This window comes from Cynocephalus volans, chromosome X (assembly GCF_027409185.1).
Source record: "Cynocephalus volans isolate mCynVol1 chromosome X, mCynVol1.pri, whole genome shotgun sequence".
NCBI classification, from domain to species: domain Eukaryota; kingdom Metazoa; phylum Chordata; class Mammalia; order Dermoptera; family Cynocephalidae; genus Cynocephalus; species Cynocephalus volans.
This window is the reverse complement of record NC_084478.1, coordinates 29377274-29449362: the sequence shown is the minus strand read 5'-3', so window position 1 is coordinate 29449362 and position 72089 is coordinate 29377274. Positions and strand designations below refer to the sequence as shown.

The 72089-nt window shown below is 38.9% G+C and overlaps 3 protein-coding genes across 3 annotated transcripts; all 3 read left to right on the top strand.

Annotated features, from left to right (window-relative positions):
- Positions 1–12674: 12674 nt before the first annotated feature.
- Positions 12675–14513, top strand: LOC134366588 (probable ATP-dependent RNA helicase DDX53; the record flags this gene model as incomplete). The annotated part of the gene is made up of 1 exon (XM_063082949.1): positions 12675–14513. A coding segment is annotated over exon 1 (1839 nt), but the record flags the coding sequence as incomplete, so codon positions are not given.
- Positions 14514–38907: 24394 nt separating this feature from the next.
- On the top strand, positions 38908–40746 carry LOC134366561 (probable ATP-dependent RNA helicase DDX53; the record flags this gene model as incomplete). Its single annotated transcript, XM_063082928.1, has 1 exon — positions 38908–40746. A coding segment is annotated over exon 1 (1839 nt), but the record flags the coding sequence as incomplete, so codon positions are not given.
- Positions 40747–65097: 24351 nt separating this feature from the next.
- On the top strand, positions 65098–66936 carry LOC134366631 (probable ATP-dependent RNA helicase DDX53; the record flags this gene model as incomplete). The annotated part of the gene is made up of 1 exon (XM_063082985.1): positions 65098–66936. A coding segment is annotated over exon 1 (1839 nt), but the record flags the coding sequence as incomplete, so codon positions are not given.
- Between the last annotated feature and the right edge of the window lie 5153 nt (positions 66937–72089).

The window sequence follows — 72089 nt, the reverse complement described above, 5'->3', positions numbered from 1 at the left end:
TGTGTGTGTGTGTGTGTGTGTGTGTGTGTGTGAATTTATTTATTAATTTTTAGCTCTCACCAATAAGTGAGAACATGTGGTATTTCTCTTTCTGTGCCTGACTTGTTTCACTTAATATAATTCTCTCAAGGTCCATCCATGTTGTTGCAAATGGCAGTATTTCATTCGTTTTTATAGCTGAGTAGTATTCCATTGTGTAGATGTACCACATTTTCCGTATCCACTCATCTGATGATGGGCATTTGGGCTGGTTCCAACTCTTGGCTATTGTAAAGAGTGCTGCGGTCAACATTGGGGAACAGGTATAGCTTCGACTTGATGATTTCCATTCCTCTGGGTATATTCCCAACAGTGGGATAGCTGGGTCGTATGGTAGATCTATCTGCAATTGTTTGAGGAATCTCCATACCATTTTCCATAGAGGCTGCACCATTTTGCAGTCCCACCAACAATGTATGAGAGTTCCTTTTTCTCCGCAGCCTCGCCAGCATTTATTGTTCAGAGTCTTTTGGATTTTAGCCATCCTAACTGGGGTTAGATGGTATCTCAATGTGGTTTTGATTTACATTTCCCGGATGCTGAGTGATGTTGAGCATTTTTTCATATGTCTGTTGGCCATTTGTATATCTTCCTTAGAGAAATGCCTACTTAGCTCTTTTGCCCATTTTTTAATTGGGTTGCTTGTTTTCTTCTTGTAAAGTTGTTTGAGTTCCTTATATATTCTGAATATTAATCCTTTGTCAGATGTATATTTTGCAAATATTTTCTCCCACTCTGTTGGTTGTCTTTTAACTCTGTTAATTGTTTCTTTTGCTGTGCAGAAGCTTTTTAGTTTGATATAATCCCATTTGTTTATTTTTCCTTTGGTTGCCCGTGCTTTTGGGGTCGTATTCATGAAGTCTGTGCCCAGTCCTATTTCCTGAAGTGTTTCTCCTATGTTTTCTTTAAGAAGTTTTATTGTTTCAGGGTGTATATTTAAATCCTTAATCCATTTTGAGTTGATTTTAGTATACGGTGAGAGGTATGGATCTAGTTTCATTCTCCTGCATATGGATATCCAGTTCTCCCAGCACCATTTGCTGAAGAGGCAGTCCCTTCCCCAGTGAATAGGCTTGGTGCCTTTGTCAAAGATCAGATGGCAGTAAGTGTGTGGGTTGATTTCTGGATTCTCTATTGTATTCCATTGGTCAGTGTGTCTGTTTTTATGCCAGTGCCAAACTGTTTTGGTTATTATAGCTTTGTAATATAGCTTAAAGTCAGGTAGTGTTATGCCTCCAACTTTATTTTTTTTGCTGAGCATTGCTTTGGCTATGCGTGGTCTTTTAGTGTTCCATAGAAATGTCTGAATAGTTTTTTTCCATTTCTGAGAAAAATGTCTTTGGAATTTTGATGGGGATTGCATTGAATTTGTATGTCACTTTGGGTAGTATGGACATTTTCACTATGTTGATTCTTCCAATCCAAGAGCATGGGATATCTTTCCATCTTCTTGTATCCTCTCTAATTTCTCTCAGCAGTGGTTTGTAGTTCTCATTATAGAGATTTTTCACCTCCTTGGTTAACTCAATTCCTAAGTATTTTATTTTTTGGGTGGCTATTGTAAATGGGCAGGCTTTCTTGATTTCTCCTTCTGCATGTTCACTATTGGAGAAAAGAAATGCTACTGATTTTTGTGTGTTTATTTTGTATCCTGCTACTGTGCTGAAATCATGTATCAATTCCAACAGTTTTTTTGTAGAGGTTTAAGGCTGTTCGATATATAGGATCATGTCATCTGCAAACAGAGACAGTTTGACTTCATCTTTTCCAATCTGGATGCCCTTTATTTCCTTCTCTTCTCTGATTGCTCTGGCTAGTACTTCCAACACTATGTTGAATAGGAGTGGTGAGAGTGGGCATCCTTGTCTAGTTCCTGTTCTTAAAGGAAAAGCTTTCAGCTTTTCCCCATTCAGGATGATATTGGCAGTGGGTTGGGCATATATGGCTTTAATTATGTTGAGATACTTTCCCTCTATACCTAACTTATAGAGGGTCTTCGTCAAGAATGAGTGCTGAACTTTATCAAATGCTTTTTCAGCATCTATAGAGATGATCATATGGTCCTTGTGTTTGAGTTTATTAATATGGTGTATCACATTTATTGATTTGCGTAGGTTGAACCAACCTTGCATCCCTGGGATGAATCCCACTTGATCGTGATGAATAATTTTTCGTATGTGTTGCTGTATTCTGTTTGCTAGTATTTTAGTGAGGATTTTTGCATCTATATTCATCAAGGATATCGGCCTGTAGTTTTCTTTTTTGGTTATATCTTTACCTGGTTTTGGTATCAGGATGATGTTTGCTTCATAGAATGAGTTTGGAAGATTTGCGTCCGTTTCAATCTTTTGGAATAGTTTGTAAAGAATCGGTGTCAATTCCTGTTTGAATGTTTGGTAAAATTCTGCTGTGAATCCATCTGGTCCTGGGCTTTTCTTTGTTGGGAGCCTTCTGATAACAGCTTCAATCTCCTTTATTGTTATTGGTCTGTTCAAATTTTCTACGTCTTCACGGTTCAGTTTTGGGAGCTTGTGTGTGTCTAGAAATTTATCCATTTCCTCCAGATTTTCAAATTTGTTGGCGTATAGTTGTTTATAGTAGTCTCGAATGATTCCTTGTATTTCAGATGAATCAGTTGTAATATCGCCTTTTTCATTTCTAATTTTTGTTATTTGAGTCTTCTCTCTTCTTTTTTTTGTTAGCCATGCTAATGGTTTGTCAATTTTATTTATCTTTTCAAAAAACCAACTTTTTGATTCGTTGATCTTTTGAATGGTTTTTTGGTTTTCAATTTCATTCAGTTCTGCTCTGATCTTAATGATTTCTTTCCGTCTGCTAACTTTAGGTTTGGATTGTTCTTGTTTTTCTAGTTCTTTAAGGTGAAGTGTTAGGTTGTTCACTTGCCATCTTTCTATTCTTCTGAAGTGAGCGTTTAATGCAATAAATTTTCCCCTCAATACTGCTTTTGCAGTATCCCACAGGTTTTGGTATGATGTATCATTGTTTTCATTAGTTTCAAGAAATTTTTTGATTTCCTGCTTGATTTCTTCTTGGACCCATATGTCATTAAGTAGAATGCTGTTTAATTTCCATGTGTTTGTATAGTTTCCAGAGTTTCGTTTGTTATTAATTTCTCGTTTTAATCCATTGTGGTCTGAGAAGATACATGGGATAATTCCAATTTTTTTGAATTTATTGAGACTTGATTTGTGACCTAATACGTGATCTATCCTGGAGAATGATCCATGTGCTGATGAGAAGAATGAATATTCTGAGATGGTTGGGTGGAATGTTCTGTAGATATCTGCCAATTCCAATTGGTCTAGAGTCTTGTTTAGATCTTGTGTTTCTCTACTGATTCTTTGCCTAGATGATCTGTCTAATATTGACAGTGGGGTGTTCAGGTCCCCTGCTATTATGGTATTAGTGTCTATTTCCTTCTTTAGTTCTAATAGAGTTTGTTTTATAAATCTGGCTGCTCCAACATTGGGTGCATACATATTTATGATTGTTATGTCTTCTCGATGGATCAGTCCTTTTATCATTAAGTAGTGTCCCTCATTGTCTCTTTTTATGGTTTTTAGTTTAAAGTCTATTTTGTCAGATATAAGAATAGCTACTCCAGCTCGTTTTTCTTTTCTGTTTGCATGGTAAATCTTTTTCCATCCTTTCACTCTTAGTCTGTGTGAATCTTTATGGGTGAGGTGGGTCTCTTGTAGGCAGCATATAGTTGGGTCCTGCTTTTTGATCCAGTCAGCCAGTCTGTGTCTTTTAATTGGGGAATTTAAGCCTTTTACATTAAGAGTTGTTATTAAAAGGTGTTGATTTATTCCTAGCATTTTATTGGTTGTTTGGTTGTCTTAGGTGTCTTTTGTTCCTTGCTTTCTGATTTACTGTTTGCTTTCTTTGTTGGTGGTTCCTTAGGTTGTAGATAGTGTTTTTGTTAGCTTGTTTTCTCTTCATGAATGCCATTTTTATTATACTAGCAGGTTTAGAATTTTTCTTGGGTTTTTATGGCAATGGTAGTTATTTTTTAGGAACCAAACCCAGTACTCCCTTGAGGATTTCTTGTAGGGGTGATCGTGTGGTAGTGAAATCCCGCAGTTTTTGTTTGTCTGAGAAATATACTATTTGCCCCTCATTTCGGAAGGATAGCCTTGCAGGGTAGAGTATTCTTGGCTGGCAATCTTTGCCTTTTAGTATTCTGAAAATATCATCCCATTCCTTTCTAGCTTTTAGGGTTTGTGATGAAAAGTCTGATGTTAACCTGATTGGGGCTCCCTTATAGGTGATTTGACGCTTCTCTCTTGCAGCTTTTAAGATTCTCTCTTTGTCTCTGAGTTTTGCCAATTTGACTATGACATGTCTTGGAGAAGGTCTTTTTGGGTTGAATACATTTGGAGATCGTTGAGCTTCCTGGATCTGAAGATCTGTGATTTTTCCTATACCTGGGAAGTTTTCTGCCACTATTTTGTTGAATATGTTTTCAATGGAATCTCCATTTTCCTCCCCTTCTGGAATACCCATGACTCGGATATTTGATCGCTTAAGGTTGTCTGATATCTCTCTCAGATTTTCTTCAATGTCCTTGATTCTTTTTTCTTTCTTTTTGTCTGCTTGTGTTATTTCAAACAGCCCATCTTCAAGTTCAGAGGTTCTCTCTTCAACTTCGACAAGCCTGCTGGTTAAACTCTCCGTTGTGTTTTTTATTTCGCTGAATAACTTCTTCAGTTCTGCAAGTTCTGCTACATTTTTTTTCAGGACATTGATTTCCTTGTATATTTCCTCTTTCAGATCCTGTATACTTTTCCTCATTTCATCATGATGTCTAGCTGAGTTTTCTTGTAGCTCATTCAGTTTCCTTAGAATTATCACTCGAAATTCCTTGTCAGTTATTTCAAGGGCTTCTTGTTCTATAGGATCTAGAGTTTGAGATTTATTAACTTTTGGTGGTGTACTTTCTTGATTTTTTGTATTTCTGGTATCTTTTTTTTGGTGTTTATTCATTGTGGCAGGGGGTTTCACAGTCCACCGGTTTGAGACTAATGACTAACTAGGATTTTGCTGTGGTTGCCAATTTGGTATGGCTCCCTCCGTGACTGCTCAGTTGGCCTCTAGTGCCTTGTGTGTGTGGTTGCCTCGGGTCTTGGGCTTTACCGGGGAGCCACCTTTCTGGTCAGCTTGGACTCTGCTGGGCTGGTGGATCATGTAACACAGGGTGTGTGATCTCTGTTGAGCTTTCACTTCCTGTGCAGGACTTCACCCTGTTCCGTGTGCTCTGGCCCAGGCTGTTAGATCGTGCAGTGGCGACCCCACCGGGTATGTGGTTTCTGTCGAGTCTCCGCCTCCCTGGCCGCACGTCTCCCCGCTCTGTGCGCACTGTGCTGGGCTGGGGCGTGTCTTCTGCAACCCTCGTCTGTCAGCTGGGCCTTCAAGACCCTGCTCGGCACCGCCTCGCCCAGGAAGTGTACCAGGTTTCTGCTAGGCACAGACGACCGGTCTCTCTGGGTGCCTTTGTAGCATTGTGTAGATCTTTCTCGGGTCTTGTTCACCTTTGTATCCCCCCCGGTATAAACCGAGTCTAGCGCCCGCCTGCAGCCTGCTCTCTGGCAGGTTCAAGCGGACCTGGGAACTCTCCTACCACACTATTCCCAACCAGAAATTCATTAGGCATTTTTCCAAACTGGTGGCCGCAGAGATGGTATCTGCCTCCCAGTAACAGGAAGTTTACCGGGCGCCGGAGTCCAGGGTGTGGTGGAGTGACAGTCGGCCCGCCCGTACTTCCTTGCCCTCCCAACACTGGCCGGGGACGCCCCACGGCACCAGCCCCGCCAGAGAACCGCGGAGGGAGAGGGAGAGGAGGCGGGCCCGCAGGCTCCGGTAAGCCCCGCGCCAGGCCAAGCAAGTGGGAGGGCTCAGTGATGGCCGAGCTGGGCGGAGCTGCCCGCACCTGGGAAAATGGAGGCAGCACCGGGGTGGTGAGTGGCCTGGTGATGCAGGCGGGAGCCGCGTGGGCATCCACCCCCCGAACAGATCTGTGCCAGGGATCACTCACAGTGCTGTGCCAGGTCGAGCGCTCACTCTGTCTCTGGTTTGCCGTCTTCCGTGTTCTCGGCAGCTGCCGCCTTGGGCTGTTCAGTCGCGGCGCGGCTCGGGCGCTCCCAGGAATCTTCTTTAATGCCGGCCTGAAACCTCGAATCCTGAATAGGGCAGTTGGCCGCCTTCAGCGCGGCCCCGGCCTCCGGGGTCCTGTCTGCATCCACAGCAGCCCTGGCGCCGTGTTCCCTGTTTCGAGACTCGCTTTTGCAGCTAAGAAACAATTCTTTTCCTGCTCCACACTTCAAAGCTGTTGCCTGTAAATGAGGCAGCCTCTCCTGCCGGGGGCAAAGTGGCGTTCAGCCCCCACGACCGGCCAGCAGCTGCAGTCCTCCCTTAAGAGATGGCAAGAGGAAGGTCCACAAGTTTCCTGGCTGCCTGAGGCCCAGTGGCCGCCTTTTCCACCTCAGCTACTCCACGCCAGCCGCCATCTTGAAACCCCCTGGGTTTATTTCTTCCCTCCAGATTTTCAAATTTGTTGGCACATATTTGTTTATAAAAATCTCTAACTCTTCTCTGTATTTCCGTGGTATTGGTCATAATGTCTCATTTTTCATTTCTGATTTTTGGTATTTGGATCTCCTCTCTTCTTTTTTTAGTTAGTCTGGCCAATGACTTGTCTATTTTGTGTTTCTTTTCAAAAAAACACAACCTTTTGTTTCGTTGATTTTTTTGTACCATTCTTTTGGTCTCTATTTCATTTAGTTCTTCTCTGATTTTAATTACTTGTTTCTGTCTACTGCTTTTGGGATTAGATTGTTCTTGTTTTTCTAGTCTTTGACATTTAAAGTTAGGTTGTTTATTTCTATTCTTTTGAATCAAGCACTTATTGCAATAAACTTCCCTCTTAGTACTGCTTTTGCAGTTTCCCATAGGTTTGGGTAAGTTGTGCTTGTGTTTTCATTTGTTTCAAGAATTTGTTTTGATTTCCTGCTTTATTTCTTCTTTGACTCATTGGTCATTCAAGAGCATGTTGTTTCATTTCTATAAGTTTGTATAGTTTCCAAAGTTTTGTTTGTTGGTAATTTCTAATTTTATTCTCATATATATACATATATTCACCATATATCAAAATCAACTCAAAATGGATTAAAGACTTAAGTATTAGACCTGAAACCATAAAACTCCTAAAATAAGACAGAGAGGAAACACTTGAGGATGTAGGTCTGGACAAAGACTTTGTGAAAAAGATCTCAAAAGTACAAGCAACCAAAGAAAAGATAAACAAATGGGTTTATATCAAACTAAAAAACTCCTCCTGTACAGCAAAGGAAACAATCAACAGAGTGAAATCACAACCTACAGAATGGGAGAAAATATTTCCAAATTATACATCTGACAAAGGATTAATATCCAGAATATACAAGGAACTCAACAGTATACAAGAACTTAACAGTAAAACAAACAAACAAAAAAATCCAATTAAAATATGGGCAAAGGAGCTGAATAGGCATTTCTCAAAGGAAGACATACAAATGGCCAACAGGTACATGAAAAAATGCTCAACATCACTGAAATGTAAATCAAAATCACATTGAGATATCCTTTCACCCCAGTTAGGCAGGCTATTATCAAAATGACAGAGAATACCAAATGTCGGCTAGGATATGGAGAAAGCGGAATGCCCCTACAGTGCTGGTGGAACTGTAAATTAGTACAGCCACTATGGAAAACAGTATGGAGGTTTCTCAAACAGCTACAGATAAAACTATCCTATGATCCAGCAATGCCACTACTGAGTGTATACCCAAAAGAATGGAAATCATCATGTCAAAGGGATGCCTGCTCTCCCTTGTTCATCGCAGCTCTATTTATAATAGACAAGATATGGAACCAACCTAAATGTCCATCAGCGGATGACTGGATGGGAAAATGGGGTATACACAATAGAATACTACTCAGCCATAAAAAAGAATGAAATTTTGCCATTCACAGCAACATGAATGAGCTTAAAGAAAAATGTTAAGTGAAATGAGACAGGCACAGAAAGAGAAATACTGCAAGTCCTTACTCATAAGCTGGAGGGAGGGTGGGAGGAGAGAAGGCAGGAAGGCTTCCCTGAACTTTCCCCCAAGGCCACATTGGGTTTTCTTTCCCCTGAAAGTTTAACATCCTTCTATCTCTCATCTCATACCTCCTCTAGTGACAGATCAGACCTAACTCCCTTATAGGCCTTTACCTCAAGTTTCCATCCACCCAGACCTCCCTCCAGCCTGTAACCATGAGTAACAACTCATAGCACCCTGACTTGTGTTTGCTAATTGTCTTAGTCTGTTCAAGCTGCTATAAGAAAACACCACAGACTAGGTTGCTTATAAACAGTAGAAATGTATTTCTCACAGCTCTGGAGACTGGGAAGTCCAAGATCAAATCACCAGCAGACTCAGTGTTTGGTGAGGGCCTGCTTCTTGGTTCACAGCAGTCTTTTCACTGTAGCCTCACATGGCAGAAAGGGCAAGGTGTCTCTCTTGAGCCTCTTTTATAAGGGCACTAATCCCATTCATGAGGGCTCTGCCCTCATGACCTAATCACCTCCCAAAGGCCCCACCTCCTCATACCATCATCTTGGAGGTTAGGGTTTCAACATATGAAATTTGGGGGGACACAAACATTCAGACCATACTAATGTTCTAGATCAATGCTTATAAGTACTTAGGTTTCATATACCAGTAACATTTCAAAGCCTAAACTTGCCACTGGCACTAGTTTTACACTCTTTCTTGCCCTAGGAAAAATCTTTTAAAATCACTTGTTATCTTCATTCCATTTTTAAAAGGATATTTTACAAAAAATAAAAGGCCATAAAGTTAAAATAAAATAAAAAATTTAAATTGAATGAATTTATATTTGTGAAAAAAAAAATATTATCCTTAGTTTTTCATTTTGATGTGGACCAGAGGAAATTCTATTGGGGAAATCCTTGGACAGGCATTTGGTGACCTCCGTAGTTGTCTCTCAACACCTTTGATTCCTATACCATGGATAATTGACACTGGGAGAGTTCCTACTACGAACCAACTTCTGTATCTTTATATGTGTCTCTATGTGTGTATGGGATAGGTATTAGCATGCTATTCTACAGATAGCAAAACTAAGGCATGATAAGTTTGGAACTTGCTCAAGGACTCACAGAAAATAAGTGGTGGAAGTGAGATTTGAACCCAGTTATTTAGGCTCCAGTGTTCTTGACTGCTATCCCACACCGCTGCAACTTCTTTCAACTCTATGGTATGAGTATGGTTCTATGCACAAAATAAACACACCAGTATGTGCAATGATCATGGTAGTTTTTGCCATAATATATCACATCTTCTGAACAGAGTAATGGCCCGATATATGAAGAGTCTTCAAAAGGTTCATGAAAAGATTCATATTATCTTTTATATTTTAATTCTATTTTCCTATCAACTTTTTGAAGTACACTCACATATCATCCCAAGAAGACTATTTCTGAAAAGGGTATTTATAAATTGTAAAGTGCTGTATGGATGTAAAATCTGCTATAATTAGTATAATTATCAACACCAACTAGAATTAAAAAAGTCAAGTTTTTCTTAGGTCATCAAAGAAGGTTTATTAAATAAAACAGTATTTCTAAGGGAATCCCATCTACAATATTTTAGGCCAGCAGAATTAACTGATTTATAGGAGAGTTTGTGGAAATTAGAGTTATTGAAAATTAGCCCAATTCACTGCCTGCAGTATTTTACTACCTTGCTGTTGCCTATAAGGTCCTAGGAACCACCCTAAACAAAACGTTGGGTTGTCTTAAACACATTCTTGTCATTCCTTACATCACCTTTCTTCTTACCTTGAGACAAACTTTACCTAACCTTTACCAGAAACTCAGTCCCTTCATTCTTTGTCTCTCTGCCCAACAAGAACCTCTTAGCCAGTTACTTCACTCGAAAGCATCTGACAACATCGCACTTTTGTGTTTTTTCAAGAGCATGGTAATAAAGTACCATGATAAGCCACAGGGGTTTATATTGAGTGGGAACATTTCAGACACAAGGGACAAAACTACTGTAGAGATACTTGAAGAAAAGAATGTTATACTGGTGGCCCTTAATTAGATAACAACCAATTTTTCCAACTGATAAGGTCCATCATAGGTGGTAATGAATGACACTGAAGGCACAATCCCTCTCTGTACTTGCAATACCCATAAAAGTCTCCTATCAGTTCTGTATGATCCCAGTAATTCACCACAATGGATTTCACCTTAAAGTGCACTGCTCTCTACTCAAATTTTACAGCTACCCCTCTCCCAATAACATGACCTTCCTTCACTTCACTTTCAAGGCTTCTTCTATTCTTCCATATCACTCACATAAAACAACAGTAAAAGCTAGTCACCTTATAGCAAAGGAATACAAGCCCCTGTCCACAAGTCAAGGAATGGTTCTGGGTTTATATCTCAATATAAATGCATTATTGAAAAACTGATGGTATAAATTCACTAGTTTAGTTAATAGTAACACACTAATAGTGATTTCCTATATTTGACAAATAGATCATGGTAATGTGAGATGACAAGATTAGAAGAAACAAACAGGTTGAGGGGTATATGGGAACCCCCCTATACTATCTGTGTGACTGTTCTGTAAATTTGAAAGTATTCCAAAGAATAAGTTTATTCTAAAAATTGATGAGGAGGTCCATTGGCCAATTCCTTTGGGAAACTTTCAGTTAAGAAATTAATTATCTCAATGCTTGTAATTATCAGAGCTTTGGGACTATCTATTAAGCATGGTAACTTTATCAGAGGGAATGTATGGTGCTGCATTTTCCAAACATATTTGGACAGAACCCTTTTTTCTTTCTTCAAAAAGTTTCTTTCCAGAAAAGTGCTGACATAGAGAAAGTTTTTCCCAACGTGTTACAGACTCTTATCTTATACTGGACCATGTTCAAATTTTAATCAGCATCTTTGTCTGAAGAGAGAAAGAAGCCATGAACATTAAATTGGCAGAAGATTTGAAACTAGGGATAATATGATGGATGAGAAAATAATCACTAAAATTAAACTTAATAGGCTACGTCAATTGACCAAACTTAATGGGATGAATATAAAAGGATAAACATAGAGTTTACTTTTAGTTAAACAAATTAAAAACAAAAAATCAACAGAGTAAGTTCAGGATGAAGAAGAACGGACTTAAGTGCCTATTATGTTACTACGAACAGCTTTGTGTCTCAGGAGATCTTAGGTCAAATTAGTAGAACTGCCATGCTCGGTGAAGAGGCCCTAAAAGTACTTTTATGGTAAGGCCATTTCTGCAGATCTTTTTTTTTTTTTTTTTTAAGATCTATGTGCTGCATAAGAAAAGGTCCTCATTGAGACATTTCCAAAGCAGAGGGAACAGGATGATGTGGATCTGGGAAACTATGTCATAGCAAGAAATGTTGAAGAAACTCAAATGTTACCCTGATGAACAAACATCCTAACGGGATTTGACAGTGGTCCTTACATACACAGGGATACAAGGAGAATGAAATCTATTCTGTGTAACTTCAGAAGTCAGAAGAAGGATCTAAGGAAGCAAGTGGAAGCACATCATCTCTGTGACCATTAAACAGCCTCACAAAAGAATGAACATCCTTGAAATGAAGTGAGCTTCCTGCCTCTGGGATTGTTCAAATAGAAGCTGGATGCCCAGCTGTCCAGATTGCTGCCAGGTTGTCTTCTGCATTATACCTGATAAATGACTTCTACAGAACCTTCTAGTGCTAAGATCTCAGAATATATGAAACCACAGGGAAAGGGAAAAAATTAAGAGGCACCGAGAAGAATGACAAACCGCTGAAAACACCCCCAAAGGTCCCTCAGGCCGCACTCTGCCTCTCTTCTAACCATCATCCCTGTGATAATATCTGGAAACTGCCTGGACAAGTGCTGGGGTTTAGCTGAAGAATCAGAGGCAAAATGCCATCCCTGAGTATGTACCTGAGAGACCATTGATGGTATAATTTAATTTACACTAGAGGGCAGGGGAGTGATGAATTCCTCTAGACCAAGTATTGTTGATACTCCAAAAGAAATTTACCAAAACAAATAAACACATAAACACACAAGTATACAAACAAATAAGTTAATTTTTTAGAACTCTATTTTTTTCTCCTATGGAAATAATGGGCCTATAAAAAGTTCAATGTGTACAAATTTAAGGCCTGCTTCAAGGTTGCCCCCAAGCTGAGCCAGAACTATCATGAGGAGAGTGAGAGTGAGCTGGACACTCAGGTCACAAAAGTTAGGAAGGCGCTCTCTCAGGGTCCTGTAATTGCTGGCAGGGTCAGCCCCTGAGAGGGAGTGCCTCTTTAAATGTACGTCACAGCCACCTGCTTACATCACACTAGTCCCGGCCCCGTGATTGGTCAGGCATTCAACGCCCCTCCCCTCTGCAGCCTCAAACACTGGTTGCTTAGGTAACAGCCGCTTCAAAGCCTGCAGAGTGGGAGGCTGCAGACCAGACCTTCTCGCATCTCCTGACCGTATGTAGGCCAGAAGCTGGCACCGACACTACCTCTACCCTACAATGTCCCGGGTCCCGGACTGGAAGAGGGCAGAGCGTAGTCCAGGAGCTCCTGGGGCCAGCTGCGATGACAGAGGTGGCAGAGGCAGCAGTTGGAATGGCCCCTCAGGCGGTTTGGGTCCTAGAGCCGCAGGCTCCCATGAACCACCACTCTGCTTTAGACTGGAGAACCACCTGGTTGGCTCAGTCATTGGTCGTGGTGGGTCAAAAATAAAAGACCTACAGCGTTCGACAAACACTAAAATACAGATTAAAAAGGGGGATTGCGAAGCAGTAGTGAAAATTTTTGGCAGCAAAGATATGAAAGCAAAGGCCAAGGCAGCTATAGATACTCTTATTAAAAGACAAGAAAGGTACCGTTCAGAATCGGATGTGGATAATGCTGCGTCCCAACCTCCTGTTGGGAGAGACGTAAGCACAGTTAACGTTGTCAGAGAAGCTCCGCCATTGATGGATTTGGATCGTATTAAGGCAGAAGCCGTGGCGTGGGAAAAAAGAAAGTGGGCAGATTTACCACCAATTAAGAAAGACTTTTACACAGAATCCAAAGCTACAAGCTCCATGTCTAAAGAACAGGTAGACAAGTGGAGGAAAGAAAATTACAACGTAATGTGTGATGACTTGAAAGATGGTGAGAAGCGTCCCATCCCTAATCCAGCTTGTGAATTTGAGGACGCTTTCCGTCCGTACACAGAACTTATGAAAAGCATAACAAGGGCGGGTTTTCAAAAACCAACACCAATTCAGGCACAGGCATGGCCCATTGCCTTAAAAGGAGTAGATCTTATAGGAGTTGCCCAAACTGGCACAGGCAAAACATTGTCCTACTTAATGCCTGGGTTTATTCATCTTGATGGTCAACCGATATCTAGAGAACAAAGGAATGGACCTGGCATGCTAGTCCTCACTCCCACCAGAGAATTAGCTCTTCAGGTGGAAGCTGAATGTTCTAAATATTCATATAAAGGTCTGAAAAGTATTTGTATACATGGTGGTAGAAATAGAGAAGGACAAATTCAAGGCATTACCAAAAGTGTAGATATCATTATTGCAACTCCTGGAAGACTGAATGACCTGCAAATGAATAAGTTTGTTGACCTACGAAGCATAACCTACTTGGTCTTAGATGAGGCAGATAAAATGCTACATCTGGGGCTTGAGCACCAGATTAAGAAAATTTTGTTAGATGTGCGCCCAGATCGGCAGACTGTTATGACAAGTGCAACTTGGCCAGATTCTGTCCGTAGACTTGCACAGTCTTATTTGAAAGAGCCTATGATTGTTTATGTTGGCACTCTGGATCTAGTTGCTGTAAACACAGTGAAGCAAAATATAATCGTTACCACAGAAGCAGAAAAACGAGCTCTTATCCAAGAATTCCTAGAGAATATGTCACCAAAAGACAAAGTCATAGTGTTTGTCAACCGAAAACTTGTTGTTGATGACTTATCAAGTGATTTTGGTATCCAAGGCCTCCCTGTGCAATCACTACATGGTGACAGAGAGCTATGTGATCGAGAGGAAGCATTAGAAGACTTTAAAAGTGGAAAAGTGAAGATATTGATTACAACTGATTTAGTATCCCGAGGACTTGATGTTAACGATATCACACACGTATATAATTATGATTTCCCACAAAACATTGAAGAATATATCCACAGAGTAGGACGTACTGGACGAGCAGGAAAGACTGGAACGTCAATTTCCCTTATCACTCAAGATAATTCAAAGATTGCCAATGAATTGATTCAAATTCTGAAAAGAGCAAATCAGAGTGTCCCAGAAGATCTTGTAGCGATGGCCAAGCGATACAACTTCCATAAACAAAAAAAGGGGACACAGAAAAAAGACCAGGAAAATCTTGAGGAAAACCCAAGAAGAATTATGTTTACATTGAAAAGTTGTACCAGCTACGGGAAGATTTAAGGCATGTTGAACATACACAGTATTCAAGATACATAAGAAAGTTATTGGAAACATACTGGCAGTTTGAAGACATAACTGATTCTTAAATAACTCTAAGCTTTCAATACTGTGTATGTTCTTTAATAAAAAAATGTTTTTAAAATGAGAGCATGAGATACTTTGTGGGGAAAAATTGAATGCTATGTATTGGTAAAATCTTGTTTCTTTAATAGTCTGCCATGTCGATCTGTCTTAAAGACTTGGGAGAAGGCAGTGATGGTGCTTTTCTTGCTTTATAATAGTTGCGCTGAATTGCAGCATACATCGCTTTCATTAAGCTTATTCCAGTCAAAATATTCTCTCCCCAGCACCCCCAATGGTTGGTGCCACAGTAATCCCTAAACATATCTCCACTGTCATTCCTGAATTATTTTTTAGTTCATTAGAAAATAAGTGCTAAATCTTCTAGAAGATTCTACAGTTCTATATTATCTGATAGATGTAACCAAGAGAACACGTGTCTGACTGTCTGGGAATCATATCCTTACGTGAATTCTGTCACTAACCACTGATTAGAAATTCCAGGGAGGTCACTTGTCTTCTCTAGGTCTCAATTTCTCCACTCATAAAATGGGATGGTTAGATTAAAAAAATTGGGGGTCTCCTTCACCTCTAAAATTTTGTGATATTATAAGTAAAATCGTGTACCCCAACTTTGTATTAACACCTTATAATCTAATCTAGGGGAAATTGCACCCTTGTGTAATAAATTGAACAAAGAAACCCTTTTTAAAGATCAGAAATACTTTCTGCATGTTTAGTAACTTTGTAATGTGACTGGCAGGTTTCTTTTTATTCTTTGCTTTTCTTTTCATCATATTTTGTTTTTAATTTTTGATTCAATTTGTCTTGAAAAGGTCAAAACCACATATACACACACACACCAGAGGAAAAATTGAGTGTGAAAGAGAAATATATCATCTACTGGGGAAAATATAAAAAAATCAGATGACACTCTTGCCATAGGAACCCATTTTAGTAAAACTCTAATTTTGTTTATAATTCCATCTCTTATGCCTTACTTAGAAGCAACATACATCTCACAATTGCAAACAATATCGCCACAATGATGCAAAATAAATTCCAAAATTCAGTTTTCATGGAAACGTTGGAATTAGTTAAGACTTAACATTTCTGGCAAAATAAAGAGAAAAATGAATGCAACTGTCTTTTCCCACAGCTTGCTTGCCTTAGTTGTGAACACAAATAAGTCAGAAATTAAGAGGAAAAAAGAGTTAAACACTCTAGGCATAGGTATTTGAGGTTTAAAGTCTGCTTTTAAAGGTTTTATATATAGGCTCAATATCTCCTGATAAAATTAATAGCAATGGTTAACACATTTGAATGACATATACCAGGTGCTTAATCTCATAATTTCTAATATTCATAAGTAACCTACTCAATCATGTCTAAATAACAACAACAACAAAAACTATCACTCAGTGTCTGTGAGTAAGAAAAGTGTGCATTTCTTCTATAAGAAAAGGCTGAAAAGAAGAGCCAGTGTATGGAGAAAGGTAAGTAGAGACAGAAGAACGGTTCTTAACCAGGGGTACTTTGCTACCCAGGAGACCTTTGACAATATCTGAAGACAGTAATGGTTGCTACAACTTTGGGCGGGGGGTGAGGAACTACTGGCATCTAGTGGGTAGAAGTTGCTAAACACCCTGCAATCTATGGACAGTCCCACACAACAAAGAATTATCTGGCCTAAAACAATAGTGCTGAGATGGAGAATCCTTGAGAGACCATAAGAAAAACAAAACAACCAGTTGCATAGTAACCAAGAAGGGGCTCCTTTGGGAACACAGGGGCCTGTTTAGAATAGGGAATGCACAAAGGGCAAAAGCCTTAAGTGCACAGAATGGGAACATTATGTGCTGAAAACAGCACATGCTGGAAACAGCAAAGATGTCCTGATTCATTAGTAGGAAACACTGAGATCATTTTCTGTCCTGTTCACACACTCCTTTCTGTACTTCTTTTAATACTATATTCAGCTTGTTACATGGCCAAGGTCTGGATACTACCACAGAAGATGAGACATGACCGAGCTCAGGGCTGCACCAGCTTTCTCCTTTCTTGCAGGAGTTAGCTTGGTGTAGTCCCTCTGGGCCTCTCATAGCTTTCAAATATTTGGGCTTTGAGTAATCCTTGCATCTCCATCACTGAAAGGATAGTGATAGACTCCAAAGGGAAAAAAAAAATAGAGGGTTTCTAAGCTATATCTTATGGATTGTATAGAATAAAGCCCTACAAATTTCCTATCTTTGGTATAGTTGTATCAGCGGTCCTCCACCAGAGACAATTTTGTCAATGTCTAGATACAGATTTGGTTGTCACAACTTGGGGTGGTGGTGGTAGCATTGGCATCTCCTGGGTACCACTAAACACCCCACAATGCATAGGAGAGGCTCCCCACAACAGAGAATTATCTGGCCCAAATGTCAGTAGTGCCGTGGTTGAGACACTGTGCAATAAATTCAGCAAAAAGAAACAAGCAACAACAGCAAATCAAACCTAGTTGTAGAGATACTGTATTAGTCTGTTTCTGTTGCTTATAACAAAATATACGGAACTGGGTATTTTATAAAGAAATTGAAATTTATTGCTGACAGTTTCTGAGGCTGGGAAGTCCAAAGTCCAAGGAACATATCTGGTGGTGGTGACAGTGACCCTTCTCATTGCAAGAAGCAGAGAGAGCAGAGATGAACCTCCTCAATCTCCTTTTAAAGCCCTTCAAACCATGCCCCTGACCACAATTATTAATCCATTCACTACAGCATGGTCCTGCAATCTAATCACCTCTTCAAGGCTCCATCTTTAAGTTACCATAATAGGATTTCCCACCCTCTTAACACCATCACAGGGGTGGGGGGATTCAAGGTTTGGGGGGTACAATCAATCCAAGGCAAAACCACGAAGGCACTTCAGGGAGGAAAACAAAAAGAGATTATATATTGTGCACTGTGTAATATAAACCCCCCTGTAAACTTTCCTGTCTTTGTTGCAATCTGTGTTTCTGAACTGGAGTTGATTTTGTCCCCAGTTTGACATTTGGCAATGTCTGGAGACCGTTTTAGTTGTCCCTATCAGGGAGCAGAATTGCTACTGGCATCCAGCAGGCAGAAGTCAGCGATAAACACCCTATAATGCACCAGATAGCACCCTATGACAACTGATCTTTTGGTCTGAAATGTATGGTGTTGAGGTCAAGAAACTGGTTTACTTTGACCAATAAAGTTCTTGTGTGAGCAAATTGTTTCTCAGAAAGTCAAAGAAACACTGAGTTCTGCATCCAAATTGGAAGGGCTTGAAACCAAGGCACTGAACATGCACTGGCACAGGAGTGAAAGTCTGAGGATTCAGCTGCCCTCAGAGATTTTCCTATAAGATTCTTAGCATAGTGACTCACATTCAGTAGGTATTCCACAAATGTTAGATCCCTTTCACCCTCACTCTCCCATCACCCATTATACACTGCTTGTTCAGTATTCTGGGCGCTGCTCAGGCTATTCGCCCCGGTCTGGAATGTCCCTTTTCTTTCCTCTCTGCCAAGCCAAATCATAGTCATCATTCTGGGTCCAGCCAAAGTGCCACATTTTCCCTAAGTTCCTGTCTGCTCTCCTTCATTTCAAAACTTCTGTAGCTCTCCTTATCTAACAATAATGTTGACATTTATACTATACTAGTTTGCATTCCGACAGAGACAACTTTGAAAAATTCAAATGAATTAAGAGGAATTGCACAATCAGGTATTTAAATACATTATAAAAGTACAATACTTAAAACATTTTTATCCCATGTGATTGACAAACTGTGAGAGAGAACTGTCCAGAGATAAATCTGTATATAAATAAGGTATGTAATAAAGGTGAAATTTTAAATCAGAAAAGAAAGGAAAGTCTATTCTAAACTAACTAAATAAAATAAATAAATGAAAGTTATGTGATACATGCCAGAACAATTGATTAACAAAATTCTCCTACCATTAAAAAGTAATCCACACTAGATTCTTGCTCTTTATAAAAGAGAAAAGAACTTGAAGCTTACATAGGAAAATAATTTCTGATATCAAAATGGAAAATAATTTTTAAACATAAAAGCAAACACAGAAAATTAATAGGTTTGACAACATAAAAATGAAAATCTTCTTAATGTCAAAAGTACCATCAAAGACACAGGAAACACCAGAATAATAATTTTAAATATATAACACAATCATAGTTATTTATATTTAACATACAGAGCTTTTTACAAAGAAAAAAAAGATGAATCCCAAAGTAGAAATTTGGACAGAAATGTAAAAGACAATTCACCAGAAAAGTGAAGAGTAATTGTGTTAAAAAGTGCGTGACTTCTTTAGAGTGAAAGGAATAAAAATTAAACCAATGACATAACTTTTTCTCTGGAAAATTGGGCTAAGATTAGAAAGAAAAAAAAAAACCCTGAAAATACCTAATGCTATAAAACATGCAGGGAAATAAACACCAGTAAATTACAATTTGGCATAATTATATTCCTTGGAAAGATAGTTGAAATTATGGATAAAATCTGTATATGTTTAATAGACTTTGCCCCAGTAATGTTACTTCTAGACATTTACCTTAATAAGATAATCACATATATACCAATATTTATGTACAAGGCTTAAAGTGTTAATTTAAGTAATTTTTTAAAAACCCCGAGGTCCAATGATAGGGCACTAGTTAAATGAATTGCAGCATATCTATTCCTGATTTGGAAGAATAGAAATCATTTTCTTAAAGAATGTTTAAGGAGTGGAGACCCGTGTGGCACTGGGGCTCACTCTTAGGCCCCAGAGGGAAGTGCCAACAGCTGCAGCAGCCTCTGAGGTGAGCTCAGACCTACATGGCACCAGGGCTCAGTCCTAGGCCCCAGAGGGAAGCGCCCATACGCCCAGCAAGTGCAGAGGTGAGCCGAGATCCATGTGGTACTGGGAGCTCAGTCTATGGCCACAGATTCTATAACAGGAGTCAAGGTGATGTTATTTAGCAACTGCCGCACCTACTGTCACTGCAAGGACAGTTCACCACCACAGTACCAGCCAGGGCCACTCTAAAGGCAACCTGCTGCTCACTTGACTACATAGATATAAGAAGGGTCACTAGTAGAGCCTGAAAATAGAGGAAGAAGTCTTTATCCTCATAGATAACCCCAGAGTAGTAGAAGAAGCAAGTCCTCTACCAGATGACCAAACATCAATGAAAAAATACTAGAACTACAAAAAAACAAGAAGATATGACACCACCAAAGGAATACAGTAATGCTCAAATTTCAGACCCCATAGAACATGGAATCCTTGAAATGTCTGAAAAGGAATTCTGAGCAATGATCTGAAGAAAAATCAAAGAGGTAAAAGAAGACTCAATTAGAGAACACAATGAAACAAGAAAAAATGTCCAGAACACGAAGGAGGAAATTTACAAAGAGATTGATACCTTAAAAAAAGAGTGTAGCAGAACTCCTAGAAATGAAAGACTCAGTCAATAAAATAAAAAACGTAACAGAGAGGTGAGCAGCAGGCTAGAGCAAGCAGAAGAAAGAATTTCAGATATCGAAGGTGGTCTTTTTGAAATAACCCAGGCAGACCAGAAAAAAAAAAAAGGGAAAGAATTTAAAATATGACAAAAAATTAAGAGAGATAGCAGACAAACTCAAGTGCTCTAGCATCCAAATTGTGGGTATTTCAGAAGGGCTGGAGAAAGGAAAAGATATTGAAAACTTCAATAACAGAAAACTTCCCAGGTGTAGGGGGAGATGCAGACCTTCAGATCCAGGAAGCTCAAAGGTTGCCAAACAGATTCAATCCAAAATGATCCTCTCTGAGAAACATTATCGTCAAATTTGCAAAGCTCAAAGACAAAGAGAGAATTCTAAAAGCAGCAAGAGAAAAATGACAAGTCACCTATAAGGGAACCCCTGTCAGACTAACAGCAGACTTCTCAACTGAAACCCTACAGGCCAGAAGAAAGTGGAATTATATATTCAAAATACTGAAAGAAAAAAATTGCCAGCCAAGAATTCTTTACCCAGCAAGGCACTCCTTAAGAAATGAGGGAGAAATAGTGCATTTCTCAGAGAAACAAAAATTCTGGGAGTTCACTACTGCACGACTAGGCCTGTAAGAATTTCTCAAGGGAGTCCTGCATCTGGAATCCGAAGAACAATATTCACTATCATGAATATACAAGAAAGAGAAAAACCTGATGTTAAAACAAAAATGCCAGTGAGAAAGAGAAAGAAGCTAAATCATGCCACCTCAAATTTCCAGCTAACACTGAAGAAGAGAAATAAAAGGGGAAGTAATGATCAAAAGATATTTGAATCATCTAAACAAAAAGCAACTAAATGACAGGAATTAAACAATACTTGTCAATAACTACCCTAAATGTGAATGCATTAAACTTCCCATCAAAAGACACAGACTGATTGATTGGATTAAAAAGCTAGACCCAAGTATATGCAGTCTTCAAGAGACCCACCTCATCTGTAGACGCACACAGAGACTAAAGGTGAAGGGATGGAAAAGGATATAACATGCAAATTGAAACCATAAATGAGCAGGAATAGCTATTCTTATATTGGATAAAATAGACTTTAAACCAAAAAACATAAAAAGAGACAAAGAAGGCCACTGTATAATGATAAAAGGATCTATCCAGCTAGAAGACATAACAAGCATAAATATGTATGCACTGAATATGGGAGCACTCAGATGCATAAAGCAAACACTCTTAGACCTAAAGAAAGAAATAGGACCTAATACATTAATAGTGGGTGACCTGAACACCCCTCTCCCAGTATAGGACAGATCTTCCAGGCAACAAATCAACAAAGAGACACCGAATTTAAACTACACCTTAAACCAACCAGACCTGTCAGATATATACAGAACTTTTCACCCAACAACCAAAGAATATACTTTCTTCTCATCAGCACATGGAACATTCTCCAGGATAGACCACATATTAGGCCACAAATCTAGTCTCAGCAAATTTAAATAAATTGAAACATCCCAAGTATCTTTTCAGACCATAACAGACTAAAACTGGAAATTAATAACAAGCAAGACTCTGGAAACTATATAAATAGATGGAAACTAAACAATAGGCTCCTGAATGACCTATGGATCCAAGAAGAAATCAAACAGGAAATCAAAAAATTTCTTGAAACTGATGAAAATAAAGACACATCATACCAAAACCTGTGGGATACTACAAAAGCAATACTCAGAGGGAAATTTATTGCAATAAATGCTTACATCAAAAGAATGTAAAGACTTCAAATAAATGACCTAACCCTATACCTCAAAGAACTAGAAAAACAGCAACAATCTAATCCTAAAGGTAGTAGACAGAGAGAAATAATTAAGTTCAGAGCAGTACTAAATGAAATAGAGACCCAAAAAGCAATGGAAAAGATCAACAAAACAAAAAGTTTATTTTTTCAGAAGATAAATAAAATAGACAAACCATTAGCTAGGTTAACAAAATAAATAAACAAATAAATAAATAAATAAATAAATAAATAAATAAATAAATAAATAAATAAATAAATAAATAAATAAAAGAAGAGAGAAGACCCAAATAACAAAAATTAGAAATGAAAAGGGGGACATTACAACCAATAGCACAGGAATATGAAGAATCATTAGAGAATATTATAAACAACTGTATGACAACAAAAATGAAAACCTGGAAAATATGGATAAGTTTCTGGACACATACAAACTACCCAGACCAAATCAAGAAGATATAGAAAACCTGAACAGACCGACAACAAACAACGAGATTGAAGAGGTAATCAACAATATTCCAACAGAGAAAGGCCTCCAGGTCTGGGTGGCTTTACAGCTGAATTAATACCAATTCTCCTAAAACTATTCCAAAAAACTGAAACAGAAGCCACTCTCCCAAACTCATTCGATGAGGCCAACATAACTTTGATACCAAAACCAGATAAAGAAACCAAAAAAAGAAAATAACAGGCCAATATCTTTGATGAACATAGACGCAAAATTCCTCAATAAAATATTAGCAATCAGAATACAGAAACACACTAAAAAAATTAAAAACCATGATCAAATAGGATTCATCCCAGGGATGCAAGGATGGTTCAACATATGAAAGTCAACACATTCAACAAACATCATGTTTGATGTTGATACATCACATCAGCAAACTCAAGGATAAAAACCATATGATTATCTCAATAGATGCTGAAAAAACATTTGACAAAACTCAATATGCCTTCGTGAGAAAGACTCTCGACCAATTAGGTATAGAAGGAAAGTATCTCAACACAATAAAAGCCATCTATGACAAGCCCACTGCCAGTATCATTCTGAATGGGGAAAAACTGAAGGCTTTTTTGTTAAGAACAGGAACAAGACAAGGATACCCACTCATACCACCTCTGGTACTAGCCAGAGCAATCAGGCAAGAGAAAGAAATAAAGGGCATCCAGATTGGAAAAGATGAAGTCAAACTGTCCCTATTTGCAGATGACACGATCCCATATATAGAAACATCTAAAGACTCTATCAAAAACCACCTAGAGCTGGCTAATAATTTCAGTAATGTTGCAGGATACAAAATAAATCCCTCAAATCAGTTGCATTTATATTCTCCAATAATGAACTAACAGAAAGAGAAATCAAGAAAGTAAGCCAAATTTCAATTGTCACAAAAAAATAAAATACCTAGGAACCAATTTAACCAAGGAGGTGAAAGATCTCTACAATGAGAACTACAAGCCACTACTGAAAGGAATTAAAGAAGACACAAAAAGATGGAAAGATATTCCATGCTCCTGGATTGGAAGAATTAACATTGTAAAAAGGTCTATATTACCCAGAGCAATCTACAGATTCAATGCAACCCCCATCAAAATACCAATGACATTCTTCACAGAAATGGAAAAACAATCTTAACATTCATATGGAATCACAAAAGACCCTGAATAGCCAAAGCAATCCTGAGCAAATAAATAAATAATTAATTAATTAAAGCTGGAGACATAATACTACCTGACTTCAAATTATACTACAAAGCTATAGTAACCAAAACAGCAAGTACTAGCATAAAAAAATAGACAGGCAGACCAGTGGAGTAGAATAGAGAACCCAGAAATCACCCCTCAGGCTTACAGCCATCTGATATTTGACAAGGACAACAAAAACCTACATTGAGGAAAAGACTGCCTCTTCAATAAGTGGTGCTGGGAAAATTGGATATCCACATGCAGAAGAATAAAACCAGACATGCGTCTCTTACCATATATTAAAACAACTCAAAATGGATTAAAGACTTAAGTATAAGACCTGAAAATGTAAAAATACTAAGGGAAAATATTGGTGAATCACTTCAGCAATTCTTTCTGGGCACAGGCTTTATGAACATGAGCATGAAAGCACAAGCAGCCAAGGAAAAAGTAAACAAATGGGACTATATCAAACTAAAAAGCTTCTGCACAGCAAAGGAAACAATCAACAGAGTGAAACAATGACCTACAGATTGGGAGAAAATTTTTGCTAACTATGCATCTGACAAGGGATTAATTTCCATGATATACAAGGAACTCAAGCAATTACACAGCAAAGAACCAAATAACCCAATTAAAAAATGGGTGAAGGAACTGAATATACATTCTTCAAAGGAAGACATACAAAAGGTCAACAGGTACATGAGAAAATGCTCAACATCACTAGTCATCAGGGAAATGCAAATTAAAACCGCATTGCAGTACCACCTCACTCCAGTTAAACTGGCTATAGCCAAAAAGATGGAGAATAACAAATGCTCATGAGGATGTGGAGAGAAGGGAACACTCCACACTGTTGGTGGGACTGTAAATTAGTACAACCACTATGGAAAACAGCATCGAGCTTTCTCGACAACTACAGATTGATCTTCCATATGATCCAGCAATCCCACTTCTGGGTATATACCAGAGGAATGGAAATCATCATGTCGAAGAGATACCTGCACGCCCATGTTCATTGCAGCTCTGTTCACAATAGCCAAGATATGGAACCAACCTAAATGTACATTGATGGATAATTGGATAAGGAAAATGTGGTATATATATACTATAGAATAACACTCTGCCATAAAAGAATGAAATCCTTCCATTTGCAACAACACAGATGAGCTTGGAGAAATATGTTGAGTGAAATAAGCAAAGCACAGAGGGATAAATACCACATGTACTCACTCATAAGTGGTTGCTAAGAGAGAAAGAAGGAACCAAAGAAAGACCACAGTGGTGTGTTGGACTTGCAGAGGGAGAGAACGTACCTAGGGATACAAAGTGGAGTGGAGGAAAGGGAGTTGGGTAGTGAAGTCGGGGATAATTGGGTGGGGGACATTGGGTATAATCGCAATTTGTACTAATGGGCATGCTGCCAGTATGGATCTAGCCATTACATTTTGGGCACGAGTAGTGACAGTCAGCTTTGTATCTCATGAATATTCATAATCAATGAAAAATGTACTGTGCAACCACAACAAAAGAAAAGCAAAAAGAATGTTTAATAGCATAAGGGAAAACAGATTATAAAATGACCTTGATTATTTTTAGAAAATTACATTGGCTTCAGTACTATGTTGAATAGGAGTGGTAAGAATGGAAATCCTTGTCTTGTTCCTGTTCTTAAAGGAAAAGCTTTCTGCATTTCCAGATTCATGATGACATTGGCACTAGGTTTGTCATATATGACTTTTATTGTGTTGAGATACTTTACTTCTTACCTAATTTGTTGAAAGCCTTTATTATGAAGGGATGTTGAATTTTGTGAAATGCTTTTTCTGCATCTGTTGAGATAATAATATGGTTTTTGTTGATTTGCACATGTTGAATCCCACTTGATCATAATCCCACTTGATCATAATCCCACTTGATCATGAATCCCACTTGATCAAGGTGTATAATCTTTCTGATGTGCTGTTATATTCTGTTTGCTAATGTCTTGTTGATAGTTTTTGTATCTATGTTCATCAAGGATATAAGCCTGTAGCTTTTTTGTTGTTGTTATGTCTCTGTCTGATTTGGGTATTATGGTGATGCTGGCCTCACAGAATGAGTTTGGGAGAACGGTCTTTGTTTCAATTTTTTGGAATAGTTTAAGGAGAATCGGTGTTAATTCCTCTTTAAAGGTTTGGTAGAATCCAGCAGTGAAGCCATCTGGTCCTGGGCTTCTCTTTGTTGGGAGAGTGTTGATTATTGCTTCAATCTCATTGCTCATTACTTACTGGTCTGTTCAATTTTAGTACTTCTTCTTGCTTCAGTATTGGTAGTTTATATGTGTCCAGAAATTTATCCATTTCCTCCAGATTTTCTTTTTTTTTTCTTTATTTTATTTTATTTTATTTTATTTTTTTAAATTTTATTTTGTCGATATACATTGTAGCTGATTATTGCTCCCCATCACCAAAACCTCCCTCCCTTCTCCCTCCCCCCTCCCCCCAAACAAAGTCCTTTCTGTTTGCTTGTCATATCAACTTCATATAATTGTGGTTGTTATAACTTCTCCCCCCCCCCGGTTTGTGTGTATGTGTGTGTGTGTGTGTGTGTGTGTGTGTGTGTGTGTGTGTGTGTGTGTGTGAATTTATTTATTAATTTTTAGCTCCCACCAATAAGTGAGAACATGTGGTATTTCTCTTTCTGTGCCTGACTTGTTTCACTTAATATAATTCTCTCAAGGTCCATCCATGTTGTTGCAAATGGCAGTATTTCATTCGTTTTTATAGCTGAGTAGTATTCCATTGTGTAGATGTACCACATTTTCCGTATCCACTCATCTGATGATGGGCATTTGGGCTGGTTCCAACTCTTGGCTATTGTAAAGAGTGCTGCGGTCAACATTGGGGAACAGGTATAGCTTCGACTTGATGATTTCCATTCCTCTGGGTATATTCCCAACAGTGGGATAGCTGGGTCGTATGGTAGATCTATCTGCAATTGTTTGAGGAATCTCCATACCATTTTCCATAGAGGCTGCACCATTTTGCAGTCCCACCAACAATGTATGAGAGTTCCTTTTTCTCCGCAGCCTCGCCAGCATTTATTGTTCAGAGTCTTTTGGATTTTAGCCATCCTAACTGGGGTTAGATGGTATCTCAATGTGGTTTTGATTTACATTTCCCGGATGCTGAGTGATGTTGAGCATTTTTTCATATGTCTGTTGGCCATTTGTATATCTTCCTTAGAGAAATGCCTACTTAGCTCTTTTGCCCATTTTTTAATTGGGTTGCTTGTTTTCTTCTTGTAAAGTTGTTTGAGTTCCTTATATATTCTGAATATTAATCCTTTGTCAGATGTATATTTTGCAAATATTTTCTCCCACTCTGTTGGTTGTCTTTTAACTCTGTTAATTGTTTCTTTTGCTGTGCAGAAGCTTTTTAGTTTGATATAATCCCATTTGTTTATTTTTCCTTTGGTTGCCCGTGCTTTTGGGGTCGTATTCATGAAGTCTGTGCCCAGTCCTATTTCCTGAAGTGTTTCTCCTATGTTTTCTTTAAGAAGTTTTATTGTTTCAGGGTGTATATTTAAATCCTTAATCCATTTTGAGTTGATTTTAGTATACGGTGAGAGGTATGGATCTAGTTTCATTCTCCTGCATATGGATATCCAGTTCTCCCAGCACCATTTGCTGAAGAGGCAGTCCCTTCCCCAGTGAATAGGCTTGGTGCCTTTGTCAAAGATCAGATGGCAGTAAGTGTGTGGGTTGATTTCTGGATTCTCTATTGTATTCCATTGGTCAGTGTGTCTGTTTTTATGCCAGTACCAAACTGTTTTGGTTATTATAGCTTTGTAATATAGCTTAAAGTCAGGTAGTGTTATGCCTCCAACTTTATTTTTTTTGCTGAGCATTGCTTTGGCTATGCGTGGTCTTTTAGTGTTCCATAGAAATGTCTGAATAGTTTTTTTCCATTTCTGAGAAAAATGTCTTTGGAATTTTGATGGGGATTGCATTGAATTTGTATGTCACTTTGGGTAGTATGGACATTTTCACTATGTTGATTCTTCCAATCCAAGAGCATGGGATATCTTTCCATCTTCTTGTATCCTCTCTAATTTCTCTCAGCAGTGGTTTGTAGTTCTCATTATAGAGATTTTTCACCTCCTTGGTTAACTCAATTCCTAAGTATTTTATTTTTTGGGTGGCTATTGTAAATGGGCAGGCTTTCTTGATTTCTCCTTCTGCATGTTCACTATTGGAGAAAAGAAATGCTACTGATTTTTGTGTGTTTATTTTGTATCCTGCTACTGTGCTGAAATCATGTATCAATTCCAACAGTTTTTTTGTAGAGGTTTAAGGCTGTTCGATATATAGGATCATGTCATCTGCAAACAGAGACAGTTTGACTTCATCTTTTCCAATCTGGATGCCCTTTATTTCCTTCTCTTCTCTGATTGCTCTGGCTAGTACTTCCAACACTATGTTGAATAGGAGTGGTGAGAGTGGGCATCCTTGTCTAGTTCCTGTTCTTAAAGGAAAAGCTTTCAGCTTTTCCCCATTCAGGATGATATTGGCAGTGGGTTGGGCATATATGGCTTTAATTATGTTGAGATACTTTCCCTCTATACCTAACTTATAGAGGGTCTTCGTCAAGAATGAGTGCTGAACTTTATCAAATGCTTTTTCAGCATCTATAGAGATGATCATATGGTCCTTGTGTTTGAGTTTATTAATATGGTGTATCACATTTATTGATTTGCGTAGGTTGAACCAACCTTGCATCCCTGGGATGAATCCCACTTGATCGTGATGAATAATTTTTCGTATGTGTTGCTGTATTCTGTTTGCTAGTATTTTAGTGAGGATTTTTGCATCTATATTCATCAAGGATATCGGCCTGTAGTTTTCTTTTTTGGTTATATCTTTACCTGGTTTTGGTATCAGGATGATGTTTGCTTCATAGAATGAGTTTGGAAGATTTGCGTCCGTTTCAATCTTTTGGAATAGTTTGTAAAGAATCGGTGTCAATTCCTGTTTGAATGTTTGGTAAAATTCTGCTGTGAATCCATCTGGTCCTGGGCTTTTCTTTGTTGGGAGCCTTCTGATAACAGCTTCAATCTCCTTTATTGTTATTGGTCTGTTCAAATTTTCTACGTCTTCACGGTTCAGTTTTGGGAGCTTGTGTGTGTCTAGAAATTTATCCATTTCCTCCAGATTTTCAAATTTGTTGGCGTATAGTTGTTTATAGTAGTCTCGAATGATTCCTTGTATTTCAGATGAATCAGTTGTAATATCGCCTTTTTCATTTCTAATTTTTGTTATTTGAGTCTTCTCTCTTCTTTTTTTTGTTAGCCATGCTAATGGTTTGTCAATTTTATTTATCTTTTCAAAAAACCAACTTTTTGATTCGTTGATCTTTTGAATGGTTTTTTGGTTTTCAATTTCATTCAGTTCTGCTCTGATCTTAATGATTTCTTTCCGTCTGCTAACTTTAGGTTTGGATTGTTCTTGTTTTTCTAGTTCTTTAAGGTGAAGTGTTAGGTTGTTCACTTGCCATCTTTCTATTCTTCTGAAGTGAGCGTTTAATGCAATAAATTTTCCCCTCAATACTGCTTTTGCAGTATCCCACAGGTTTTGGTATGATGTATCATTGTTTTCATTAGTTTCAAGAAATTTTTTGATTTCCTGCTTGATTTCTTCTTGGACCCATATGTCATTAAGTAGAATGCTGTTTAATTTCCATGTGTTTGTATAGTTTCCAGAGTTTCGTTTGTTATTAATTTCTCGTTTTAATCCATTGTGGTCTGAGAAGATACATGGGATAATTCCAATTTTTTTGAATTTATTGAGACTTGATTTGTGACCTAATACGTGATCTATCCTGGAGAATGATCCATGTGCTGATGAGAAGAATGAATATTCTGAGATGGTTGGGTGGAATGTTCTGTAGATATCTGCCAATTCCAATTGGTCTAGAGTCTTGTTTAGATCTTGTGTTTCTCTACTGATTCTTTGCCTAGATGATCTGTCTAATATTGACAGTGGGGTGTTCAGGTCCCCTGCTATTATGGTATTAGTGTCTATTTCCTTCTTTAGTTCTAATAGAGTTTGTTTTATAAATCTGGCTGCTCCAACATTGGGTGCATACATATTTATGATTGTTATGTCTTCTCGATGGATCAGTCCTTTTATCATTAAGTAGTGTCCCTCATTGTCTCTTTTTATGGTTTTTAGTTTAAAGTCTATTTTGTCAGATATAAGAATAGCTACTCCAGCTCGTTTTTCTTTTCTGTTTGCATGGTAAATCTTTTTCCATCCTTTCACTCTTAGTCTGTGTGAATCTTTATGGGTGAGGTGGGTCTCTTGTAGGCAGCATATAGTTGGGTCCTGCTTTTTGATCCAGTCAGCCAGTCTGTGTCTTTTAATTGGGGAATTTAAGCCTTTTACATTAAGAGTTGTTATTAAAAGGTGTTGATTTATTCCTAGCATTTTATTGGTTGTTTGGTTGTCTTAGGTGTCTTTTGTTCCTTGCTTTCTGATTTACTGTTTGCTTTCTTTGTTGGTGGTTCCTTAGGTTGTAGATAGTGTTTTTGTTAGCTTGTTTTCTCTTCATGAATGCCATTTTTATTATACTAGCAGGTTTAGAATTTTTCTTGGGTTTTTATGGCAATGGTAGTTATTTTTTAGGAACCAAACCCAGTACTCCCTTGAGGATTTCTTGTAGGGGTGATCGTGTGGTAGTGAAATCCCGCAGTTTTTGTTTGTCTGAGAAATATACTATTTGCCCCTCATTTCGGAAGGATAGCCTTGCAGGGTAGAGTATTCTTGGCTGGCAATCTTTGCCTTTTAGTATTCTGAAAATATCATCCCATTCCTTTCTAGCTTTTAGGGTTTGTGATGAAAAGTCTGATGTTAACCTGATTGGGGCTCCCTTATAGGTGATTTGACGCTTCTCTCTTGCAGCTTTTAAGATTCTCTCTTTGTCTCTGAGTTTTGCCAATTTGACTATGACATGTCTTGGAGAAGGTCTTTTTGGGTTGAATACATTTGGAGATCGTTGAGCTTCCTGGATCTGAAGATCTGTGATTTTTCCTATACCTGGGAAGTTTTCTGCCACTATTTTGTTGAATATGTTTTCAATGGAATCTCCATTTTCCTCCCCTTCTGGAATACCCATGACTCGGATATTTGATCGCTTAAGGTTGTCTGATATCTCTCTCAGATTTTCTTCAATGTCCTTGATTCTTTTTTCTTTCTTTTTGTCTGCTTGTGTTATTTCAAACAGCCCATCTTCAAGTTCAGAGGTTCTCTCTTCAACTTCGACAAGCCTGCTGGTTAAACTCTCCGTTGTGTTTTTTATTTCGCTGAATAACTTCTTCAGTTCTGCAAGTTCTGCTACATTTTTTTTCAGGACATTGATTTCCTTGTATATTTCCTCTTTCAGATCCTGTATACTTTTCCTCATTTCATCATGATGTCTAGCTGAGTTTTCTTGTAGCTCATTCAGTTTCCTTAGAATTATCACTCGAAATTCCTTGTCAGTTATTTCAAGGGCTTCTTGTTCTATAGGATCTAGAGTTTGAGATTTATTAACTTTTGGTGGTGTACTTTCTTGATTTTTTGTATTTCTGGTATCTTTTTTTTGGTGTTTATTCATTGTGGCAGGGGGTTTCACAGTCCACCGGTTTGAGACTAATGACTAACTAGGATTTTGCTGTGGTTGCCAATTTGGTATGGCTCCCTCCGTGACTGCTCAGTTGGCCTCTAGTGCCTTGTGTGTGTGGTTGCCTCGGGTCTTGGGCTTTACCGGGGAGCCACCTTTCTGGTCAGCTTGGACTCTGCTGGGCTGGTGGATCATGTAACACAGGGTGTGTGATCTCTGTTGAGCTTTCACTTCCTGTGCAGGACTTCACCCTGTTCCGTGTGCTCTGGCCCAGGCTGTTAGATCGTGCAGTGGCGACCCCACCGGGTATGTGGTTTCTGTCGAGTCTCCGCCTCCCTGGCCGCACGTCTCCCCGCTCTGTGCGCACTGTGCTGGGCTGGGGCGTGTCTTCTGCAACCCTCGTCTGTCAGCTGGGCCTTCAAGACCCTGCTCGGCACCGCCTCGCCCAGGAAGTGTACCAGGTTTCTGCTAGGCACAGACGACCGGTCTCTCTGGGTGCCTTTGTAGCATTGTGTAGATCTTTCTCGGGTCTTGTTCACCTTTGTATCCCCCCCGGTATAAACCGAGTCTAGCGCCCGCCTGCAGCCTGCTCTCTGGCAGGTTCAAGCGGACCTGGGAACTCTCCTACCACACTATTCCCAACCAGAAATTCATTAGGCATTTTTCCAAACTGGTGGCCGCAGAGATGGTATCTGCCTCCCAGTAACAGGAAGTTTACCGGGCGCCGGAGTCCAGGGTGTGGTGGAGTGACAGTCGGCCCGCCCGTACTTCCTTGCCCTCCCAACACTGGCCGGGGACGCCCCACGGCACCAGCCCCGCCAGAGAACCGCGGAGGGAGAGGGAGAGGAGGCGGGCCCGCAGGCTCCGGTAAGCCCCGCGCCAGGCCAAGCAAGTGGGAGGGCTCAGTGATGGCCGAGCTGGGCGGAGCTGCCCGCACCTGGGAAAATGGAGGCAGCACCGGGGTGGTGAGTGGCCTGGTGATGCAGGCGGGAGCCGCGTGGGCATCCACCCCCCGAACAGATCTGTGCCAGGGATCACTCACAGTGCTGTGCCAGGTCGAGCGCTCACTCTGTCTCTGGTTTGCCGTCTTCCGTGTTCTCGGCAGCTGCCGCCTTGGGCTGTTCAGTCGCGGCGCGGCTCGGGCGCTCCCAGGAATCTTCTTTAATGCCGGCCTGAAACCTCGAATCCTGAATAGGGCAGTTGGCCGCCTTCAGCGCGGCCCCGGCCTCCGGGGTCCTGTCTGCATCCACAGCAGCCCTGGCGCCGTGTTCCCTGTTTCGAGACTCGCTTTTGCAGCTAAGAAACAATTCTTTTCCTGCTCCACACTTCAAAGCTGTTGCCTGTAAATGAGGCAGCCTCTCCTGCCGGGGGCAAAGTGGCGTTCAGCCCCCACGACCGGCCAGCAGCTGCAGTCCTCCCTTAAGAGATGGCAAGAGGAAGGTCCACAAGTTTCCTGGCTGCCTGAGGCCCAGTGGCCGCCTTTTCCACCTCAGCTACTCCACGCCAGCCGCCATCTTGAAACCCCCTGGGTTTATTTCTTCCCTCCAGATTTTCAAATTTGTTGGCACATATTTGTTTATAAAAATCTCTAACTCTTCTCTGTATTTCCGTGGTATTGGTCATAATGTCTCATTTTTCATTTCTGATTTTTGGTATTTGGATCTCCTCTCTTCTTTTTTTAGTTAGTCTGGCCAATGACTTGTCTATTTTGTGTTTCTTTTCAAAAAAACACAACCTTTTGTTTCGTTGATTTTTTTGTACCATTCTTTTGGTCTCTATTTCATTTAGTTCTTCTCTGATTTTAATTACTTGTTTCTGTCTACTGCTTTTGGGATTAGATTGTTCTTGTTTTTCTAGTCTTTGACATTTAAAGTTAGGTTGTTTATTTCTATTCTTTTGAATCAAGCACTTATTGCAATAAACTTCCCTCTTAGTACTGCTTTTGCAGTTTCCCATAGGTTTGGGTAAGTTGTGCTTGTGTTTTCATTTGTTTCAAGAATTTGTTTTGATTTCCTGCTTTATTTCTTCTTTGACTCATTGGTCATTCAAGAGCATGTTGTTTCATTTCTATAAGTTTGTATAGTTTCCAAAGTTTTGTTTGTTGGTAATTTCTAATTTTATTCTCATATATATACATATATTCACCATATATCAAAATCAACTCAAAATGGATTAAAGACTTAAGTATTAGACCTGAAACCATAAAACTCCTAAAATAAGACAGAGAGGAAACACTTGAGGATGTAGGTCTGGACAAAGACTTTGTGAAAAAGATCTCAAAAGTACAAGCAACCAAAGAAAAGATAAACAAATGGGTTTATATCAAACTAAAAAACTCCTCCTGTACAGCAAAGGAAACAATCAACAGAGTGAAATCACAACCTACAGAATGGGAGAAAATATTTCCAAATTATACATCTGACAAAGGATTAATATCCAGAATATACAAGGAACTCAACAGTATACAAGAACTTAACAGTAAAACAAACAAACAAAAAAATCCAATTAAAATATGGGCAAAGGAGCTGAATAGGCATTTCTCAAAGGAAGACATACAAATGGCCAACAGGTACATGAAAAAATGCTCAACATCACTGAAATGTAAATCAAAATCACATTGAGATATCCTTTCACCCCAGTTAGGCAGGCTATTATCAAAATGACAGAGAATACCAAATGTCGGCTAGGATATGGAGAAAGCGGAATGCCCCTACAGTGCTGGTGGAACTGTAAATTAGTACAGCCACTATGGAAAACAGTATGGAGGTTTCTCAAACAGCTACAGATAAAACTATCCTATGATCCAGCAATGCCACTACTGAGTGTATACCCAAAAGAATGGAAATCATCATGTCAAAGGGATGCCTGCTCTCCCTTGTTCATCGCAGCTCTATTTATAATAGACAAGATATGGAACCAACCTAAATGTCCATCAGCGGATGACTGGATGGGAAAATGGGGTATACACAATAGAATACTACTCAGCCATAAAAAAGAATGAAATTTTGCCATTCACAGCAACATGAATGAGCTTAAAGAAAAATGTTAAGTGAAATGAGACAGGCACAGAAAGAGAAATACTGCAAGTCCTTACTCATAAGCTGGAGGGAGGGTGGGAGGAGAGAAGGCAGGAAGGCTTCCCTGAACTTTCCCCCAAGGCCACATTGGGTTTTCTTTCCCCTGAAAGTTTAACATCCTTCTATCTCTCATCTCATACCTCCTCTAGTGACAGATCAGACCTAACTCCCTTATAGGCCTTTACCTCAAGTTTCCATCCACCCAGACCTCCCTCCAGCCTGTAACCATGAGTAACAACTCATAGCACCCTGACTTGTGTTTGCTAATTGTCTTAGTCTGTTCAAGCTGCTATAAGAAAACACCACAGACTAGGTTGCTTATAAACAGTAGAAATGTATTTCTCACAGCTCTGGAGACTGGGAAGTCCAAGATCAAATCACCAGCAGACTCAGTGTTTGGTGAGGGCCTGCTTCTTGGTTCACAGCAGTCTTTTCACTGTAGCCTCACATGGCAGAAAGGGCAAGGTGTCTCTCTTGAGCCTCTTTTATAAGGGCACTAATCCCATTCATGAGGGCTCTGCCCTCATGACCTAATCACCTCCCAAAGGCCCCACCTCCTCATACCATCATCTTGGAGGTTAGGGTTTCAACATATGAAATTTGGGGGGACACAAACATTCAGACCATACTAATGTTCTAGATCAATGCTTATAAGTACTTAGGTTTCATATACCAGTAACATTTCAAAGCCTAAACTTGCCACTGGCACTAGTTTTACACTCTTTCTTGCCCTAGGAAAAATCTTTTAAAATCACTTGTTATCTTCATTCCATTTTTAAAAGGATATTTTACAAAAAATAAAAGGCCATAAAGTTAAAATAAAATAAAAAATTTAAATTGAATGAATTTATATTTGTGAAAAAAAAAATATTATCCTTAGTTTTTCATTTTGATGTGGACCAGAGGAAATTCTATTGGGGAAATCCTTGGACAGGCATTTGGTGACCTCCGTAGTTGTCTCTCAACACCTTTGATTCCTATACCATGGATAATTGACACTGGGAGAGTTCCTACTACGAACCAACTTCTGTATCTTTATATGTGTCTCTATGTGTGTATGGGATAGGTATTAGCATGCTATTCTACAGATAGCAAAACTAAGGCATGATAAGTTTGGAACTTGCTCAAGGACTCACAGAAAATAAGTGGTGGAAGTGAGATTTGAACCCAGTTATTTAGGCTCCAGTGTTCTTGACTGCTATCCCACACCGCTGCAACTTCTTTCAACTCTATGGTATGAGTATGGTTCTATGCACAAAATAAACACACCAGTATGTGCAATGATCATGGTAGTTTTTGCCATAATATATCACATCTTCTGAACAGAGTAATGGCCCGATATATGAAGAGTCTTCAAAAGGTTCATGAAAAGATTCATATTATCTTTTATATTTTAATTCTATTTTCCTATCAACTTTTTGAAGTACACTCACATATCATCCCAAGAAGACTATTTCTGAAAAGGGTATTTATAAATTGTAAAGTGCTGTATGGATGTAAAATCTGCTATAATTAGTATAATTATCAACACCAACTAGAATTAAAAAAGTCAAGTTTTTCTTAGGTCATCAAAGAAGGTTTATTAAATAAAACAGTATTTCTAAGGGAATCCCATCTACAATATTTTAGGCCAGCAGAATTAACTGATTTATAGGAGAGTTTGTGGAAATTAGAGTTATTGAAAATTAGCCCAATTCACTGCCTGCAGTATTTTACTACCTTGCTGTTGCCTATAAGGTCCTAGGAACCACCCTAAACAAAACGTTGGGTTGTCTTAAACACATTCTTGTCATTCCTTACATCACCTTTCTTCTTACCTTGAGACAAACTTTACCTAACCTTTACCAGAAACTCAGTCCCTTCATTCTTTGTCTCTCTGCCCAACAAGAACCTCTTAGCCAGTTACTTCACTCGAAAGCATCTGACAACATCGCACTTTTGTGTTTTTTCAAGAGCATGGTAATAAAGTACCATGATAAGCCACAGGGGTTTATATTGAGTGGGAACATTTCAGACACAAGGGACAAAACTACTGTAGAGATACTTGAAGAAAAGAATGTTATACTGGTGGCCCTTAATTAGATAACAACCAATTTTTCCAACTGATAAGGTCCATCATAGGTGGTAATGAATGACACTGAAGGCACAATCCCTCTCTGTACTTGCAATACCCATAAAAGTCTCCTATCAGTTCTGTATGATCCCAGTAATTCACCACAATGGATTTCACCTTAAAGTGCACTGCTCTCTACTCAAATTTTACAGCTACCCCTCTCCCAATAACATGACCTTCCTTCACTTCACTTTCAAGGCTTCTTCTATTCTTCCATATCACTCACATAAAACAACAGTAAAAGCTAGTCACCTTATAGCAAAGGAATACAAGCCCCTGTCCACAAGTCAAGGAATGGTTCTGGGTTTATATCTCAATATAAATGCATTATTGAAAAACTGATGGTATAAATTCACTAGTTTAGTTAATAGTAACACACTAATAGTGATTTCCTATATTTGACAAATAGATCATGGTAATGTGAGATGACAAGATTAGAAGAAACAAACAGGTTGAGGGGTATATGGGAACCCCCCTATACTATCTGTGTGACTGTTCTGTAAATTTGAAAGTATTCCAAAGAATAAGTTTATTCTAAAAATTGATGAGGAGGTCCATTGGCCAATTCCTTTGGGAAACTTTCAGTTAAGAAATTAATTATCTCAATGCTTGTAATTATCAGAGCTTTGGGACTATCTATTAAGCATGGTAACTTTATCAGAGGGAATGTATGGTGCTGCATTTTCCAAACATATTTGGACAGAACCCTTTTTTCTTTCTTCAAAAAGTTTCTTTCCAGAAAAGTGCTGACATAGAGAAAGTTTTTCCCAACGTGTTACAGACTCTTATCTTATACTGGACCATGTTCAAATTTTAATCAGCATCTTTGTCTGAAGAGAGAAAGAAGCCATGAACATTAAATTGGCAGAAGATTTGAAACTAGGGATAATATGATGGATGAGAAAATAATCACTAAAATTAAACTTAATAGGCTACGTCAATTGACCAAACTTAATGGGATGAATATAAAAGGATAAACATAGAGTTTACTTTTAGTTAAACAAATTAAAAACAAAAAATCAACAGAGTAAGTTCAGGATGAAGAAGAACGGACTTAAGTGCCTATTATGTTACTACGAACAGCTTTGTGTCTCAGGAGATCTTAGGTCAAATTAGTAGAACTGCCATGCTCGGTGAAGAGGCCCTAAAAGTACTTTTATGGTAAGGCCATTTCTGCAGATCTTTTTTTTTTTTTTTTTTAAGATCTATGTGCTGCATAAGAAAAGGTCCTCATTGAGACATTTCCAAAGCAGAGGGAACAGGATGATGTGGATCTGGGAAACTATGTCATAGCAAGAAATGTTGAAGAAACTCAAATGTTACCCTGATGAACAAACATCCTAACGGGATTTGACAGTGGTCCTTACATACACAGGGATACAAGGAGAATGAAATCTATTCTGTGTAACTTCAGAAGTCAGAAGAAGGATCTAAGGAAGCAAGTGGAAGCACATCATCTCTGTGACCATTAAACAGCCTCACAAAAGAATGAACATCCTTGAAATGAAGTGAGCTTCCTTCCTCTGGGATTGTTCAAATAGAAGCTGGATGCCCAGCTGTCCAGATTGCTGCCAGGTTGTCTTCTGCATTATACCTGATAAATGACTTCTACAGAACCTTCTAGTGCTAAGATCTCAGAATATATGAAACCACAGGGAAAGGGAAAAAATTAAGAGGCACCGAGAAGAATGACAAACCGCTGAAAACACCCCCAAAGGTCCCTCAGGCCGCACTCTGCCTCTCTTCTAACCATCATCCCTGTGATAATATCTGGAAACTGCCTGGACAAGTGCTGGGGTTTAGCTGAAGAATCAGAGGCAAAATGCCATCCCTGAGTATGTACCTGAGAGACCATTGATGGTATAATTTAATTTACACTAGAGGGCAGGGGAGTGATGAATTCCTCTAGACCAAGTATTGTTGATACTCCAAAAGAAATTTACCAAAACAAATAAACACATAAACACACAAGTATACAAACAAATAAGTTAATTTTTTAGAACTCTATTTTTTTCTCCTATGGAAATAATGGGCCTATAAAAAGTTCAATGTGTACAAATTTAAGGCCTGCTTCAAGGTTGCCCCCAAGCTGAGCCAGAACTATCATGACGAGAGTGAGAGTGAGCTGGACACTCAGGTCACAAAAGTTAGGAAGGCGCTCTCTCAGGGTCCTGTAATTGCTGGCAGGGTCAGCCCCTGAGAGGGAGTGCCTCTTTAAATGTACGTCACAGCCACCTGCTTACATCACACTAGTCCCGGCCCCGTGATTGGTCAGGCATTCAACGCCCCTCCCCTCTGCAGCCTCAAACACTGGTTGCTTAGGTAACAGCCGCTTCAAAGCCTGCAGAGTGGGAGGCGGCAGACCAGACCTTCTCGCATCTCCTGACCGTATGTAGGCCAGAAGCTGGCACCGACACTACCTCTACCCTACAATGTCCCGGGTCCCGGACTGGAAGAGGGCAGAGCGTAGTCCAGGAGCTCCTGGGGCCAGCTGCGATGACAGAGGTGGCAGAGGCAGCAGTTGGAATGGCCCCTCAGGCGGTTTGGGTCCTAGAGCCGCAGGCTCCCATGAACCACCACTCTGCTTTAGACTGGAGAACCACCTGGTTGGCTCAGTCATTGGTCGTGGTGGGTCAAAAATAAAAGACCTACAGCGTTCGACAAACACTAAAATACAGATAAAAAAGGGGGACTGCGAAGCAGTAGTGAAAATTTTTGGCAGCAAAGATATGAAAGCAAAGGCCAAGGCAGCTATAGATACTCTTATTAAAAGACAAGAAAGGTACCGTTCAGAATCGGATGTGGATAATGCTGCGTCCCAACCTCCTGTTGGGAGAGACGTAAGCACAGTTAACGTTGTCAGAGAAGCTCCGCCATTGATGGATTTGGATCGTATTAAGGCAGAAGCCGTGGCGTGGGAAAAAAGAAAGTGGGCAGATTTACCACCAATTAAGAAAGACTTTTACACAGAATCCAAAGCTACAAGCTCCATGTCTAAAGAACAGGTAGACAAGTGGAGGAAAGAAAATTACAACGTAATGTGTGATGACTTGAAAGATGGTGAGAAGCGTCCCATCCCTAATCCAGCTTGTGAATTTGAGGACGCTTTCCGTCCGTACACAGAACTTATGAAAAGCATAACAAGGGCGGGTTTTCAAAAACCAACACCAATTCAGGCACAGGCATGGCCCATTGCCTTAAAAGGAGTAGATCTTATAGGAGTTGCCCAAACTGGCACAGGCAAAACATTGTCCTACTTAATGCCTGGGTTTATTCATCTTGATGGTCAACCGATATCTAGAGAACAAAGGAATGGACCTGGCATGCTAGTCCTCACTCCCACCAGAGAATTAGCTCTTCAGGTGGAAGCTGAATGTTCTAAATATTCATATAAAGGTCTGAAAAGTATTTGTATACATGGTGGTAGAAATAGAGAAGGACAAATTCAAGGCATTACCAAAAGTGTAGATATCATTATTGCAACTCCTGGAAGACTGAATGACCTGCAAATGAATAAGTTTGTTGACCTACGAAGCATAACCTACTTGGTCTTAGATGAGGCAGATAAAATGCTACATCTGGGGCTTGAGCACCAGATTAAGAAAATTTTGTTAGATGTGCGCCCAGATCGGCAGACTGTTATGACAAGTGCAACTTGGCCAGATTCTGTCCGTAGACTTGCACAGTCTTATTTGAAAGAGCCTATGATTGTTTATGTTGGCACTCTGGATCTAGTTGCTGTAAACACAGTGAAGCAAAATATAATCGTTACCACAGAAGCAGAAAAACGAGCTCTTATCCAAGAATTCCTAGAGAATATGTCACCAAAAGACAAAGTCATAGTGTTTGTCAACCGAAAACTTGTTGTTGATGACTTATCAAGTGATTTTGGTATCCAAGGCCTCCCTGTGCAATCACTACATGGTGACAGAGAGCTATGTGATCGAGAGGAAGCATTAGAAGACTTTAAAAGTGGAAAAGTGAAGATATTGATTACAACTGATTTAGTATCCCGAGGACTTGATGTTAACGATATCACACACGTATATAATTATGATTTCCCACAAAACATTGAAGAATATATCCACAGAGTAGGACGTACTGGACGAGCAGGAAAGACTGGAACGTCAATTTCCCTTATCACTCAAGATAATTCAAAGATTGCCAATGAATTGATTCAAATTCTGAAAAGAGCAAATCAGAGTGTCCCAGAAGATCTTGTAGCGATGGCCAAGCGATACAACTTCCATAAACAAAAAAAGGGGACACAGAAAAAAGACCAGGAAAATCTTGAGGAAAACCCAAGAAGAATTATGTTTACATTGAAAAGTTGTACCAGCTACGGGAAGATTTAAGGCATGTTGAACATACACAGTATTCAAGATACATAAGAAAGTTATTGGAAACATACTGGCAGTTTGAAGACATAACTGATTCTTAAATAACTCTAAGCTTTCAATACTGTGTATGTTCTTTAATAAAAAAATGTTTTTAAAATGAGAGCATGAGATACTTTGTGGGGAAAAATTGAATGCTATGTATTGGTAAAATCTTGTTTCTTTAATAGTCTGCCATGTCGATCTGTCTTAAAGACTTGGGAGAAGGCAGTGATGGTGCTTTTCTTGCTTTATAATAGTTGCGCTGAATTGCAGCATACATCGCTTTCATTAAGCTTATTCCAGTCAAAATATTCTCTCCCCAGCACCCCCAATGGTTGGTGCCACAGTAATCCCTAAACATATCTCCACTGTCATTCCTGAATTATTTTTTAGTTCATTAGAAAATAAGTGCTAAATCTTCTAGAAGATTCTACAGTTCTATATTATCTGATAGATGTAACCAAGAGAACACGTGTCTGACTGTCTGGGAATCATATCCTTACGTGAATTCTGTCACTAACCCCTGATTAGAAATTCCAGGGAGGTCACTTGTCTTCTCTAGGTCTCAATTTCTCCACTCATAAAATGGGATGGTTAGATTAAAAAAATTGGGGGTCTCCTTCACCTCTAAAATTTTGTGATATTATAAGTAAAATCGTGTACCCCAACTTTGTATTAACACCTTATAATCTAATCTAGGGAAAATTGCACCCTTGTGTAATAAATTGAACAAAGAAACCCTTTTTAAAGATCAGAAATACTTTCTGCATGTTTAGTAACTTTGTAATGTGACTGGCAGGTTTCTTTTTATTCTTTGCTTTTCTTTTCATCATATTTTGTTTTTAATTTTTGATTCAATTTGTCTTTAAAAGGTCAAAACCACATATACACACACACCAGAGGAAAAATTGAGTGTGAAAGAGAAATATATCATCTACTGGGGAAAATATAAAAAAATCAGATGACACTCTTGCCATAGGAACCCATTTTAGTAAAACTCTAATTTTGTTTATAATTCCATCTCTTATGCCTTACTTAGAAGCAACATACATCTCACAATTGCAAACAATATCGCCACAATGATGCAAAATAAATTCCAAAATTCAGTTTTCATGGAAACGTTGGAATTAGTTAAGACTTAACATTTCTGGCAAAATAAAGAGAAAAATTAATGCAACTGTCTTTTCCCACAGCTTGCTTGCCTTAGTTGTGAACACAAATAAGTCAGAAATTAAGAGGAAAAAAGAGTTAAACACTCTAGGCATAGGTATTTGAGGTTTAAAGTCTGCTTTTAAAGGTTTTATATATAGGCTCAATATCTCCTGATAAAATTAATAGCAATGGTTAACACATTTGAATGACATATACCAGGTGCTTAATCTCATAATTTCTAATATTCATAAGTAACCTACTCAATCATGTCTAAATAACAACAACAACAAAAACTATCACTCAGTGTCTGTGAGTAAGAAAAGTGTGCATTTCTTCTATAAGAAAAGGCTGAAAAGAAGAGCCAGTGTATGGAGAAAGGTAAGTAGAGACAGAAGAACGGTTCTTAACCAGGGGTACTTTGCTACCCAGGAGACCTTTGACAATATCTGAAGACAGTAATGGTTGCTACAACTTTGGGCGGGGGGTGAGGAACTACTGGCATCTAGTGGGTAGAAGTTGCTAAACACCCTGCAATCTATGGACAGTCCCACACAACAAAGAATTATCTGGCCTAAAACAATAGTGCTGAGATGGAGAATCCTTGAGAGACCATAAGAAAAACAAAACAACCAGTTGCATAGTAACCAAGAAGGGGCTCCTTTGGGAACACAGGGGCCTGTTTAGAATAGGGAATGCACAAAGGGCAAAAGCCTTAAGTGCACAGAATGGGAACATTATGTGCTGAAAACAGCACATGCTGGAAACAGCAAAGATGTCCTGATTCATTAGTAGGAAACACTGAGATCATTTTCTGTCCTGTTCACACACTCCTTTCTGTACTTCTTTTAATACTATATTCAGCTTGTTACATGGCCAAGGTCTGGATACTACCACAGAAGATGAGACATGACCGAGCTCAGGGCTGCACCAGCTTTCTCCTTTCTTGCAGGAGTTAGCTTGGTGTAGTCCCTCTGGGCCTCTCATAGCTTTCAAATATTTGGGCTTTGAGTAATCCTTGCATCTCCATCACTGAAAGGATAGTGATAGACTCCAAAGGGAAAAAAAAAATAGAGGGTTTCTAAGCTATATCTTATGGATTGTATAGAATAAAGCCCTACAAATTTCCTATCTTTGGTATAGTTGTATCAGCGGTCCTCCACCAGAGACAATTTTGTCAATGTCTAGATACAGATTTGGTTGTCACAACTTGGGGTGGTGGTGGTAGCATTGGCATCTCCTGGGTACCACTAAACACCCCACAATGCATAGGAGAGGCTCCCCACAACAGAGAATTATCTGGCCCAAATGTCAGTAGTGCCGTGGTTGAGACACTGTGCAATAAATTCAGCAAAAAGAAACAAGCAACAACAGCAAATCAAACCTAGTTGTAGAGATACTGTATTAGTCTGTTTCTGTTGCTTATAACAAAATATACGGAACTGGGTATTTTATAAAGAAATTGAAATTTATTGCTGACAGTTTCTGAGGCTGGGAAGTCCAAAGTCCAAGGAACATATCTGGTGGTGGTGACAGTGACCCTTCTCATTGCAAGAAGCAGAGAGAGCAGAGATGAACCTCCTCAATCTCCTTTTAAAGCCCTTCAAACCATGCCCCTGACCACAATTATTAATCCATTCACTACAGCATGGTCCTGCAATCTAATCACCTCTTCAAGGCTCCATCTTTAAGTTACCATAATAGGATTTCCCACCCTCTTAACACCATCACAGGGGTGGGGGGATTCAAGGTTTGGGGGGTACAATCAATCCAAGGCAAAACCACGAAGGCACTTCAGGGAGGAAAACAAAAAGAGATTATATATTGTGCACTGTGTAATATAAACCCCCCTGTAAACTTTCCTGTCTTTGTTGCAATCTGTGTTTCTGAACTGGAGTTGATTTTGTCCCCAGTTTGACATTTGGCAATGTCTGGAGACCGTTTTAGTTGTCCCTATCAGGGAGCAGAATTGCTACTGGCATCCAGCAGGCAGAAGTCAGCGATAAACACCCTATAATGCACCAGATAGCACCCTATGACAACTGATCTTTTGGTCTGAAATGTATGGTGTTGAGGTCAAGAAACTGGTTTACTTTGACCAATAAAGTTCTTGTGTGAGCAAATTGTTTCTCAGAAAGTCAAAGAAACACTGAGTTCTGCATCCAAATTGGAAGGGCTTGAAACCAAGGCACTGAACATGCACTGGCACAGGAGTGAAAGTCTGAGGATTCAGCTGCCCTCAGAGATTTTCCTATAAGATTCTTAGCATAGTGACTCACATTCAGTAGGTATTCCACAAATGTTAGATCCCTTTCACCCTCACTCTCCCATCACCCATTATACACTGCTTGTTCAGTATTCTGGGCGCTGCTCAGGCTATTCGCCCCGGTCTGGAATGTCCCTTTTCTTTCCTCTCTGCCAAGCCAAATCATAGTCATCATTCTGGGTCCAGCCAAAGTGCCACATTTTCCCTAAGTTCCTGTCTGCTCTCCTTCATTTCAAAACTTCTGTAGCTCTCCTTATCTAACAATAATGTTGACATTTATACTATACTAGTTTGCATTCCGACAGAGACAACTTTGAAAAATTCAAATGAATTAAGAGGAATTGCACAATCAGGTATTTAAATACATTATAAAAGTACAATACTTAAAACATTTTTATCCCATGTGATTGACAAACTGTGAGAGAGAACTGTCCAGAGATAAATCTGTATATAAATAAGGTATGTAATAAAGGTGAAATTTTAAATCAGAAAAGAAAGGAAAGTCTATTCTAAACTAACTAAATAAAATAAATAAATGAAAGTTATGTGATACATGCCAGAACAATTGATTAACAAAATTCTCCTACCATTAAAAAGTAATCCACACTAGATTCTTGCTCTTTATAAAAGAGAAAAGAACTTGAAGCTTACATAGGAAAATAATTTCTGATATCAAAATGGAAAATAATTTTTAAACATAAAAGCAAACACAGAAAATTAATAGGTTTGACAACATAAAAATGAAAATCTTCTTAATGTCAAAAGTACCATCAAAGACACAGGAAACACCAGAATAATAATTTTAAATATATAACACAATCATAGTTATTTATATTTAACATACAGAGCTTTTTACAAAGAAAAAAAAGATGAATCCCAAAGTAGAAATTTGGACAGAAATGTAAAAGACAATTCACCAGAAAAGTGAAGAGTAATTGTGTTAAAAAGTGCGTGACTTCTTTAGAGTGAAAGGAATAAAAATTAAACCAATGACATAACTTTTTCTCTGGAAAATTGGGCTAAGATTAGAAAGAAAAAAAAAAACCCTGAAAATACCTAATGCTATAAAACATGCAGGGAAATAAACACCAGTAAATTACAATTTGGCATAATTATATTCCTTGGAAAGATAGTTGAAATTATGGATAAAATCTGTATATGTTTAATAGACTTTGCCCCAGTAATGTTACTTCTAGACATTTACCTTAATAAGATAATCACATATATACCAATATTTATGTACAAGGCTTAAAGTGTTAATTTAAGTAATTTTTTAAAAACCCCGAGGTCCAATGATAGGGCACTAGTTAAATGAATTGCAGCATATCTATTCCTGATTTGGAAGAATAGAAATCATTTTCTTAAAGAATGTTTAAGGAGTGGAGACCCGTGTGGCACTGGGGCTCACTCTTAGGCCCCAGAGGGAAGTGCCAACAGCTGCAGCAGCCTCTGAGGTGAGCTCAGACCTACATGGCACCAGGGCTCAGTCCTAGGCCCCAGAGGGAAGCGCCCATACGCCCAGCAAGTGCAGAGGTGAGCCGAGATCCATGTGGTACTGGGAGCTCAGTCTATGGCCACAGATTCTATAACAGGAGTCAAGGTGATGTTATTTAGCAACTGCCGCACCTACTGTCACTGCAAGGACAGTTCACCACCACAGTACCAGCCAGGGCCACTCTAAAGGCAACCTGCTGCTCACTTGACTACATAGATATAAGAAGGGTCACTAGTAGAGCCTGAAAATAGAGGAAGAAGTCTTTATCCTCATAGATAACCCCAGAGTAGTAGAAGAAGCAAGTCCTCTACCAGATGACCAAACATCAATGAAAAAATACTAGAACTACAAAAAAACAAGAAGATATGACACCACCAAAGGAATACAGTAATGCTCAAATTTCAGACCCCATAGAACATGGAATCCTTGAAATGTCTGAAAAGGAATTCTGAGCAATGATCTGAAGAAAAATCAAAGAGGTAAAAGAAGACTCAATTAGAGAACACAATGAAACAAGAAAAAATGTCCAGAACACGAAGGAGGAAATTTACAAAGAGATTGATACCTTAAAAAAAGAGTGTAGCAGAACTCCTAGAAATGAAAGACTCAGTCAATAAAATAAAAAACGTAACAGAGAGGTGAGCAGCAGGCTAGAGCAAGCAGAAGAAAGAATTTCAGATATCGAAGGTGGTCTTTCTGAAATAACCCAGGCAGACCAAAAAAAAAAAAAGGGGGGGGGGGAAGAATTTAAAATATGACAAAAAATTAAGAGAGATAGCAGACAAACTCAAGTGCTCTAGCATCCAAATTGTGGGTATTTCAGAAGGGCTGGAGAAAGGAAAAGATATTGAAAACTTCAATAACAGAAAACTTCCCAGGTGTAGGGGGAGATGCAGACCTTCAGATCCAGGAAGCTCAAAGGTTGCCAAACAGATTCAATCCAAAATGATCCTCTCTGAGAAACATTATCGTCAAATTTGCAAAGCTCAAAGACAAAGAGAGAATTCTAAAAGCAGCAAGAGAAAAATGACAAGTCACCTATAAGGGAACCCCTGTCAGACTAACAGCAGACTTCTCAACTGAAACCCTACAGGCCAGAAGAAAGTGGAATTATATATTCAAAATACTGAAAGAAAAAAATTGCCAGCCAAGAATTCTTTACCCAGCAAGGCACTCCTTAAGAAATGAGGGAGAAATAGTGCATTTCTCAGAGAAACAAAAATTCTGGGAGTTCACTACTGCACGACTAGGCCTGTAAGAATTTCTCAAGGGAGTCCTGCATCTGGAATCCGAAGAACAATATTCACTATCATGAATATACAAGAAAGAGAAAAACCTGATGTTAAAACAAAAATGCCAGTGAGAAAGAGAAAGAAGCTAAATCATGCCACCTCAAATTTCCAGCTAACACTGAAGAAGAAAAATAAAAGGGGAAGTAATGATCAAAAGATATTTGAATCATCTAAACAAAAAGCAACTAAATGACAGGAATTAAACAATACTTGTCAATAACTACCCTAAATGTGAATGCATTAAACTTCCCATCAAAAGACACAGACTGATTGATTGGATTAAAAAGCTAGACCCAAGTATACGCAGTCTTCAAGAGACCCACCTCATCTGTAGACGCACACAGAGACTAAAGGTGAAGGGATGGAAAAGGATATAACATGCAAATTGAAACCATAAATGAGCAGGAATAGCTATTCTTATATTGGATAAAATAGACTTTAAACCAAAAAACATAAAAAGAGACAAAGAAGGCCACTGTATAATGATAAAAGGATCTATCCAGCTAGAAGACATAACAAGCATAAATATGTATGCACTGAATATGGGAGCACTCAGATGCATAAAGCAAACACTCTTAGACCTAAAGAAAGAAATAGGACCTAATACATTAATAGTGGGTGACCTGAACACCCCTCTCCCAGTATTGGACAGATCTTCCAGGCAACAAATCAACAAAGAGACACCGAATTTAAACTACACCTTAAACCAACCAGACCTGTCAGATATATACAGAACTTTTCACCCAACAACCAAAGAATATACTTTCTTCTCATCAGCACATGGAACATTCTCCAGGATAGACCACATATTAGGCCACAAATCTAGTCTCAGCAAATTTAAATAAATTGAAACATCCCAAGTATCTTTTCAGACCATAACAGACTAAAACTGGAAATTAATAACAAGCAAGACTCTGGAAACTATATAAATAGATGGAAACTAAACAATAGGCTCCTGAATGACCTATGGATCCAAGAAGAAATCAAACAGGAAATCAAAAAATTTCTTGAAACTGATGAAAATAAAGACACATCATACCAAAACTTGTGGGATACTACAAAAGCAATACTCAGAGGGAAATTTATTGCAATAAATGCTTACATCAAAAGAATATAAAGACTTCAAATAAATGACCTAACCCTATACCTCAAAGAACTAGAAAAACAGCAACAATCTAATCCTAAAGGTAGTAGACAGAGAGAAATAATTAAGTTCAGAGCAGTACTAAATGAAATAGAGACCCAAACAGCAATGGAAAAGATCAACAAAACAAAAAGTTTATTTTTTCAGAAGATAAATAAAATAGACAAACCATTAGCTAGGTTAACAAAATAAATAAATAAATAAATAAATAAATAAAAGAAGAGAGAAGACCCAAATAACAAAAATTAGAAATGAAAAGGGGGACATTACAACCAATAGCACAGGAATATGAAGAATCATTAGAGAATATTATAAACAACTGTATGACAACAAAAATGAAAACCTGGAAAATATGGATAAGTTTCTGGACACATACAAACTACCCAGACCAAATCAAGAAGATATAGAAAACCTGAACAGACCGACAACAAACAACGAGATTGAAGAGGTAATCAACAATATTCCAACAGAGAAAGGCCTCCAGGTCTGGGTGGCTTTACAGCTGAATTAATACCAATTCTCCTAAAACTATTCCAAAAAACTGAAACAGAAGCCACTCTCCCAAACTCATTCGATGAGGCCAACATAACTTTGATACCAAAACCAGATAAAGAAACCAAAAAAAGAAAATAACAGGCCAATATCTTTGAGGAACATAGACGCAAAATTCCTCAATAAAATATTAGCAATCAGAATACAGAAACACACTAAAAAAATTAAAAACCATGATCAAATAGGATTCATCCCAGGGATGCAAGGATGGTTCAACATATGAAAGTCAACACACTCAACAAACATCATGTTTGATGTTGATACATCACATCAGCAAACTCAAGGATAAAAACCATATGATTATCTCAATAGATGCTGAAAAAACATTTGACAAAACTCAATATGCCTTCGTGAGAAAGACTCTCGACCAATTAGGTATAGAAGGAAAGTATCTCAACACAATAAAAGCCATCTATGACAAGCCCACTGCCAGTATCATTCTGAATGGGGAAAAACTGAAGGCTTTTTAGTTAAGAACAGGAACAAGACAAGGATACCCACTCATACCACCTCTGGTACTAGCCAGAGCAATCGGGCAAGAGAAAGAAATAAAGGGCATGCAGATTGGAAAAGATGAAGTCAAACTGTCCCTATTTGCAGATGACACGATCCCATATATAGAAACATCTAAAGACTCTATCAAAAAGCTCCTAGAGCTGGTTAATAATTTCAGTAATGTTGCAGGATACAAAATAAATCCCTCAAATCAGTTGCATTTATATTCTCCAATAATGAACTAACAGAAAGAGAAATCAAGAAAGTAAGCCAAATTTCAATTGTCACAAAAAAATAAAATACCTAGGAACCAATTTAACCAAGGAGGTGAAAGATCTCTACAATGAGAACTACAAGCCACTACTGAAAGGAATTAAAGAAGACACAAAAAGATGGAAAGATATTCCATGCTCCTGGATTGGAAGAATTAACATTGTAAAAAGGTCTATATTACCCAGAGCAATCTACAGATTCAATGCAACCCCCATCAAAATACCAATGACATTCTTCACAGAAATGGAAAAACAATCTTAACATTCATATGGAATCACAAAAGACCCTGAATAGCCAAAGCAATCCTGAGCAAATAAATAAATAATTAATTAATTAAAGCTGGAGACATAATACTACCTGACTTCAAATTATACTACAAAGCTATAGTAACCAAAACAGCAAGTACTAGCATAAAAAAATAGACAGGCAGACCAGTGGAGTAGAATAGAGAACCCAGAAATCACCCCTCAGGCTTACAGCCATCTGATATTTGACAAGGACAACAAAAACCTACATTGAGGAAAAGACTGCCTCTTCAATAAGTGGTGCTGGGAAAATTGGATATCCACATGCAGAAGAATAAAACCAGACATGCGTCTCTTACCATATATTAAAACAACTCAAAATGGATTAAAGACTTAAGTATAAGACCTGAAACTGTAAAAATACTAAGGGAAAATATTGGTGAATCACTTCAGCAATTCTTTCTGGGCACAGGCTTTATGAACATGAGCATGAAAGCACAAGCAGCCAAGGAAAAAGTAAACAAATGGGATTATATCAAACTAAAAAGCTTCTGCACAGCAAAGGAAACAATCAACAGAGTGAAACAATGACCTACAGATTGGGAGAAAATTTTTGCTAACTATGCATCTGACAAGGGATTAATTTCCATGATATACAAGGAACTCAAGCAATTACACAGCAAAGAACCAAATAACCCAATTAAAAAATGGGTGAAGGAACTGAATATACATTCTTCAAAGGAAGACATACAAAAGGTCAACAGGTACATGAGAAAATGCTCAACATCACTAGTCATCAGGGAAATGCAAATTAAAACCGCATTGCAGTACCACCTCACTCCAGTTAAACTGGCTATAGCCAAAAAGATGGAGAATAACAAATGCTCATGAGGATGTGGAGAGAAGGGAACACTCCACACTGTTGGTGGGACTGTAAATTAGTACAACCACTATGGAAAACAGCATCGAGCTTTCTCGACAACTACAGATTGATCTTCCATATGATCCAGCAATCCCACTTCTGGGTATATACCAGAGGAATGGAAATCATCATGTCGAAGAGATACCTGCACGCCCATGTTCATTGCAGCTCTGTTCACAATAGCCAAGATATGGAACCAACCTAAATGTACATTGATGGATAATTGGATAAGGAAAATGTGGTATATATATACTATAGAATAACACTCTGCCATAAAAGAATGAAATCCTTCCATTTGCAACAACACAGATGAGCTTGGAGAAATATGTTGAGTGAAATAAGCAAAGCACAGAGGGATAAATACCACATGTACTCACTCATAAGTGGTTGCTAAGAGAGAAAGAAGGAACCAAAGAAAGATCACAGTGGTGTGTTGGACTTGCAGAGGGAGAGAACGTACCTAGGGATACAAAGTGGAGTGGAGGAAAGGGAGTTGGGTAGTGAAGTCGGGGATAATTGGGTGGGGGACATTGGGTATAATCGCAATTTGTACTAATGGGCATGCTGCCAGTATGGATCTAGCCATTACATTTTGGGCACGAGTAGTGACAGTCAGCTTTGTATCTCATGAATATTCATAATCAATGAAAAATGTACTGTGCAACCACAACAAAAGAAAAGCAAAAAGAATGTTTAATAGCATAAGGGAAAACAGATTATAAAATGACCTTGATTATTTTTAGAAAATTACATTGGCTTCAGTACTATGTTGAATAGGAGTGGTAAGAATGGAAATCCTTGTCTTGTTCCTGTTCTTAAAGGAAAAGCTTTCTGCATTTCCAGATTCATGATGACATTGGCACTAGGTTTGTCATATATGACTTTTATTGTGTTGAGATACTTTACTTCTTACCTAATTTGTTGAAAGCCTTTATTATGAAGGGATGTTGAATTTTGTGAAATGCTTTTTCTGCATCTGTTGAGATAATAATATGGTTTTTGTTGATTTGCACATGTTGAATCCCACTTGATCATAATCCCACTTGATCATAATCCCACTTGATCATGAATCCCACTTGATCAAGGTGTATAATCTTTCTGATGTGCTGTTATATTCTGTTTGCTAATGTCTTGTTGATAGTTTTTGTATCTATGTTCATCAAGGATATAAGCCTGTAGCTTTTTTGTTGTTGTTATGTCTCTGTCTGATTTGGGTATTATGGTGATGCTGGCCTCACAGAATGAGTTTGGGAGAACGGTCTTTGTTTCAATTTTTTGGAATAGTTTAAGGAGAATCGGTGTTAATTCCTCTTTAAAGGTTTGGTAGAATCCAGCAGTGAAGCCATCTGGTCCTGGGCTTCTCTTTGTTGGGAGAGTGTTGATTATTGCTTCAATCTCATTGCTCATTACTTACTGGTCTGTTCAATTTTAGTACTTCTTCTTGCTTCAGTATTGGTAGTTTATATGTGTCCAGAAATTTATCCATTTCCTCCAGATTTTCTTTTTTTTTTCTTTATTTTATTTTATTTTATTTTTTTAAATTTTATTTTGTCGATATACATTGTAGCTGATTATTGCTCCCCATCACCAAAACCTCCCTCCCTTCTCCCTCCCCCCTCCCCCCAAACAAAGTCCTTTCTGTTTGCTTGTCATATCAACTTCAAATAATTGTGGTTGTTATAACTTCTTCCCCCCCCCCCGGTTTGTGTGTATGTGTGTGTGTGTGTGTGTGTGTGTGTGTGTGTGTGTGTGTGTGTGTGTGTGTGAATTTATTTATTAATTTTTAGCTCCCACCAATAAGTGAGAACATGTGGTATTTCTCTTTCTGTGCCTGACTTGTTTCACTTAATATAATTCTCTCAAGGTCCATCCATGTTGTTGCAAATGGCAGTATTTCATTCGTTTTTATAGCTGAGTAGTATTCCATTGTGTAGATGTACCACATTTTCCGTATCCACTCATCTGATGATGGGCATTTGGGCTGGTTCCAACTCTTGGCTATTGTAAAGAGTGCTGCGGTCAACATTGGGGAACAGGTATAGCTTCGACTTGATGATTTCCATTCCTCTGGGTATATTCCCAACAGTGGGATAGCTGGGTCGTATGGTAGATCTATCTGCAATTGTTTGAGGAATCTCCATACCATTTTCCATAGAGGCTGCACCATTTTGCAGTCCCACCAACAATGTATGAGAGTTCCTTTTTCTCCGCAGCCTCGCCAGCATTTATTGTTCAGAGTCTTTTGGATTTTAGCCATCCTAACTGGGGTTAGATGGTATCTCAATGTGGTTTTGATTTGCATTTCCCGGATGCTGAGTGATGTTGAGCATTTTTTCATATGTCTGTTGGCCATTTGTATATCTTCCTTAGAGAAATGCCTACTTAGCTCTTTTGCCCATTTTTTAATTGGGTTGCTTGTTTTCTTCTTGTAAAGTTGTTTGAGTTCCTTATATATTCTGGATATTAATCCTTTGTCAGATGTATATTTTGCAAATATTTTCTCCCACTCTGTTGGTTGTCTTTTAACTCTGTTAATTGTTTCTTTTGCTGTGCAGAAGCTTTTTAGTTTGATATAATCCCATTTGTTTATTTTTCCTTTGGTTGCCCATGCTTTTGGGGTCGTATTCATGAAGTCTGTGCCCAGTCCTATTTCCTGAAGTGTTTCTCCTATGTTTTCTTTAAGAAGTTTTATTGTTTCAGGGTGTATATTTAAATCCTTAATCCATTTTGAGTTGATTTTAGTATACGGTTAGAGGTATGGATCTAGTTTCATTCTCCTGCATATGGATATCCAGTTCTCCCAGCACCATTTGCTGAAGAGGCAGTCCCTTCCCCAGTGAATAGGCTTGGTGCCTTTGTCAAAGATCAGATGGCAGTAAGTGTGTGGGTTGATGTCTGGATTCTCTATTGTATTCCATTGGTCAGTGTGTCTGTTTTTATGCCAGTACCAAACTGTTTTGGTTATTATAGCTTTGTAATATAGCTTAAAGTCAGGTAGTGTTATGCCTCCAACTTTATTTTTTTTGCTGAGCATTGCTTTGGCTATGCGTGGTCTTTTAGTGTTCCATAGAAATGTCTGAATAGTTTTTTTCCATTTCTGAGAAAAATGTCTTTGGAATTTTGATGGGGATTGCATTGAATTTGTATGTCACTTTGGGTAGTATGGACATTTTCACTATGTTGATTCTTCCAATCCAAGAGCATGGGATATCTTTCCATCTTCTTGTATCCTCTCTAATTTCTCTCAGCAGTGGTTTGTAGTTCTCATTATAGAGATTTTTCACCTCCTTGGTTAACTCAATTCCTAAGTATTTTATTTTTTGGGTGGCTATTGTAAATGGGCAGGCTTTCTTGATTTCTCCTTCTGCATGTTCACTATTGGAGAAAAGAAATGCTACTGATTTTTGTGTGTTGATTTTGTATCCTGCTACTGTGCTGAGATCATGTATCAATTCCAACAGTTTTTTTCTAGAGGTTTAAGGCTGTTCGATATATAGGATCATGTCATCTGCAAACAGGGACAGTTTGACTTCATCTTTTCCAATCTGGATGCCCTTTATTTCCTTCTCTTCTCTGATTGCTCTGGCTAGTACTTCCAACACTATGTTGAATAGGAGTGGTGAGAGTGGGCATCCTTGTCTAGTTCCTGTTCTTAAAGGAAAAGCTTTCAACTTTTCCCCATTCAGGATGATATTGGCAGTGGGTTGGGCATATATGGCTTTAATTATGTTGAGATACTTTCCCTCTATACCTAACTTATAGAGGGTCTTCGTCAAGAATGAGTGCTGAACTTTATCAAATGCTTTTTCAGCATCTATAGAGATGATCATATGGTCCTTGTGTTTGAGTTTATTAATATGGTGTATCACATTTATTGATTTGCGTAGGTTGAACCAACCTTGCATCCCTGGGATGAATCCCACTTGATCGTGATGAATAATTTTTCGTATGTGTTGCTGTATTCTGTTTGCTAGTATTTTAGTGAGGATTTTTGCATCTATATTCATCAAGGATATCGGCCTGTAGTTTTCTTTTTTGGTTATATCTTTACCTGGTTTTGGTATCAGGATGATGTTTGCTTCATAGAATGAGTTTGGAAGATTTGCGTCCGTTTCAATCTTTTGGAATAGTTTGTAAAGAATCGGTGTCAATTCCTGTTTGAATGTTTGGTAAAATTCTGCTGTGAATCCATCTGGTCCTGGGCTTTTCTTTGTTGGGAGCCTTCTGATAACAGCTTCAATCTCCTTTATTGTTATTGGTCTGTTCAAATTTTCTACGTCTTCACGGTTCAGTTTTGGGAGCTTGTGTGTGTCTAGAAATTTATCCATTTCCTCCAGATTTTCAAATTTGTTGGCGTATAGTTGTTTATAGTAGTCTCGAATGATTCCTTGTATTTCAGATGAATCAGTTGTAATATCGCCTTTTTCATTTCTAATTTTTGTTATTTGAGTCTTCTCTCTTCTTTTTTTTGTTAGCCATGCTAATGGTTTGTCAATTTTATTTATCTTTTCAAAAAACCAACTTTTTGATTCGTTGATCTTTTGAATGGTTTTTTGGTTTTCAATTTCATTCAGTTCTGCTCTGATCTTAATGATTTCTTTCCGTCTGCTAACTTTAGGTTTGGATTGTTCTTGTTTTTCTAGTTCTTTAAGGTGAAGTGTTAGGTTGTTCACTTGCCATCTTTCTATTCTTCTGAAGTGAGCGTTTAATGCAATAAATTTTCCCCTCAATACTGCTTTTGCAGTATCCCACAGGTTTTGGTATGATGTATCATTGTTTTCATTAGTTTCAAGAAATTTTTTGATTTCCTGCTTGATTTCTTCTTGGACCCATATGTCATTAAGTAGAATGCTGTTTAATTTCCATGTGTTTGTATAGTTTCCAGAGTTTCGTTTGTTATTAATTTCTCGTTTTAATCCATTGTGGTCTGAGAAGATACATGGGATAATTCCAATTTTTTTGAATTTATTGAGACTTGATTTGTGACCTAATACGTGATCTATCCTGGAGAATGATCCATGTGCTGATGAGAAGAATGAATATTCTGAGATGGTTGGGTGGAATGTTCTGTAGATATCTGCCAATTCCAATTGGTCTAGAGTCTTGTTTAGATCTTGTGTTTCTCTACTGATTCTTTGCCTAGATGATCTGTCTAATATTGACAGTGGGGTGTTCAGGTCCCCTGCTATTATGGTATTAGTGTCTATTTCCTTCTTTAGTTCTAATAGAGTTTGTTTTATAAATCTGGCTGCTCCAACATTGGGTGCATACATATTTATGATTGTTATGTCTTCTCGATGGATCAGTCCTTTTATCATTAAGTAGTGTCCCTCATTGTCTCTTTTTATGGTTTTTAGTTTAAAGTCTATTTTGTCAGATATAAGAATAGCTACTCCAGCTCGTTTTTCTTTTCTGTTTGCATGGTAAATCTTTTTCCATCCTTTCACTCTTAGTCTGTGTGAATCTTTATGGGTGAGGTGGGTCTCTTGTAGGCAGCATATAGTTGGGTCCTGCTTTTTGATCCAGTCAGCCAGTCTGTGTCTTTTAATTGGGGAATTTAAGCCTTTTACATTAAGAGTTGTTATTAAAAGGTGTTGATTTATTCCTAGCATTTTATTGGTTGTTTGGTTGTCTTAGGTGTCTTTTGTTCCTTGCTTTCTGATTTACTGTTTGCTTTCTTTGTTGGTGGTTCCTTAGGTTGTAGATAGTGTTTTTGTTAGCTTGTTTTCTCTTCATGAATGCCATTTTTATTATACTAGCAGGTTTAGAATTTTTCTTGGGTTTTTATGGCAATGGTAGTTATTTTTTAGGAACCAAACCCAGTACTCCCTTGAGGATTTCTTGTAGGGGTGATCGTGTGGTAGTGAAATCCCGCAGTTTTTGTTTGTCTGAGAAATATACTATTTGCCCCTCATTTCGGAAGGATAGCCTTGCAGGGTAGAGTATTCTTGGCTGGCAATCTTTGCCTTTTAGTATTCTGAAAATATCATCCCATTCCTTTCTAGCTTTTAGGGTTTGTGATGAAAAGTCTGATGTTAACCTGATTGGGGCTCCCTTATAGGTGATTTGACGCTTCTCTCTTGCAGCTTTTAAGATTCTCTCTTTGTCTCTGAGTTTTGCCAATTTGACTATGACATGTCTTGGAGAAGGTCTTTTTGGGTTGAATACATTTGGAGATCGTTGAGCTTCCTGGATCTGAAGATCTGTGATTTTTCCTATACCTGGGAAGTTTTCTGCCACTATTTTGTTGAATATGTTTTCAATGGAATCTCCATTTTCCTCCCCTTCTGGAATACCCATGACTCGGATATTTGATCGCTTAAGGTTGTCTGATATCTCTCTCAGATTTTCTTCAATGTCCTTGATTCTTTTTTCTTTCTTTTTGTCTGCTTGTGTTATTTCAAACAGCCCATCTTCAAGTTCAGAGGTTCTCTCTTCAACTTCGACAAGCCTGCTGGTTAAACTCTCCGTTGTGTTTTTTATTTCGCTGAATAACTTCTTCAGTTCTGCAAGTTCTGCTACATTTTTTTTCAGGACATTGATTTCCTTGTATATTTCCTCTTTCAGATCCTGTATACTTTTCCTCATTTCATCATGATGTCTAGCTGAGTTTTCTCGTAGCTCATTCAGTTTCCTTAGAATTATCACTCGAAATTCCTTGTCAGTTATTTCAAGGGCTTCTTGTTCTATAGGATCTAGAGTTTGAGATTTATTAACTTTTGGTGGTGTACTTTCTTGATTTTTTGTATTTCTGGTATCTTTTTTTTGGTGTTTATTCATTGTGGCAGGGGGTTTCACAGTCCACCGGTTTGAGACTAATGACTAACTAGGATTTTGCTGTGGTTGCCAATTTGGTATGGCTCCCTCCGTGACTGCTCAGTTGGCCTCTAGTGCCTTGTGTGTGTGGTTGCCTCGGGTCTTGGGCTTTACCGGGGAGCCACCTTCTGGTCAGCTTGGACTCTGCTGGGCTGGTGGATCATGTAACACAGGGTGTGTGATCTCTGTTGAGCTTTCACTTCCTGTGCAGGACTTCACCCTGTTCCGTGTGCTCTGGCCCAGGCTGTTAGATCGTGCAGTGGCGACCCCACCGGGTATGTGGTTTCTGTCGAGTCTCCGCCTCCCTGGCCGCACGTCTCCCCGCTCTGTGCGCACTGTGCTGGGCTGGGGCGTGTCTTCTGCAACCCTCGTCTGTCAGCTGGGCCTTCAAGACCCTGCTCGGCACCGCCTCGCCCAGGAAGTGTACCAGGTTTCTGCTAGGCACAGACGACCGGTCTCTCTGGGTGCCTTTGTAGCATTGTGTAGATCTTTCTCGGGTCTTGTTCACCTTTGTATCCCCCCCGGTATAAACCGAGTCTAGCGCCCGCCTGCAGCCTGCTCTCTGGCAGGTTCAAGCGGACCTGGGAACTCTCCTACCACACTATTCCCAACCAGAAATTCATTAGGCATTTTTCCAAACTGGTGGCCGCAGAGATGGTATCTGCCTCCCAGTAACAGGAAGTTTACCGGGCGCCGGAGTCCAGGGTGTGGTGGAGTGACAGTCGGCCCGCCCGTACTTCCTTGCCCTCCCAACACTGGCCGGGGACGCCCCACGGCACCAGCCCCGCCAGAGAACCGCGGAGGGAGAGGGAGAGGAGGCGGGCCCGCAGGCTCCGGAAAGCCCCGCGCCAGGCCAAGCAAGTGGGAGGGCTCAGTGATGGCCGAGCTGGGCGGAGCTGCCCGCACGTGGGAAAATGGAGGCAGCACCGGGGCGGTGAGTGGCCTGGTGATGCAGGCGGGAGCCGCGTGGGCATCCACCCCCCGAACAGATCTGTGCCAGGGATCACTCACAGTGCTGTGCCAGGTCGAGCGCTCACTCTGTCTCTGGTTTGCCGTCTTCCGTGTTCTCGGCAGCTGCCGCCTTGGGCTGTTCAGTCGCGGCGCGGCTCGGGCGCTCCCAGGAATCTTCTTTAATGCCGGCCTGAAACCTCGAATCCTGAATAGGGCAGTTGGCCGCCTTCAGCGCGGCCCCAGCCTCCGGGGTCCTGTCTGCATCCACAGCAGCCCTGGCGCCGTGTTCCCTGTTTCGAGACTCGCTTTTGCAGCTAAGAAACAATTCTTTTCCTGCTCCACACTTCAAAGCTGTCGCCTGTAAATGAGGCAGCCTCTCCTGCCGGGGGCAAAGTGGCGTTCAGCCCCCACGACCGGCCAGCAGCTGCAGTCCTCCCTTAAGAGATGGCAAGAGGAAGGCCCACAAGTTTCCTGGCTGCCTGAGGCCCAGTGGCCGCCTTTTCCACCTCAGCTACTCCACGCCAGCCGCCATCTTGAAACCCCCTGGGTTTATTTCTTCCCTCCAGATTTTCAAATTTGTTGGCACATATTTGTTTATAAAAATCTCTAACTCTTCTCTGTATTTCCGTGGTATTGGTCATAATGTCTCATTTTTCATTTCTGATTTTTGGTATTTGGATCTCCTCTCTTCTTTTTTTAGTTAGTCTGGCCAATGACTTGTCTATTTTGTGTTTCTTTTCAAAAAAACACAACCTTTTGTTTCGTTGATTTTTTTGTACCATTCTTTTGGTCTCTATTTCATTTAGTTCTTCTCTGATTTTAATTACTTGTTTCTGTCTACTGCTTTTGGGATTAGATTGTTCTTGTTTTTCTAGTCTTTGACATTTAAAGTTAGGTTGTTTATTTCTATTCTTTTGAATCAAGCACTTATTGCAATAAACTTCCCTCTTAGTACTGCTTTTGCAGTTTCCCATAGGTTTGGGTAAGTTGTGCTTGTGTTTTCATTTGTTTCAAGAATTTGTTTTGATTTCCTGCTTTATTTCTTCTTTGACTCATTGGTCATTCAAGAGCATGTTGTTTCATTTCTATAAGTTTGTATAGTTTCCAAAGTTTTGTTTGTTGGTAATTTCTAATTTTATTCTCATATATATACATATATTCACCATATATCAAAATCAACTCAAAATGGATTAAAGACTTAAGTATTAGACCTGAAACCATAAAACTCCTAAAATAAGACAGAGAGGAAACACTTGAGGATGTAGGTCTGGACAAAGACTTTGTGAAAAAGATCTCAAAAGTACAAGCAACCAAAGAAAAGATAAACAAATGGGTTTATATCAAACTAAAAAACTCCTCCTGTACAGCAAAGGAAACAATCAACAGAGTGAAATCACAACCTACAGAATGGGAGAAAATATTTCCAAATTATACATCTGACAAAGGATTAATATCCAGAATATACAAGGAACTCAACAGTATACAAGAACTTAACAGTAAAACAAACAAACAAAAAAATCCAATTAAAATATGGGCAAAGGAGCTGAATAGGCATTTCTCAAAGGAAGACATACAAATGGCCAACAGGTACATGAAAAAATGCTCAACATCACTGAAATGTAAATCAAAATCACATTGAGATATCCTTTCACCCCAGTTAGGCAGGCTATTATCAAAATGACAGAGAATACCAAATGTCGGCTAGGATATGGAGAAAGCGGAATGCCCCTACAGTGCTGGTGGAACTGTAAATTAGTACAGCCACTATGGAAAACAGTATGGAGGTTTCTCAAACAGCTACAGATAAAACTATCCTATGATCCAGCAATGCCACTACTGAGTGTATACCCAAAAGAATGGAAATCATCATGTCAAAGGGATGCCTGCTCTCCCTTGTTCATCGCAGCTCTATTTATAATAGACAAGATATGGAACCAACCTAAATGTCCATCAGCGGATGACTGGATGGGAAAATGGGGTATACACAATAGAATACTACTCAGCCATAAAAAAGAATGAAATTTTGCCATTCACAGCAACATGAATGAGCTTAAAGAAAAATGTTAAGTGAAATGAGACAGGCACAGAAAGAGAAATACTGCAAGTCCTTACTCATAAGCTGGAGGGAGGGTGGGAGGAGAGAAGGCAGGAAGGCTTCCCTGAACTTTCCCCCAAGGCCACATTGGGTTTTCTTTCCCCTGAAAGTTTAACATCCTTCTATCTCTCATCTCATACCTCCTCTAGTGACAGATCAGACCTAACTCCCTTATAGGCCTTTACCTCAAGTTTCCATCCACCCAGACCTCCCTCCAGCCTGTAACCATGAGTAACAACTCATAGCACCCTGACTTGTGTTTGCTAATTGTCTTAGTCTGTTCAAGCTGCTATAAGAAAACACCACAGACTAGGTTGCTTATAAACAGTAGAAATGTATTTCTCACAGCTCTGGAGACTGGGAAGTCCAAGATCAAATCACCAGCAGACTCAGTGTTTGGTGAGGGCCTGCTTCTTGGTTCACAGCAGTCTTTTCACTGTAGCCTCACATGGCAGAAAGGGCAAGGCGTCTCTCTTGAGCCTCTTTTATAAGGGCACTAATCCCATTCATGAGGGCTCTGCCCTCATGACCTAATCACCTCCCAAAGGCCCCACCTCCTCATACCATCATCTTGGAGGTTAGGGTTTCAACATATGAAATTTGGGGGGACACAAACATTCAGACCATACTAATGTTCTAGATCAATGCTTATAAGTACTTAGGTTTCATATACCAGTAACATTTCAAAGCCTAAACTTGCCACTGGCACTAGTTTTACACTCTTTCTTGCCCTAGGAAAAATCTTTTAAAATCACTTGTTATCTTCATTCCATTTTTAAAAGGATATTTTACAAAAAATAAAAGGCCATAATGTTAAAATAAAATAAAAAATTTAAATTGAATGAATTTATATTTGTGAAAAAAAAATATTATCCTTAGTTTTTCATTTTGATGTGGACCAGAGGAAATTCTATTGGGGAAATCCTTGGACAGGCATTTGGTGACCTCCGTAGTTGTCTCTCAACACCTTTGATTCCTATACCATGGATAATTGACACTGGGAGAGTTCCTACTACGAACCAACTTCTGTATCTTTATATGTGTCTCTATGTGTGTATGGGATAGGTATTAGCATGCTATTCTACAGATAGCAAAACTAAGGCATAATAAGTTTGGAACTTGCTCAAGCACTCACAGAAAATAAGTGGTGGAAGTGAGATTTGAACCCAGTTATTTAGGCTCTAGTGTTCTTGACTGCTATCCCACACCGCTGCAACTTCTTTCAACTCTATGGTATGAGTATGGTTCTATGCACAAAATAAACACACCAGTATGTGCAATGATCATGGTAGTTTTTGCCATAATATATCACATCTTCTGAACCGAGTAATGGCCCGATATATGAAGAGTCTTCAAAAGGTTCATGAAAAGATTCATATTATCTTTTATATTTTAATTCTATTTTCCTATCAACTTTTTGAAGTACACTCACATATCATCCCAAGAAGACTATTTCTGAAAAGGGTATTTATAAATTGTAAAGTGCTGTATGGATGTAAAATCTGCTATAATTAGTATAATTATCAACACCAACTAGAATTAAAAAAGTCAAGTTTTTCTTAGGTCATCAAAGAAGGTTTATTAAATAAAACACTATTTCTAAGGGAATCCCATCTACAATATTTTAGGCCAGCAGAATTAACTAATTTATAGGAGAGTTTGTGGAAATTAGAGTTATTGAAAATTAGCCCAATTCACTGCCTGCAGTATTTTACTACCTTGCTGTTGCCTATAAGGTCCTAGGAACCACCCTAAACAAAACGTTGGGTTGTCTTAAACACATTCTTGTCATTCCTTACATCACCTTTCTTCTTACCTTGAGACAAACTTTACCTAACCTTTACCAGAAACTCAATCCCTTCACTCTTTGTCTCTCTGCCCAACAAGAACCTCTTAGCCAGTTACTTCACTCGAAAGCATCTGACAACATCGCACTTTTGTGTTTTTTCAAGAGCATGGTAATAAAGTACCATGATAAGCCACAGGGGTTTATATTGAGTGGGAACATTTCAGACACAAGGGACAAAACTACTGTAGAGATACTTGAAGAAAAGAATGTTATACTGGTGGCCCTTAATTAGATAACAACCAATTTTTCCAACTGATAAGGTCCATCATAGGTGGTAATGAATGACACTGAAGGCACAATCCCTCTCTGTACTTGCAATACCCATAAAAGTCTCCTATCAGTTCTGTATGATCCCAGTAATTCACCACAATGGATTTCACCTTAAAGTGCACTGCTCTCTACTCAAATTTTACAGCTACCCCTCTCCCAATAACATGACCTTCCTTCACTTCACTTTCAAGGCTTCTTCTATTCTTCCATATCACTCACATAAAACAACAGTAAAAGCTAGTCACCTTATAGCAAAGGAATACAAGCCCCTGTCCACAAGTCAAGGAATGGTTCTGGGTTTATATCTCAATATAAATGCATTATTGAAAAACTGATGGTATAAATTCACTAGTTTAGTTAATAGTAACACACTAATAGTGATTTCCTATATTTGACAAATAGATCACGGTAATGTGAGATGACAAGATTAGAAGAAACAAACAGGTTGAGGGGTATATGGGAACCCCCCTATACTATCTGTGTGACTGTTCTGTAAATTTGAAAGTATTCCAAAGAATAAGTTTATTCTAAGAATTGATGAGGAGGTCCATTGGCCAATTCCTTTGGGAAACTTTCAGTTAAGAAATTAATTATCTCAATGCTTGTAATTATCAGAGCTTTGGGACTATCTATTAAGCATGGTAACTTTATCAGAGGGAATGTATGGTGCTGCATTTTCCAAACATATTTGGACAGAACCCTTTTTTCTTTCTTCAAAAAGTTTCTTTCCAGAAAAGTGCTGACATAGAGAAAGTTTTTCCCAACGTGTTACAGACTCTTATCTTATACTGGACCATGTTCAAATTTTAATCAGCATCTTTGTCTGAAGAGAGAAAGAAGCCATGAACATTAAATTGGCAGAAGATTTGAAACTAGGGATAATATGATGGATGAGAAAATAATCACTAAAATTAAACTTAATAGGCTACGTCAATTGACCAAACTTAATGGGATGAATATAAAAGGATAAACATAGAGTTTACTTTTAGTTAAACAAATTAAAAACAAAAAATCAACAGAGTAAGTTCAGGATGAAGAAGAACGGACTTAAGTGCCCATTATGTTACTACGAACAGCTTTGTGTCTCAGGAGATCTTAGGTCAAATTAGTAGAACTGCCATGCTCGGTGAAGAGGCCCTAAAAGTACTTTTATGGTAAGGCCATTTCTGCAGATCTTTTTTTTTTTTTTTTTTTTTGAAGATCTATGTGCTGCATAAGAAAAGGTCCTCATTGAGACATTTCCAAAGCAGAGGGAACAGGATGATGTGGATCTGGGAAACTATGTCATAGCAAGAAATGTTGAAGAAACTCAAATGTTACCCTGATGAACAAACATCCTAACGGGATTTGACAGTGGTCCTTACATACACAGGGATACAAGGAGAATGAAATCTATTCTGTGTAACTTCAGAAGTCAGAAGAAGGATCTAAGGAAGCAAGTGGAAGCACATCATCTCTGTGACCATTAAACAGCCTCACAAAAGAATGAACATCCTTGAAATGAAGTGAGCTTCCTGCCTCTGGGATTGTTCAAATAGAAGCTGGATGCCCAGCTGTCCAGATTGCTGCCAGGTTGTCTTCTGCATTATACCTGATAAATGACTTCTACAGAACCTTCTAGTGCTAAGATCTCAGAATATATGAAACCACAGGGAAAGGGAAAAAATTAAGAGGCACCGAGAAGAATGACAAACCGCTGAAAACACCCCCAAAGGTCCCTCAGGCCGCACTCTGCCTCTCTTCTAACCATCATCCCTGTGATAATATCTGGAAACTGCCTGGACAAGTGCTGGGGTTTAGCTGAAGAATCAGAGGCAAAATGCCATCCCTGAGTATGTACCTGAGAGACCATTGATGGTATAATTTAATTTACACTAGAGGGCAGGGGAGTGATGAATTCCTCTAGACCAAGTATTGTTGATACTCCAAAAGAAATTTACCAAAACAAATAAACACATAAACACACAAGTATACAAACAAATAAGTTAATTTTTTAGAACTCTATTTTTTTCTCCTATGGAAATAATGGGCCTATAAAAAGTTCAATGTGTACAAATTTAAGGCCTGCTTCAAGGTTGCCCCCAAGCTGAGCCAGAACTATCATGACGAGAGTGAGAGTGAGCTGGACACTCAGGTCACAAAAGTTAGGAAGGCGCTCTCTCAGGGTCCTGTAATTGCTGGCAGGGTCAGCCCCTGAGAGGGAGTGCCTCTTTAAATGTACGTCACAGCCACCTGCTTACATCACACTAGTCCCGGCCCCGTGATTGGTCAGGCATTCAACGCCCCTCCCCTCTGCAGCCTCAAACACTGGTTGCTTAGGTAACAGCCGCTTCAAAGCCTGCAGAGTGGGAGGCGGCAGACCAGACCTTCTCGCATCTCCTGACCGTATGTAGGCCAGAAGCTGGCACCGACACTACCTCTACCCTACAATGTCCCGGGTCCCGGACTGGAAGAGGGCAGAGCGTAGTCCAGGAGCTCCTGGGGCCAGCTGCGATGACAGAGGTGGCAGAGGCAGCAGTTGGAATGGCCCCTCAGGCGGTTTGGGTCCTAGAGCCGCAGGCTCCCATGAACCACCACTCTGCTTTAGACTGGAGAACCACCTGGTTGGCTCAGTCATTGGTTGTGGTGGGTCAAAAATAAAAGACCTACAGCGTTCGACAAACACTAAAATACAGATAAAAAAGGGGGACTGCGAAGCAGTAGTGAAAATTTTTGGCAGCAAAGATATGAAAGCAAAGGCCAAGGCAGCTATAGATACTCTTATTAAAAGACAAGAAAGGTACCGTTCAGAATCGGATGTGGATAATGCTGCGTCCCAACCTCCTGTTGGGAGAGACGTAAGCACAGTTAACGTTGTCAGAGAAGCTCCGCCATTGATGGATTTGGATCGTATTAAGGCAGAAGCCGTGGCGTGGGAAAAAAGAAAGTGGGCAGATTTACCACCAATTAAGAAAGACTTTTACACAGAATCCAAAGCTACAAGCTCCATGTCTAAAGAACAGGTAGACAAGTGGAGGAAAGAAAATTACAACGTAATGTGTGATGACTTGAAAGATGGTGAGAAGCGTCCCATCCCTAATCCAGCTTGTGAATTTGAGGACGCTTTCCGTCCGTACACAGAACTTATGAAAAGCATAACAAGGGCGGGTTTTCAAAAACCAACACCAATTCAGGCACAGGCATGGCCCATTGCCTTAAAAGGAGTAGATCTTATAGGAGTTGCCCAAACTGGCACAGGCAAAACATTGTCCTACTTAATGCCTGGGTTTATTCATCTTGATGGTCAACCGATATCTAGAGAACAAAGGAATGGACCTGGCATGCTAGTCCTCACTCCCACCAGAGAATTAGCTCTTCAGGTGGAAGCTGAATGTTCTAAATATTCATATAAAGGTCTGAAAAGTATTTGTATACATGGTGGTAGAAATAGAGAAGGACAAATTCAAGGCATTACCAAAAGTGTAGATATCATTATTGCAACTCCTGGAAGACTGAATGACCTGCAAATGAATAAGTTTGTTGACCTACGAAGCATAACCTACTTGGTCTTAGATGAGGCAGATAAAATGCTACATCTGGGGCTTGAGCACCAGATTAAGAAAATTTTGTTAGATGTGCGCCCAGATCGGCAGACTGTTATGACAAGTGCAACTTGGCCAGATTCTGTCCGTAGACTTGCACAGTCTTATTTGAAAGAGCCTATGATTGTTTATGTTGGCACTCTGGATCTAGTTGCTGTAAACACAGTGAAGCAAAATATAATCGTTACCACAGAAGCAGAAAAACGAGCTCTTATCCAAGAATTCCTAGAGAATATGTCACCAAAAGACAAAGTCATAGTGTTTGTCAACCGAAAACTTGTTGTTGATGACTTATCAAGTGATTTTGGTATCCAAGGCCTCCCTGTGCAATCACTACATGGTGACAGAGAGCTATGTGATCGAGAGGAAGCATTAGAAGACTTTAAAAGTGGAAAAGTGAAGATATTGATTACAACTGATTTAGTATCCCGAGGACTTGATGTTAACGATATCACACACGTATATAATTATGATTTCCCACAAAACATTGAAGAATATATCCACAGAGTAGGACGTACTGGACGAGCAGGAAAGACTGGAACGTCAATTTCCCTTATCACTCAAGATAATTCAAAGATTGCCAATGAATTGATTCAAATTCTGAAAAGAGCAAATCAGAGTGTCCCAGAAGATCTTGTAGCGATGGCCAAGCGATACAACTTCCATAAACAAAAAAAGGGGACACAGAAAAAAGACCAGGAAAATCTTGAGGAAAACCCAAGAAGAATTATGTTTACATTGAAAAGTTGTACCAGCTACGGGAAGATTTAAGGCATGTTGAACATACACAGTATTCAAGATACATAAGAAAGTTATTGGAAACATACTGGCAGTTTGAAGACATAACTGATTCTTAAATAACTCTAAGCTTTCAATACTGTGTATGTTCTTTAATAAAAAAATGTTTTTAAAATGAGAGCATGAGATACTTTGTGGGGAAAAATTGAATGCTATGTATTGGTAAAATCTTGTTTCTTTAATAGTCTGCCATGTCGATCTGTCTTAAAGACTTGGGAGAAGGCAGTGATGGTGCTTTTCTTGCTTTATAATAGTTGCGCTGAATTGCAGCATACATCGCTTTCATTAAGCTTATTCCAGTCAAAATATTCTCTCCCCAGCACCCCCAATGGTTGGTGCCACAGTAATCCCTAAACATATCTCCACTGTCATTCCTGAATTATTTTTTAGTTCATTAGAAAATAAGTGCTAAATCTTCTAGAAGATTCTACAGTTCTATATTATCTGATAGATGTAACCAAGAGAACACGTGTCTGACTGTCTGGGAATCATATCCTTACGTGAATTCTGTCACTAACCACTGATTAGAAATTCCAGGGAGGTCACTTGTCTTCTCTAGGTCTCAATTTCTCCACTCATAAAATGGGATGGTTAGATTAAAAAAATTGGGGGTCTCCTTCACCTCTAAAATTTTGTGATATTATAAGTAAAATCGTGTACCCCAACTTTGTATTAACACCTTATAATCTAATCTAGGGAAAATTGCACCCTTGTGTAATAAATTGAACAAAGAAACCCTTTTTAAAGATCAGAAATACTTTCTGCATGTTTAGTAACTTTGTAATGTGACTGGCAGGTTTCTTTTTATTCTTTGCTTTTCTTTTCATCATATTTTGTTTTTAATTTTTGATTCAATTTGTCTTGAAAAGGTCAAAACCACATATACACACACACCAGAGGAAAAATTGAGTGTGAAAGAGAAATATATCATCTACTGGGGAAAATATAAAAAAATCAGATGACACTCTTGCCATAGGAACCCATTTTAGTAAAACTCTAATTTTGTTTATAATTCCATCTCTTATGCCTTACTTAGAAGCAACATACATCTCACAATTGCAAACAATATCGCCACAATGATGCAAAATAAATTCCAAAATTCAGTTTTCATGGAAACGTTGGAATTAGTTAAGACTTAACATTTCTGGCAAAATAAAGAGAAAAATGAATGCAACTGTCTTTTCCCACAGCTTGCTTGCCTTAGTTGTGAACACAAATAAGTCAGAAATTAAGAGGAAAAAAGAGTTAAACACTCTAGGCATAGGTATTTGAGGTTTAAAGTCTGCTTTTAAAGGTTTTATATATAGGCTCAATATCTCCTGATAAAATTAATAGCAATGGTTAACACATTTGAATGACATATACCAGGTGCTTAATCTCATAATTTCTAATATTCATAAGTAACCTACTCAATCATGTCTAAATAACAACAACAACAAAAACTATCACTCAGTGTCTGTGAGTAAGAAAAGTGTGCATTTCTTCTATAAGAAAAGGCTGAAAAGAAGAGCCAGTGTATGGAGAAAGGTAAGTAGAGACAGAAGAACGGTTCTTAACCAGGGGTACTTTGCTACCCAGGAGACCTTTGACAATATCTGAAGACAGTAATGGTTGCTACAACTTTGGGCGGGGGGTGAGGAACTACTGGCATCTAGTGGGTAGAAGTTGCTAAACACCCTGCAATCTATGGACAGTCCCACACAACAAAGAATTATCTGGCCTAAAACAATAGTGCTGAGATGGAGAATCCTTGAGAGACCATAAGAAAAACAAAACAACCAGTTGCATAGTAACCAAGAAGGGGCTCCTTTGGGAACACAGGGGCCTGTTTAGAATAGGGAATGCACAAAGGGCAAAAGCCTTAAGTGCACAGAATGGGAACATTATGTGCTGAAAACAGCACATGCTGGAAACAGCAAAGATGTCCTGATTCATTAGTAGGAAACACTGAGATCATTTTCTGTCCTGTTCACACACTCCTTTCTGTACTTCTTTTAATACTATATTCAGCTTGTTACATGGCCAAGGTCTGGATACTACCACAGAAGATGAGACATGACCGAGCTCAGGGCTGCACCAGCTTTCTCCTTTCTTGCAGGAGTTAGCTTGGTGTAGTCCCTCTGGGCCTCTCATAGCTTTCAAATATTTGGGCTTTGAGTAATCCTTGCATCTCCATCACTGAAAGGATAGTGATAGACTCCAAAGGGAAAAAAAAAATAGAGGGTTTCTAAGCTATATCTTATGGATTGTATAGAATAAAGCCCTACAAATTTCCTATCTTTGGTATAGTTGTATCAGCGGTCCTCCACCAGAGACAATTTTGTCAATGTCTAGATACAGATTTGGTTGTCACAACTTGGGGTGGTGGTGGTAGCATTGGCATCTCCTGGGTACCACTAAACACCCCACAATGCATAGGAGAGGCTCCCCACAACAGAGAATTATCTGGCCCAAATGTCAGTAGTGCCGTGGTTGAGACACTGTGCAATAAATTCAGCAAAAAGAAACAAGCAACAACAGCAAATCAAACCTAGTTGTAGAGATACTGTATTAGTCTGTTTCTGTTGCTTATAACAAAATATACGGAACTGGGTATTTTATAAAGAAATTGAAATTTATTGCTGACAGTTTCTGAGGCTGGGAAGTCCAAAGTCCAAGGAACATATCTGGTGGTGGTGACAGTGACCCTTCTCATTGCAAGAAGCAGAGAGAGCAGAGATGAACCTCCTCAATCTCCTTTTAAAGCCCTTCAAACCATGCCCCTGACCACAATTATTAATCCATTCACTACAGCATGGTCCTGCAATCTAATCACCTCTTCAAGGCTCCATCTTTAAGTTACCATAATAGGATTTCCCACCCTCTTAACACCATCACAGGGGTGGGGGGATTCAAGGTTTGGGGGGTACAATCAATCCAAGGCAAAACCACGAAGGCACTTCAGGGAGGAAAACAAAAAGAGATTATATATTGTGCACTGTGTAATATAAACCCCCCTGTAAACTTTCCTGTCTTTGTTGCAATCTGTGTTTCTGAACTGGAGTTGATTTTGTCCCCAGTTTGACATTTGGCAATGTCTGGAGACCGTTTTAGTTGTCCCTATCAGGGAGCAGAATTGCTACTGGCATCCAGCAGGCAGAAGTCAGCGATAAACACCCTATAATGCACCAGATAGCACCCTATGACAACTGATCTTTTGGTCTGAAATGTATGGTGTTGAGGTCAAGAAACTGGTTTACTTTGACCAATAAAGTTCTTGTGTGAGCAAATTGTTTCTCAGAAAGTCAAAGAAACACTGAGTTCTGCATCCAAATTGGAAGGGCTTGAAACCAAGGCACTGAACATGCACTGGCACAGGAGTGAAAGTCTGAGGATTCAGCTGCCCTCAGAGATTTTCCTATAAGATTCTTAGCATAGTGACTCACATTCAGTAGGTATTCCACAAATGTTAGATCCCTTTCACCCTCACTCTCCCATCACCCATTATACACTGCTTGTTCAGTATTCTGGGCGCTGCTCAGGCTATTCGCCCCGGTCTGGAATGTCCCTTTTCTTTCCTCTCTGCCAAGCCAAATCATAGTCATCATTCTGGGTCCAGCCAAAGTGCCACATTTTCCCTAAGTTCCTGTCTGCTCTCCTTCATTTCAAAACTTCTGTAGCTCTCCTTATCTAACAATAATGTTGACATTTATACTATACTAGTTTGCATTCCGACAGAGACAACTTTGAAAAATTCAAATGAATTAAGAGGAATTGCACAATCAGGTATTTAAATACATTATAAAAGTACAATACTTAAAACATTTTTATCCCATGTGATTGACAAACTGTGAGAGAGAACTGTCCAGAGATAAATCTGTATATAAATAAGGTATGTAATAAAGGTGAAATTTTAAATCAGAAAAGAAAGGAAAGTCTATTCTAAACTAACTAAATAAAATAAATAAATGAAAGTTATGTGATACATGCCAGAACAATTGATTAACAAAATTCTCCTACCATTAAAAAGTAATCCACACTAGATTCTTGCTCTTTATAAAAGAGAAAAGAACTTGAAGCTTACATAGGAAAATAATTTCTGATATCAAAATGGAAAATAATTTTTAAACATAAAAGCAAACACAGAAAATTAATAGGTTTGACAACATAAAAATGAAAATCTTCTTAATGTCAAAAGTACCATCAAAGACACAGGAAACACCAGAATAATAATTTTAAATATATAACACAATCATAGTTATTTATATTTAACATACAGAGCTTTTTACAAAGAAAAAAAAGATGAATCCCAAAGTAGAAATTTGGACAGAAATGTAAAAGACAATTCACCAGAAAAGTGAAGAGTAATTGTGTTAAAAAGTGCGTGACTTCTTTAGAGTGAAAGGAATAAAAATTAAACCAATGACATAACTTTTTCTCTGGAAAATTGGGCTAAGATTAGAAAGAAAAAAAAAAACCCTGAAAATACCTAATGCTATAAAACATGCAGGGAAATAAACACCAGTAAATTACAATTTGGCATAATTATATTCCTTGGAAAGATAGTTGAAATTATGGATAAAATCTGTATATGTTTAATAGACTTTGCCCCAGTAATGTTACTTCTAGACATTTACCTTAATAAGATAATCACATATATACCAATATTTATGTACAAGGCTTAAAGTGTTAATTTAAGTAATTTTTTAAAAACCCCGAGGTCCAATGATAGGGCACTAGTTAAATGAATTGCAGCATATCTATTCCTGATTTGGAAGAATAGAAATCATTTTCTTAAAGAATGTTTAAGGAGTGGAGACCCGTGTGGCACTGGGGCTCACTCTTAGGCCCCAGAGGGAAGTGCCAACAGCTGCAGCAGCCTCTGAGGTGAGCTCAGACCTACATGGCACCAGGGCTCAGTCCTAGGCCCCAGAGGGAAGCGCCCATACGCCCAGCAAGTGCAGAGGTGAGCCGAGATCCATGTGGTACTGGGAGCTCAGTCTATGGCCACAGATTCTATAACAGGAGTCAAGGTGATGTTATTTAGCAACTGCCGCACCTAC